Genomic DNA, 72,089 nt, shown 5'->3' on the forward strand with positions numbered 1-72,089 from the left:
GCTTAAATGCAAAGATAAACACCCATATTTGGCATGCACCAATTGGATCATTCGTCATACTATGTGTTCGTACCACTAAAATGAGGCCCTACATGACAAATCTGCTGAGAATAACGACATTTTATATGCCATAAAATAAGAAATAGTTTTGTTTTCAAGTTCTTTTATTTTTCAATCTTTACCCAATAATTTCACTTATATATGACTATATCAAGTGTTTATTATGCCATAATCTCTGACTTAGGCTGCACAAACAGATCTATAGCTGCAACACATTATAAGGCATTCTCAAGCACAGACGCTGGGGGTCAGATCCTGTCCCCAACGTGATACGCCTCTGTAAAGACTATATCAAAACTATTCTATTATTTATTTTAATACGAATTTGACATCCGTTACAACGATAAAACCATTAAGTACTTTATTGAGACTTGGTGGTATATGGTATTTTTTCATACTGGTATATTAAAAATTGTTTGAAAACCAGTTTTAACGATGTCCAATTCTTGTTTAAATATTAAAATATTTTTAATAGAGTGTTTACAAGGTCACGTATCACGTTGGGGTTCGGGATCTGACCCCAAGCGTCTATAGTTCTCAAGGACATGTCAGCCATCAGTTGTAGACATATATCTGCGTAGGTATCACAGCAATTAAATTCATTGACCAACAGTATTCTTGGAAAAACACTGAATTTACAAGAATACTGTTGGTAAAAGTGAACAGATATGACTCAACTGGTTGTTTTTCATATACTTCCGGCACAGTGTAAACTATTTCTATTGCAAAAAAGCAAATTAGCAATTGGCAAATAAGCAAATACGTTAACCAGCGGTTAACAAATAAGCAAATTAGCAATTCAGCAATTGGCAAATAAGCAAATTTGTCATTAAGCCTATCAGCCATTGGCAAATAAGCAAATCGGCAATTAGCAAATAAGCAATTCAGCAAGTGGCAAATAAGCAAATTGGCATGTCCCTACCGGCATTCCATAGCATACAGTAAATCCAAAAATGTTAGATAATTAAAACAATTGCTGTAAGCCGATGCAAAGCAACCCGGTCCTATTTAGTCAATCCGAACCCTAGGTCAATCTTGTTGGTCTGGGACACAAAGTTTTGTTCCAGCTCTGGTCAACTCGGTCCCATTTTATTTGATTATTAATTTAAGTAATTTTTTCACACTTTTGATTTAAAAAAAAGAAATGTGGATAATAATCAAGATACATGTATTTTACTAGTAAAATAAACGAAGGAAGAGACTTCAAGATGTCTAAAAAGTTTAAAACTTATCATCAGGGTATAAATTTTGATAGGTACTTTTGTACGTTCCCAGTTCCTGTCATCACCTAGCTTTATTTTCCTTTCAAGCAAACGATAAATAAAAGAGCACATTAGTTAATATCAACTTTTCCTAATTTCTGTAAACACAAACATAATGTCAACTAGTTGTAACTACAAACGAATATATAATATGTTCTTTTTGAAACACATTCTGAACATTGCTTGATAACACGTACTAATCTTTTACTATAATCTTCATCTACTTCTACTTCTTTTCTCCCGATTCTGGGTCTGTGCATATAAAGTAGAAACGGCCTTCAGGCTGTTGCAGACAGCGCTTTTGATCGGTATGTATCAAAGATATGTTTACAAGACAAAAACACAAAGTAAGTCATAAATTATTTTTATGCTTATTTAAATAAATTAAATTGTTTAAACACCTGCTATATATACACCATACCTTGATATCCGGCAGCAGTTCCTAAGATAAAAATATAAGTAAAAACATTTCATCAAATAGAACGCTCACAATATTAACGATCTAGTACACGGGCATTCAGTAAATATTGATATATTACAATCATTCATTTTCGATTAAAAAATATTGTTCGATATTTAAAGAAAATGTCGTCATAACAATTAACTGAAAAGTTAGTTTTCTTCTCATTATGGTTCAAGTGAGTTCATAATTTTTGAATAGTCGAAGTTTTGATATCCCAATAAATAATCTAAATGACAATTTTTATTGTCTGGAGCCAAACTCCAATACTATTGGTCGGATTGACTCCAAGCTTGGTATGCATGCTCCTTTCAATGACCTGAAGTGCAGCACAAGAATCTTCACACTGCACTTCTTATTTTTTGAGTTATTGCCCACTGTTAATTTTCATACTTTATTTTATCCGGGCCAATTCTCCTAAGCTTAAAAAGCTATTGACTTGAAACTTCATATGATGACGAATTCATCTCATTGAAAAGAAGTGCAGTGCACAAAAAAAAAATATTTTGGGTCCGACTTAACTTGGGTCCGGGTTGACTTGGGGCGGATTAGGTATTTTTTCTGTAAGCAGGTCGATTCCAATATCCGTTTTCAATTTTCGCAAAATGTAGAAAAAAAACTTGCAATGAATCCCTGGACTTATCCTTTTATTAATATGACTGAAACATGAACGCATTTTTTATATATATTTAAAATTTATAAATATATTTATATGCAACTTGTAAGATTAAATTCTAACGCAAGCATTGTTACATAATATTAAATCCTGAGAATCAACACAAGTGCACAAGGATGATTTTATACAATGAGTTTCATCAGGGCCCTTGAAAAATATCGGTGGACTAAAATAATACACATTGACTATAATTTAAAACCTTTTTTCTGTTTTCTTTTTTAAAAATCATCGTAGAAAATTGGAATTAAATCTATAAGAGAACATTGTATAAGCACAAACTATACAATTGGCTATATGTTACGGTATAAATATAATATATTTTTACTAAAGCCCTGCGAGAAAAGTCTGAAATACACTTAGAATTAGTTAAAAATCTAATTGCATCAGATTGAAGTATTGTCTTGAGACGATTACTTTAGTTAGGAAATACTGATCATCATACTTGAGCACCGTGATTCGTTTTATGGCGGTTGTGGGGGTCTGTGACAGCCAAATAAGAATCTCCGTTGCTATATTTTAGTCATACCCGATCACATTGTGTTTAGCTACTTCCCCCAAGAAATGCACGATGCATCTCGGGTGATGAAGCTTTTTAATGTTTTTAATGAAAGATTCATCTTCCATCACCCGACCGTGCCGACTTTTAGAACGGTTGGGGAAATCCTGTGGAAGAAGCAGCCCGACCAAAAACCCTAAATGTGATGAGTAATTGAAAGAGTACATTGTTCAATTCGTATTATGAGTTTGAATCAGGTGTCCGACAAGGAACAGGTGTCGAGACAATAAAATATATCGGCCGTTATTTCCTTATATCAATCATTTAATTTTACTAATTGGTTTAAATGATAAGCATCCAGGAAGAAAGTTGGCTATGATTATTTTGGCAATATTCATCTTTATTCCGATAATAATACTTTCTAAATGTTGATTAAGTTATGATGTGTTTTGGCGAAAATTTGATGTTTTACTACCTTGGATGCAAAATGAACAGCTAGAGTTATTAGTCCAATAGATGTAGACGTTACAGCTATGTTATAGTTTATGTTGGATCAAGCCCCTTACGTCTAATAGTTATTGCTCTCAAAAAACGCGTTTAAAGCATTCTTGAAAAAATTTAAAAATGTCTGTTGACCTTGCCCTTTGAGGGCTTTATTCAAGCCTATCTTCTGAAATTACTTTCAATTGACATGGTCTTATCATTAACAAAACTTAAAACAATGTTACTTATCAATTAAAACATAAATTGATAAATATCACCGTCTTATTGTCGCTCATCGGCCATACGTGGGTTAAGTAAAGCGTTTTACAGATATTCAATTTTTTGAAGCGCGAAAAATATATAGATTTGAACACACTGCACCCGGATGCCAATAGGGCGCAATTATTATCGTTAGAAAAAATATTACCGATTAGAAAACTTCTGGACTCATTAAACGCTTGCATTTGAATAGCCAACAGATTCAGCGCACTGTATATGGCGGACCATTGTACTATCAGCATGTACAAGAATTTAATTTAAATGAGAGGATTCTAATCATGAACTTTTCGGTTGTGAACAGTTCAATAATATTTCTGTTTAAAGGTAATTTATTTTTAGTTTTCGTTTCATAAGATAGAGTCTAATATTGAAATGTAAATACCACCTGTTTAATGTTTAAATTCATTAGATCTAAATCGATTGTCTATAGTCAATCTATTTTTGCTACACGATTGCAAAGATCTAGTTAAAGACCCTAACGGTAACAGTGGAAAATGAAAAAATGTTAAAATATACAAGATTAGGATGAATTGATAAATGAAATAGGCTTACGATATATCTCTATAATAGGACTAAGTGCTATCAGGCAATTTTATAACAGTACACAATATTATTTCTTGATATTATGTTTCTCACAAAATACAACTCAGATTACTGCTCTATGGATTCAGGCTTATGAGTTAAAAAGGTTTAGGTTTATTAAACAATTGATTTTGATGGCTCCTGCTAAGTCATTAGACATAGACCAAGTGGTTTATAAAAGACCAGAATACTAAAAACCACACGCTGACCGTCCGTGACACGGCATACATCACGGAAAAATACAGAATTTACATGTCACGGGTTATGCCACGGGTCAGGGCCAAAAAACCCTTCCTTTGTCAGAAGGCCGAAACCATTAGGCTACTTCCCCCAACCACAAACTAAGCCTCTTTTTTCCCCAGTTTGGTCCAAAATCCCCAGATACTTTTGAAATTATCCCATAGAATTTAGAACAAAAATATAAAATGATGGGTGTTGAATAAAGGATTATTGACTGACCTTAATTTGATTTCCCAAGTGCTTCTTTCGTTTAACAAACCTTTGTAAAGTTTGTGTTCAAATTTGAGACGTTATGCCAAATCATGCATGATTTTTCCCAAGAAAAGCTGAGGCACCCCTTCCCACAAAAGGTGTTTAATTGGCCCTGGCTTGTTTGTCTATTCCTTGTTAAGATTAGTTTAATATAATATTAATATAAGTTACTAAAGATTTTATTTGTCTATTATTGAATTATCTATTTATAGTATTATCTTTAATCTACATTACTATCACGATTCCGCCAGATCACAACTTTATAATATTACAACATAACGTCACGTTGAGGACGTGAGAAGACGACGTCAGTTAAGAGGTAGAAACATAGAATTAAATGTCATTTGAGTACAAACCAAATTTTACTTCTTAAATATACAATCTGAGCGCCGATATCGGCGCTTCCTTTTAGACCAATAGAAAGGGGTGGCGAAACAGTGAGAATTTTTAAAGGAGACGGATCTAAAAGCACAGCGATTGGCGAGCTGAACGGACATCGTTGGATAAACCAAGGCACTGTGGGTCTTTCCACAGCAAAGAAATACCGCGGTTAAAGAAAAATATTTTATATACATACGAGATGGGGCATCTGAAAAGAATTTGTAAATTTATTACCATGAACCTGAATGCATAACGGTCCTTTTGTTTCAATACATCGGCAATGAACAAATCTCACAGACCGATGTCCCATGGAAATTCAAAAAACCAGGAACGCCCTTTTTTAAGATCAAAGCCAAGCAGTCTAGAAAAATGGCCTAAATGAAACAAAATCGGAGGATCCGAAATTTAGTTTATAAAAAAGAAATTCATGACAACGCACGAACAGCCAAGGACTTAAAAACAAATTCCAAAATCTGCGACATAAAGGAAACACAGAACTTAGAATATCTCGTGATGCCTTATACAATCTGCCATGCTTTAGCTATAGACACAAGCAATCCAGTTCATTCAGGTAATCAATACTTTCCCAAATTTAGTTGTTATATGCGGACATAAACTTATGTTCGAAGAACTGGAAAGAGTTCTTTACCTTGACAATGAAAGTCAGTGCCTCAGCTATGACACAACTTTTCAACTTGGGGGATTTCTACGTATCTACGTTGATATTTAGGCATATTCTTTTTAAGGAAATGCCAATGCATGCCAGCAATATTTATGCTGCATGAGCGCAAATTCCAAAACACCCACGAATTTATTGTTCAATTTTTTCAAAGAAAATATAAGATAAAAAAAAACGCTGTTTGCTTGTGTCACAGACGGTGAACAGGGGATCATGAATGCTATGTCTTGTGTTCCAACACTTGTTGATGTGAGATGTTGGAACCACATGTTAAATGATATTGGAAGATGGCTGACTGAACATGGATTTTCCAACTCAATATGTCAAATGACTTATCATTTGCAAAAACACTTCTAAGACTAACTTAGTAAGAGTATAATATATGCACTAGAAATATTAGTTTTGAAATGGGAAAAAGACACTTATCCCCCACACTTATCCCCCGTACACTTTATCCCTCAAATTTTGAAGACACTTCACCCCTTGAGTCTGAAATCATTTAGATGCTCCACCCTTGAACCCTATATTATTTCTAGAGTAAATATTTTAACAACAAATAAACCGTTTATTTCTTAATTTTCTTTATTCTTAGTATTTTTTTATGAAAAACAATGTACATGTATTTAACTCCAAGTAATTTTCAATATATTTTTAACATTTAAACATGTTTCATGAAAGACAATTAACATCACACTCACATATATCTTAAACACGAAACTTTGGATATGCATGAAAAACAATTTTTTACTCCAATTTAAGAAAAAACAAATGTATTGATAAACGTCATACAATAATAACATGCATTATGGTCGAATTGATTAGTGGCCAAAACTGGGTCATGTATACCATCATATAAATGATGTTTACTTTCAAAGGGGTTAATCCATGCGCGCGCATCCTTAAAGTTCTGATACCGCGAACACTTCATCGGCCGGTATTTCGAAGAAAAACAAGTGGTGTGAAGAAATCAGAAAAGGTATGAATTTAATTTGTTTTGCAAAGAAGATGTCCTAACTTCTAGTTTTTATATACAAAATGTCTTGAAGTAACTTTTTTCTGTTTTGTCAGTATTTCGCGTTGAATGCGATTTTGATTCTGGATAGTGCGTACACCCGGCGTTGAAATGTTACAGAAAATGAGCAAATATCGATTAAACTGGCCGTTTTAAACTGCTGGAAGTTATTCTGTTGTAGAATCCTTTTCAAAAATATATTTTCAACCTTCGTTCCAATTCATTTGCTCTAAAAAAGTATTTAAACGCACTATTTACAGAAAACAGAGATTATGATATTGCGTACACTCTAAAAAAATTCCAGATACTGCGTACACATTAGTATTCAATTGATAGAAAGTACATTTTATTTCATGCTTTCCAGTGTTTTATTGTAATATATCAAATGATTATATTCAGATAAACCACTAGATCTAGTGCAATTTATAAAATATAATTTTCACTGTAGCCGGACTATATCTGAATGCGGATGAAAAGAAAATTAAACTAAATGGAATAACTGGCTGAAATAAGTGCCGTCATACGTAAAGTTTGCTTCCTTAGGAAAAGAAAGTCGATGTCAACATACATCATGTTAAAAATTTAGCAAAATTAGAGAAATTTAACATAACTATATTTCAAAATTGATGATGTGACATCATGATGTGACATTATGACGTCACAAAGGAGAATGTGCGACATTACGCGGCAAAATCAGTAAAAAAAATACTTAAAATCACTTATAAAGCATGAAATAAAAAGAAAATTTATTTGTTTTACATATAAGATTAAAATATATTTCATTCGTGAACACCGTCTATTATATTGTCACTCGTGGCTACGCCACTCGTGAAAATATTGCATCTGGTGTTCACTCAGTGAAATTATATTTCAATCTTACATGCAAAACAAACAAAATTAATATCCTCTATTTATTCGAAGCAGTCTAAGGTTTATAAATGACAAAGCGGATTGCATGGGTGTCCCTTTTAAAGAATTCTTTAAAATCTACATCATAGACAATGTTTAGAATTAACATTTATTTATACAATTTGTTTAGGTTATTTATTTAAAACCTGGTGAATAATTGTCTATCTTGATAATGTTTTTATACTCTACATTTCAAAATAAATTACTTCTTACAGTCAAATAAATATCTTATTTCAGAAAATGAATGTGTGTCGATTTTGTGGTGAATTCTTTGCCAGTGAATCTTCTCTCAGACAGCATGAGGCACGACATCGGCAAAATGGTCCCTACAAATGTGATATATGTAGTCAAGTGGCTTTTTCGGAGTACCATTACAAAACACACATGCAGCGTCATTCCTCAGAACGCAAGTACGAATGTAAATGCGGCAAATCGTTCAAGACATCTTATGATTTAAAACGCTATGAACAAAGAGGCCTTCTCTAATAATAAAGATGTTAGTGATCACAAAGATAGGCACGAGAATGGAAAACGTCATAAATGTGGAAAGTGTGGCAAAGGAAACACTGATAAAAGTTCGTGGAACATGAACGCATTCCAAAGAAATAACTTGCTGCAAGCGATTTTAGTTCAAGTTCCAAATATATGCTTTCTTGTGCAATTTAATAAACCATGTTTTTGCCCATGAAGTGTTTATATCTGAGTGCTTTGCCACACTTTCCACATTTATGACGTTTTCTTTTCTCGTGCTTATCTTTGTGATCACTAACATCTTTATTATTAGAGAAGTCCAAGCCACATCATCACATTTGAATTCCTTTGTTTGGCTCTTTCTTTGTTCGTGGCGTTTTAAATCATGAGATGTCTTGAACGATTTGCGACATATACATTCGTACTTACGTTCAGAGGAATGCGCGGCATGTGTGTTTTGTAATGGTACTCCGAAAAAGCCACTTGACTACATATATCACATTTGTAGGGACCATCTTGCCGATGTCGTGCCTCATGTTGTCTGAGAGAAGTTTCACTGGCAAAGAATTCACCACAAAATCGACACACATTCATTTTCTGAAATAAAATATAAAATTGACTGTAAGAAGTAATTTATTTTGAAATATAGAGTATAAAAACATTATCAAGACAATTATTCACCAGGTTAAATTACATAAACATTTAACAAATTGCATAAATAAATGTTAATTCTAAACATTTTCTAGGATGTAGTTTTTAAATGATTGCCATGCAATCCGTTTTATCATTTTATAAACCTTAGCCTGCTTCGGATAAAATTTTTCTATCAATTGCATAGTTATGTGTACGCAGTATCTTGATTTTTTTAGAGTGTACGCAATATCATAATCTCTGTTTTCTGTAAATAGTGCGTTTAAATACTTTTTTAGTACAAATGAATTGGAACGAAGGTTGAAAATATATTTTTGAAAAGGATTCTACAACAGAATAACTTCCAGCTGTTTAAAACGGCCAGTTTAATCGATATTTGCTCATTTTCTGTAACATTTCAACGCCGGGTGTACGCACTATCCAGAATCAAAATCGCATTCAACGCGAAATACTGACAAAACAGAAAAGAGTTACTTCAAGACATTTTGTATATAAAATCTAGAAGTTAGGACATCTTCTTTGCAAAACAAATTAAATTCATACCTTTTCTGATTTCTTCACACCACTCGTTTTTCTTCGAAATACCGGCCGATGAGGTGTTCGCGGTATCAGAACTTTAAGGATGCGCGCGCATGGATTAACCCCCTTGACTTTGCTTGCTCTACTTTCTCAACACATGGATGATCATAAAAACAGCTTTATTTGGATTTAAGTTTTTAAAGGCTTTAAGTGTTTTCAATAAGAAATAGTACATGGCTTTACTAAAATAAAATTTAAACTGGATTTTCCCATTAACATCAGTGCTGTTTTAAGAAATTTAGCCTCTTCCTCTTCTCCAGAAGTATATATATTTCCCCTATTTCTCAATTTTGAGAATTTGACAGAATTTTGGAAAACTGCTGTCTATTTTTCATTGGGAACATTGCAGTATTCTGGTATTAGTTTTATAAGGGAATTTTTTTTTGCCCTGAACCTGGTTGAGAAAACACTGGTATCCATATTACAGCTTTATTTGTCTTTACAGGACAGAAAAACTGTTGATGAGTATTTCCAGTAAGCGGACTGCAGCTGAAGATGTTAATACAGATCAACATAGTAAAAAAGCAAAGACAGAGGGAACTGGGTAAATATTAAATTTGTTTTATTTATATAGATTTTATCCTCCCCCAAAAGAATGTTTGCCCAAATTAAAGCTTTGGTGTAAAAAATGTCTCATTCCTGTTTTTTTTTTGGGGGGGGGGGTAATGGCTGCTGTCATGGCATATGCAAATGAAATCTCTAAAAATCATTGAAAAAGAAGCATTCTAACTTTTCTCCTTTTGGTTACTGGGGGGGGGGGAAGTGGGAGGGGGGTGGCAGCTTTATATTTATACACTGTTAATAAATTTTCTTTGAGTTTTTATACACCTTTGAAAAATGTAATGAGAAATTTATGAATAATTGACCTGTCATATCACTCAATACTGAAATCAACATCAAATGCAATTGCTTGATACCAAATTAAAAGTTGGGTTACAGCAGGGCTCAAGCTAGGTTCAAAATTTAGGGAGAAGTCACTTCTCCCTCCAGCTGCTTTAGGGAGAAGTGGGGAGACTTTAGGGAGAAGTGAGGAGATTCATTTATCGATGTTTGTTGTATGTTATTGCAATTATGTTGACTCACTGTACATATCTTATTAAATGAATTGGATTTGTGTTACAACAGAATATTCAATTTTAATTTAAAAGTAGTTTGAAACAAGTAATAATAAGAATGAGTATCATGTAATGCAACCATTGCATTAAATGAAGATAAAAAAGCCATAGTTGATTCCTATCATGGATCATATCATGGGTGGATTAACAGTTATTCCCTTCTGATTTACTATTAAAAAGCTTGCGCCGGACATTATATTCATATTCACTTATGTTGTAAAGAAAATGAAAGTAGATATTAAACGAAAGAATCGATCTTTAATTTAACTACATTTGTAATAAATACAGTGTAATACGCCGTCAATTTTATCAAATTTAACTCGTCGACAAAAAAGTTTATCATAACTTTCATTTAAAAGTACCGTTACAGTTATATGTCGAGCGGTCCTCTTAATTCTGACAATCATTCGATAGTGAAAATTTAATTGACGTTTGATCCGTCCATCATAAATAATTGTTACTGTATGTTAGCGATTTAATGATTGGTTTAATAATGTCGCCTCGATTGAAACGTGAATTACGATTGGTTTCTCGCACGTATCGGTAATCTCGCCGTGGGCGGAGTCTAATTGTTCCTCGAGTGTCTGTTAATTAGACTTTTATGACATGTTGGTTGATTGAGATGCATGACAGTCCCTTTTTCTGGCGGCGAGGGTAAATAAAGCAAACACACACAACATGTTATTCACAGTTATTGTTGGTAATTTTCAATAATGGATCAATAAAATCGGGCGACTTCATCTTCGCTTTCATGTAGGATGTCGGCGAAGTCAGACGGAATTCGGCGACTATTTCGCCCGAATCGCCCAGTAGCTCGAGCCCTGTTACAGGAATAGGATTAGAACCTTTTCTACCTGTTGAATTTAGTTTGAGGGATCTAAGGCCATCTTGACCCTCTTGTTTCTAAATTTTTACAATTTCATCAAATATTGAAGTTTGTTTCTTTTGACTTCTATAGGAGCCACCTTGAAGTCATGCAGAGAATCCAGGTTCACACAGTAGAAACTGTTGAGGCATGCTTACACGAGGTAAAAAAACAATCTTTGTATAAAACATAATATTTGTCGAAAGCTCACCTGAGACCAGAATGTTCAGAATCCCTAAATGTCCAGGATCTAATGTGTCATCTATTGGAATTAACTATTTTTTAAGCCAATGCTGACTAAATCACTGTGAAGATTTTGATTAAACTTGACAAGAGTGATCTTAAGCAAATGGGTTAAACCGTCATCCTGAAAACATCACAAAAAATCATCAAAATCTGTTTTTTTTATTATTGTTAAACTTTTAACAGTTTGAAAGCTTTTTTAGCCCCCCCCACCCCACTTTCCAACGAGGAGGAGGTGCGGCATTTACATTTGTTCTTGTTTGTCTATCCTGCTGTCACACTGTGCTGCTGTTATGTTGTCCATTCAATGAATGACATAATTGTGAAGTAGTAAGTGAGGACACCCATCTCCTTTGGACAGATATTATATATAGTTTTTTAACACTCTTCTTTTTGCCAATAAACATGAGCTTGTCACTTTTTTTATGAAAATTTATTATGAATCTTCAGTATTACCAAATGAATTTTTTATAGAGATTTAGAGAGTATTTAATAGTGAAGATAATCATTAGAATGGTATTTACAAATTTATATTACAGGTTGCTGTGCCTCCAGAAGAAGAATTTGTTCCGTTAAAACCAGTAGATACTGAGCCAGCCAAGACATATCCTTTCATACTAGATCCGTTTCAGAAAGAAGCCCTGCTCTGTTTGGAAAATAACCAGTCCGTGCTGGTATCTGCTCACACTTCAGCTGGAAAAACTGTTGTGGCTGTGTAAGTTTGTTTGTTTTAGCTGAGAGATTAGTTTTTGTCATCACATGGTGTCAAAGGTCAAAGTCACATATATACTTGAAGGGAGTTTTAAATGAAAAAAGTACTGCCATGTCTCTTTGTTTTAGCTCTCCTGACTACAAAGTTATGAGTTACAAATGTACATACATTAGATATATATAGTGTTTTGTTTCATTTGCTGAAATATTTACTTTGAGTTCTTTTTGACAATGAATATTTTAGGGGATGTAGACATAATATTATGTACAAGCAAAATGATAAACTTTACATTGTGGTGGCATCGCATTTCACAAATGCAGTCTTGTTAATATTTATTTCTTTGTCTATGGCATAACTCAAAAAGTATTAGCCATATCAACTTGAAACAGATGGACAAATCTCATTGATGAGTAGTTCATTGTCTAAGAGCCATAAGTATTGTTTGCATAAGTTTGCAGTTATTGCCCTTGATATTGTTTCATAGTTGAATCATTTCAGGTATGCTATAGCTATGTCGTTACGTGACAAACAGCGTGTAATATACACAACACCAATTAAGGCACTGAGTAATCAGAAGTATAGGGAATTGTTTGAGGAGTTTCAGGATGTTGGTTTGATGACTGGAGACGTTACAATTAACCCCACAGCCAGTTGTCTTGTCATGACCACAGAGGTTTGTAATTTATTCTTCTATCATGGGAATGGTGGTGGTGGAAGTTTTCACACCGGATCACAGCAGTAAGCCACATTGAACTTACCAGAGCATAGGTCAGCCAATGCATCATTCCTGGGCAGGCTGTCAAGCAGTTTACCAGTATTAGTTGCCTCCACTTTCTCATGGGGTTGGTTAAGGCTGTTGACGTAAAAACCCATTGTTCCTCACTGCTGTTGGTTTGAATCATGCCTGGGAGTTTTGATACTTAATGTGAGGCTGGATAGCTGGCTTAAGGAATTTCAATGATTCTATTTAGGTTCCCACTCATGTCTGAAATAATGCATGGAAAGGCACCTGAAGTCTTCCTTTACCAGTAAAGCTGGAAAGTTGCCATATGACCATTACAGTGACAATTTAACTTAAAAGCTATAATTGGCTGACTATATGATAATCTGTAGAATATTTGTTTTAAGTTTGATAAAAAAATTATTTTTAATTGAGATGAAAATCAAATCTGAACAATGTCATTAAGCCTATAAGATATTTGACAAGTTGTGCATTACATTCCTTTTTAAGAAAGATACTGAAACTGCTAGTTTAGATATTATGTGAAATAAGTATTTGGTCAATTGCGGAGAAAAACAGTTAATACTGGTTAGTTATCCTGGAAAACCAGTTCATAATGACCAAAAATGTGTTGAAATTTGCATAAAAACTATAGAAACTGTGATTTATGTAATAGTTACTAAGTATAACTAACTGCTGAAGGAAAGTGGGCATTTATGCCATATTTGCATTTTTTTGTCAATAACAAAGCTCCTTCATTAATGATATATTACAGATTTTAAGGAGTATGTTGTACAGAGGTTCTGAAATAATGAGAGAAGTTGGATGGGTAATCTTTGATGAAATCCATTATATGAGAGATAAAGGTAAATATGATTGCTTAATTGGCAAAATGATAAGAAATTTACTTCATCCAATTAACATTGATGTATAATAAACTTTATACAGATATGTTGTATTATAGCAACTGAGGGTCATCTGTGGTCAAGCCATTAAGGTAGTTGACTTCAAAGCACTTGTCCTTCGCCCCTGTGTGTTTGAATCCAGACATGGACTTCTTTCATGTGAGGAAGCTATCCAGCTACCTTACAGAATGTCAGTGGGTTCTACCCAGGTGCCTGTTCTTGCCTGAAATAATACACTGCAGGGCACCTTAGGTCTTCCTCCACCAGTAAAGCTGGAAAGTAGCCATATGACCTTTACTGTGTTAGAATGACAAAAAATTAGTCCTTCGGGAAAGCTTGTTTTGTGAACTGACTGCTGAGATAAGTATAAAAACTATCGAAACAAATAAGTTTGCTTTCTGAATGGATCTATCTATTAACTGTTTATTTCCTCAACAGCTTTCTCACTTACACATGCTCCGTTCTTTCATGTGCTACTTACTTTGTTTTAGAGCATCAATCATTTCTAACGATATCTTTATTTCATTTAGAGAGAGGAGTGGTTTGGGAAGAAACAATTATTCTATTACCAGACAATGTACATTATGTATTCTTATCAGCTACCATACCAAATGCTAGACAGTTTGCTGAATGGATATGTCATCTTCATAAACAGGTACATATTGTATATACATGTACTAGGTAATGCAGTTTTTAGGCAGTGATAATTTCATTTATTCAACTCATGTGCCTGTTTGTTCCTGAAATAATGTATGCTTTTCTCTCGTCGATTTGTGACTCTTATTTGGAAAAATTGCACTTGCACAACAAATATCAGACATATATACAGTTCAATTAGTGCATTTGTTAAATAAATTCTTTATCTAAATGTTCAAAAGCTTTAAAATACTTCTAAAAACAACCGCTCAAAGATTAGAGCATCTGAACATGTCAACCATGAATGTCTTGCTCAGCTGGACGCTTACCCATCGACTCGTGAAATCCCATTCACCCTGTGACGTCATAAAAATATAGGTGCTCTCACTATTAAATGTTTGCATGGTTATTTTCAGTATGATCTGATCAATATATGTTTCAAAGTCTTAAGTTAATTCTAACAGCATAATGAATATTTTTTTGGCTTAATTGTAAGTGTGTTTGATAAATTATAACATCAATATTAAATATTTTAAAGTAATTAGGTCATAAGCTGATTGTAGGGTAAGCACATTTACACTGGTTCAATTACGCATTTTGATTGGATAGAATTGTCAAATCAAGTGTCTAATAAAACTTGTGTAGTTTTTTCGGATGGTGTATGTCCTTGCAGAAGTATTTAAACCAGACATTTATTTAGGTCATGAATCGATGGGAAGGCACATATCGATGAGAATAAGGCATACATAGGGGCAAGTAAGGTCTTCCTTAACCATTAAAGCTGGAAAGTCGCACCATGATCTAGGGCTGTCATTGATTATCGTGATATTGATATATCATCGATATTCATCATCCGATAAAATATCGATACACATTTTCAAATATCGATACAAGCTAAAATTTATTTATTTCTCTTTGTGAATATACCTGTCTATTTTGCCTAATAAGAGAAGTCACTTTTTTCCAGTTTTCTTTGCTAACTTAAACTTTAACTCTGTTTTCAAATGTCAGTGACAAAAATAACAGAAAAAGCAAACTTTCTGTTAGTTTTTAGTATTTGTAATGTTTAAAACAAGCATGCATAACACCATGATCCTAATGTAAAACACATATTTAAATGTTTTTCATTATATGTACTGTTAAATTCGATTTATCAATATATTGTCAACATTTGTCTCTCGATATATCGATAAAAAAATTGTCCATCCATGACAGCCATACCATGATCTTTAAAGTGTCAGTTTGACTTAAACCCCAACAAATCTGATTAACAAACACTTGAGAACAGTAACTTGAGTAATATGATCCAAACAAGTTCCTTATAATCATGTTTCACTGTATTATGATACTATGATGTTTGAATTGTTTTCAGCCATGTCATGTTGTGTACACAGACTACAGACCAACTCCACTACAACATTATATATTTCCAGCAGGAGGAGATGGTATACACCTTGTTGTAGATGAAAATGTAAGTTATTTTAGCTCACAAGAGCACAAAATGGTACACCGTTCAGTAATAGTTCTAGCTTTCCTCACTGTTTGAAATGTGAATTTTATTGTTCTATAAATTGCTTATTATTTAAGAGTAATAATATCTGTCATATGTTACAGTTCAGATCGTAATATTGGGAACCTGCCAATGGGCACTTGGCAAGCATCGTTAACACTCAATGGGCAGGTTCCGGATGGACAGATATTCAGATCTGAACTGCAAACATGTCAAATATTTTTTCTTGCATATTCTACCATATTCCATCATAATTTAAATTCTTTACCTCAATAAAAACAATTTCCCATTTTGTCCAAAACTATGTTCTTACTATTTTTGGAAACACCAGTCTGATATGCAAGAATGATTTTATCTACTATTCATTTCCTCAAGAATGATTTGTAAAAAATATAGATAACTAGGAATTTGTTTTTTTTTAGACATTTTTATACCCATGACAAAGTTTTAGGGGAAAGATGGGAAACACCTAGCGACATGAAATGACATCAGAGTAATATTTTGTTTGTAGGGTGAATTTAAAGAAGAGAATTTCAACACTGCCATGTCTGTCTTGAAGGAAGCAGGAGATGCTGCTAAAGGAGACATCAAAGGAAGAAAAGGAGGATTTAAAAGTAAGAATTTGATTTATTAACCCTTTAATAGGGACAACTTTTTTCTGCTTTTCAGCTTATCTGGGCACAAAGTGTTAAGAGGTGAGCTGTCATGATAGCAACATGTCTGTCATAAATAGGTTTTCGTTCGTTGGATGTCTATTGTTTTTATCAACAATTTCATTAAACAATATCTCCTAAACCACATGGTGGATATTGAGCAAACTTGACATGAATGATCTATAGGTGACCCTGTATAGAATTTGTTTGAATACTTCCAGTCTGATGCATAAGTAGGTCACAAGAGCTAAAATAAGTCTCAACAAATATCCTCCTCGGAAAATACACTGTCAACAGCTTAGATATTTGGCATGTAATATCACCTTGTTGTCCTCTACAAAAGTTATGTAAGTCAAACCCCGAGGTCAAAATAAGCCTTTCCTTTTAAGGATCACTGGCTTTACAAAGATTGTCTAAGGAATCTACTTTTAGAAGACTTCAATGTTCAGAGGTTAGAAATTTTTCATGTAGTATGCAGTGAACATGTACATAAGTTACTTAAATCATGCCCTTGTGGCCCAGAATGCCTTCGCCCTGGGGTCACTGAGTTGAAATAGACATATAAAGTTAAATTATCTTAAAAATGTTCTTCTTAAATAGTACAGTTTTATGAGCTATAGCATCACCTTTTGGTTTGCTACAAGTTATATAAATCATGCCCCTGGGGTCAAAATTGACCATGTGTATTGATCACTAGATTTATAAAGACTTCTTTGAATTGCTGTATGATTAAGGAAGTACTCATGTATTTGATAGTAAATCACTACACTTCTGTATTATATATTTAAATTGCTATTTAGAGAGTACTCTCTATATTTGATTGTAAATTGCTATATATTATAAATGTTATCTATTTATTTCAGACCAAGAAACAAATTGTTACAAGATTGTTAAGATGATATTAGAGAGACAATTTGCTCCTGTGATAGTGTTTAGTTTTAGTAAGAAAGATTGTGAGGCCTACGCACTGCAGATGACAAAATTAGATTTCAACACAGGTATTTGATTGGATTGAAATAAAATAGAATGGTTATATTATAATAAGTTGCTTGTCCATCATTTAAACTTGCCTTGCTATAAGTAGAATAACTAACAAATAACAGTAAACTATCTTTGATGCTATTCTATTTTATTCTGTCTCTTTTAAAGGGACTCCAGTGAGGTTTTTCAGCTCACCTGTCACAAAGTGACAGGGTGAGCTTTTGTGATTGCTTTTCGTCCGGCGTCCGTCCGTCCAGCGTCCGTCCGTCCGTAAACTTTTACTTTAAATGCAGGGCGTCAAGTTTCCTATAAATTCCTATATATTCCTATATTTTGGAGTAATTCCTATAAATTCCTATATTTTCATGAAAATTCCTATATTTCTGTGAAATTCCTATAAATTCCTATATTTAAGGGTAAGCAAGAAATATTGGATTATGGAGCAAAACCAGTACTGTATATTACAAGAAGTTTGTGTCATCTGTTTGTATATATGTGCAACATTTACTTCAAAATCCATGTTTCTTTCAAGTGTAGCAACCCTGCCCAGCCCAGCTAGTCCAGTTTTACCTTTTGGATTTGTTAAAGGGTAGTCAAACATTCTTGCAGGTGAAGCTGTCCTTTATTTTAACAAGTATTCTGTTTCAAGTTGAGATATTCTATGCTCAAATTTGATATTAGAAAATATTTTTAATTGATTCACAGTCTCTTTATAAATATAAAATAAACATGTTTTGACTTCACATAAAGTAGATCTATATATGCGATGTTTAAAATTCTTCACAATATAGTTTTTTTTGAAAGATAAGGTCAACTTGACCTGTTAAATAGATAACAGCCTCCTGTACATGGTTCATTCATTTTTTTATTCATGTTAAAATATCATGGATTTCAATAATTTTCTGTGATTAAAATATTTTACTCAAGGATGAGCAAAGTATATTATTAACAATGGTAAACATGCCTATTGATAATTAATTATTTAATTAATTAACATTGAAAAAAGTTGGTCATGGTGTGTTAAAGGTAGTTCAGATCATATTGTTAGGTGTACTCTTTGTAAGACAGAAATCAAATGTGACAATAGTATACTGTGTAATTAATCAAATACTTCACCATGCGAAATGGTCACAACACAAGAAATTAAAGCCTAGTGCATCTTCAAACACAGCAGAGAGTGAAAGTTCAGGTCAGGAAGCTCCGGTACTGCTGTTGGTTTACCAAAACTAACTTATGCTTTATATAATGAAGATGTATAACATGTCAAAGTCATTAGGGGAATAAAGTGTGCCACATTCATCTCATTCCAAGAAGCAGAAGCGTGATTAATTTAGCAGCATTTGACCTTTTTTTGTTGCAACACAAACATCTTAATCAAACAGGTTGTCAAATGTATGTTACAGTGGGCCAATGTAGTTAGTATTCCTGGTTAAAAGATTATAAATTAACAGTTACTATGATTAAAATAAGTAGTTTGGCATATGAATGGACACAGATATAGAACAGTGCCTACTTGCTTAATTTACTTATTTATGCTAGTTTTCCAAGTATGTCATTTTATTAATTGTCATAATTTTATTGAAGTATTGAAATTGTTACACCTTTTGTAACTTGTAAATAAAAGGAGAGTGTAGTGGGTGGAGGAGGTTTTTAAGTTCAAAAGCTCTTTGTTTTTCTTATCCTATATATTCCTATATTTCTGGGAAAATGGTCCTATATTTCAGCGGAAAGTCCTATATTTTTTGGACAAATATTCACTTGACGCCCTGTAAATGACATCTCCTCATAAACCACTAAGCCAATTTCATCCAAACTTCACAGGAATGTTCCTTTGGTGGTCACCTTTAAAAATTGTTCAAAGAATTTAATTCCATGCAGAACTCTGGTTGCCATGGCAACCGAAAGAAAAAACTTTAAATAACTTCTTTTAAAAAACCATAAGAGCTAGAGCTTAGATATTTGGCATGAAACATCTTCTAGTGAGTGTCTACGAAGTTTGTTCAAATAAAAGCCCTGGGGTCAAAATTGGCCCCGCCCCAGGGGGTCATTGATTTTTCCCTATAGGCATATAGTAAAAAATTAAAAAATCTTCTTTAAAAGAACCCAAAGAGCTAGAGCTAAGATATTTAGCATGAAACATGTTCAAATGGGTGTCTACGAAGTTTGTTCAAATAAAAGCCCTGGGGCCAAAATTGGACCCGCCCCAGGGGGTCATTGATTTTCCCTATATGCATATAGTAAAAACTTAAAAAATCTTCTTTTAAAGAACTCAAAGAGCTATGGCTAAGATATTGAGCATCAAACATGTTCTAATAGGTGTCTACCAAGTTTGTTCCAATAAAAGCCCTGGGGTCAAAATTAGCCCCGCGCCAGGGGTAATTGATTTTCCCTATGTGCATATAGTAAAAACTTAAAAAATCTTCTTTTAAAGAACCAAATTAGTTAGAGCTAAGATATTTAGCATGAAACATGTTCTAATAAGTGTCTACCAAGTTTGTTCAAATAAAAGCCCTGGGGTCAAAATTGGCCCGGGGGGGTCATTGATTTTCCCTATATACATATAGTAAAAACTTAAAAAATCTTCTTTTAAAGAACTCAAAGAGCTATGGCTAAGATATTTAGGATCAAACATGTTCTAATAGGTGTCTACCAAGTTTGTTCAAATAAAAGCTCTGGGGTCAAAATTGGCACCGCCCCGGGGGTCATTGATTTTCCTTATATGTGTATAGCAAAAACTTAAAAAATCTTCTTTGAAAAAACCCAAATAGCTAGAGTTAAAATATTAAGCATGAAACATCTTTTAGTGAGTGACTACAAAGCTTGTTCAAATAAAAGACCAGGGGTCAAAATTGGCCCCGCCCCGGGGGTCATTGATTTTCTTTATATGTGTATAGCAAAAACTTAAAATCTTCTTTGGAAAAACCCAAATAGCTAGAGTTTAGATATTAAGCATGAAACATCTTCTAGTAAGTGTCTACAAAGTTTGTTCAAATAAAAGCCCTGGGGTCAAAACTGGCCCGGCCCCAGGGGTGTCATTGTTTTTAACTATATGTGTATAGTAAAAACTTTAAAAAAATCTTCTTTTAAAAAGCCCAATGAGTAAGAGCTTAGATGTTTAGCATGAAACATCTTCTTATGGGTGTCTACCAAGTTTGTGCAAATAAAAGCCCTTGGGTTAAAATGGCCCTGCAACGTTTGGATGGGGGGGGGGGGTGTTGGGGGGCCTATATACAGGTGAGCGACCTCAGGGCCATCATGGCCCTCTTGTTTCCATTTTGGGACTGGAAATAATTCTTCAAGATTATTGTTCCCGGTCAAAATCTAAACCAATAACGATTATTTATGATTAATGTATCACATACCTGTGCCAAAAAATGGTATTGCACGGCTATTCATATATTTATGACAAACATAGTGTAAAGACATGCTAAATGTAAGCATTATACTATAGGAACATCAATGAAAAATTGTTCTTTTTGACTTTAAACATTCTTTATTTTGAGAATGTGATAAATAGAATATTAAATTTGTATTAGTTCATTACTGAATTTATTTAACAAGTTGAATAAAACAATATTTTGCTTGCCAGAGGCTCGCGTAATATAATTGTATTCAACTTGTTCAATAAATTTAGTATTGAACCTACACTCAGTCAATATCCTCTATTTATAGATGAGGAAAAGGAACTTGTACAGGAAGTGTTTAACAATGCTATTGATGCTCTCTCTGATGAAGACAAGAAACTACCTCAGGTAAGTCAAGGTCACATGTTAAAGCATAGACATGAAGTATGAACGTATCATTTAACCGTCCCTTGGTTTTTAAAAATTTGATACATTTTAAATAGGAACTTAAACATCTGTTTTAAATAGGAACTTAAACATCTGTCTGTCTGTTTTAAGCTTAAGTTTCATCATCTTGGTAGTAGCATTGCAAGTAACTTATTAGTTACGTATATTTCTTATTAATATTGCTTGACTTTTATGAAATATGCATACCATAAATATGTAAATATGCCACCGTGAAAGGTAAATGAAGTGTGGGCATAAGTGTCCTGTGGACATATTTCTAGTATTCTAACAATATTTTCTCTTCTACCACCTGACCAATTTTAATTAGACTTTGAAGGGATGGTCCTTTTATAAAACACTGCTAAGGTTTTCAAATGATTCCATGAAGATCACTGGTTGCTTTGGTAACAAAAAAGCAAATCTTTAAAAAATCTTCTAGTCCAACCACAGCTATGGTACTTACATTATAGTATTTCTTCGTTGTCCTGTGCAAAATTTATACAAATTAAAGCCCATGATTGACTAATGATTAAGTTTAAAGAAAGAATGTTATTTTGTATTTCAGGTTGAGCATGTTCTACCTTTACTAAAGAAAGGCATTGGTATACATCATGGTGGGCTTCTACCATTACTCAAAGAAACCATAGAAATTCTCTTCTCAGAGGGTTTAATCAAGGTATATAAAGTTCCAGTATTTTCTGTTGTAAAGTTAAGTTACTTTATCATTGCTTACAAATGAAATATGTGCAACAGAATATGCTTGAAAAATGGGAAACATTCTTAAAGAGCTGAAAAAGTGCTTGAATTTTACCATTAGATGTCTGTAAGCACCCTGGAAAGTCATTTCTTTGACTTTTTGTTTTCTGATAGTAATAATAATAATGATTGTAACAGTAATAATGATGGTAATAATAGTGATAGTAATAATGATAATAATAATGCTATAATGGTTGATTTCAGGCCTTATTTGCCACAGAAACATTTGCGATGGGTTTAAACATGCCTGCTAGAACTGTTCTATTCACAAGTGCGCGGAAATTTGATGGAAAGGATTTTAGATGGGTATGTATACCTTTGTTGCAGTCTTCATGCATTTGAAAAAATAATGGTGTTTCTAGGATCTTCAAAAATTAGACCTTTAGTCTGTTTGTACAGATAATGACTGGATAGATTTTGATAAAATTTAATAAGAATGGTCCTCTACAGAAATACATTAATTTTGTTATTTGTAGCAGTCTGTTGAGCATGATAACTTTCAGAGTTGAAAATGGAAATAAGATTTGAATGATATTTCATGAAACAAAAAATCATTCTTGTCTGGTGAAACTCAATGATAATGCTCTTTGGGAAGTACAAAAATAACCTAAATCTTGTGGTCCTAAACAAAAGCTATATGAATGTTGTCCTTAGATGAAAGTTGGCCTTACCCTGTGGTCACTTATTTACATTGACTCATTTAGAAACTTGAGTGAAAATAAGGTGCCCAGATCTTAGATTTTTGTGTAAGATGATGTGCTTTTTTCTGTCATGTACATAAGGACCAGTCATGCACACTAGGACCAGGCATGTGTATTACAAGATTATCTGACTTAATGAATGATGGATGGATATGCTATTAACCTGGAGAAAGTCAATGGCAAAAACTTACAAAGCGTCTTTTGCTAAATTTTTAAAATTTTGAGTAATCAACAATATTTGATACAATCATTTAAATTACAAATAGTCATTAATATAGGTTAAGTAAAACTCATGTTTCAGGTGACATCAGGGGAGTATATACAGATGAGTGGGCGTGCTGGTAGGCGTGGCTTAGATGATCGTGGTATTGTTATATTAATGATAGATGAGAAGATGCCCCCTGCAGCTGGTAAACTTGTTTTAAAGGTACTGATCTTAGATATTCAGTGTTTTGTTATGACCATTTTGTGGCTGAATGATTTTGTTCATGTTTAATTTCATAGGATCATTTTCTGAAGACTGAATCAAAGAAAAACACCATAAAACACTCTAAAGGTCATCATTTTGATTTGATCTTCTTCAAACTTTGTCAATAACAGGATGTTCATATTAATGTTAACTCAGGTGGATCAAAAACTAGGTCTCTAGGCTAAAGTAAATCCTTGTTAACACTCTAGACTGTATGTTCCTGGTGTGGAGTGATGATTCTGAGTACCAACTGCATGAGTGTTGTCAGTTTATATTATTTAGAAATATACTGAAACAAAAAAATAAAGCAGTAGGGCTTGGATTAACTTCTTCAAAAATTTCATTCTTTCAATATTGACAAAACCTTTTATCATTTTTAAGGAAATTTTCAAAGTATATAATAATGTGATTAGAAGATATTTATGTGCATTCGTTTTCACTAGCAGATAATATCATTAGTAATAAAACATGTTGCAGACAAATTTCATAAATGAACTTCTTCCCTTAATTAAAAATAAATTTTTGTTTTCACACAAAAATTTGCTTTTATGTGTATGTATTGCCATGCTTGTGTGTTAAAAAATTATTTTTGTTTTCTCGGTACAATTTTTTTTTCTATATAGCCTTGTTTGTGTGATTATTTTGATAAATAAGAAGATATCTTCTAATATTCTTAATGATTACTTCTTATACATATTTCAGGGTGCAGCAGATCCTCTCAATAGTGCGTTTCATTTAACATACAACATGGTGCTAAACTTGCTGCGTGTTGAAGAAATCAACCCGGAGTATATGTTGGAAAGGTCATTCTATCAGTTCCAGAATTATGCTGCTATACCTGATCTCATTGAAAGTAAGTTACGTAATGGCCGGAAGATTGTGATAACTAAATATAGAAAAAATGAATAAATAAAGTACAAATATTTATGTCTCTTTCTTTCAGGATTATGTCAGTTTCCTTGAAATTATACAGGCATGAGTAATTCCTAGTTATGTGTCAAATTAAAAAATCTGATCCTTTAAGTCAATTTCCACATTTATATAGAATGTAGGTAGGGAATCTGTGAATATGTTTGCTTGCTAAGGGGTGGATTGTATGATCCTTTGGTGAGGCAAACTTTGTCCATGACATTTGATGTTTAATGTTCATTTGTCTCTTACAACTGATTAAGAAATCATGTATGATTAATAGCTGGTCTTTTGTGTAAAAATAGATGATTTTTGGTTAGTTACTGAGTAAAGCCAGTTTTGTGGACCCATCATCAAGATATGACACAGAAATGTGTAAAAATTGGCTTATTAACCAAATAAATAGAAAAAACAAAAACAAAACAAAAACAGGCCAACAGGCAACTTTATACTAGTAGGGTTCTGCTGCTTTGTCAGTGATAAGCTCTTGTTATGATTGTTTTGCAACAATGTAATCAGCTGTGTTTAGCATCAATCAATGTTACTGAAATAATTGTATTTTTATAATCCAGAATTAAAGAAAACAGAAGAGCAGTACAATAAATGTGAAGTGGCTAATGAAGATCAAGTGTCATCATATTATAAGTTAAGACAACAGCTAGATCATCTCAGTAAAGAGTTATTGACCTACATACAGAAACCCCAGTACATCTTACCATTCCTGCAGCCTGGTAGACTTGTGCATGTCAAAAATGGCACGGATGATTTCAGTTGGGGCATGATAGTAAACTTTCAAAAGAAGGCTAATCAAAGTAAGGTAAGTGTGTTTGTATAACTTTTTTCAATTTCAAAAGTGTGCCTGTCAACCGGAATACATTTCTTTCTACTAATTCTTTTCAGAAGTTGTTTAATTTATTATCTAGTACAAAATGTCATGACAAGGATTAGACCTCAGCAAGTGACTTGGCTTTTGGATTTTATAGTTACTGTAAGTTTTCTAATAAATGCCCCTCCCCTAATAACTTGGATTAGCAAATAACAGGTGTAAAAGTCGTTAAAACAGACAAAGCATTGCAAGGAGATCTGATGATTTTGGCCATCTCTCACATATGACAGGGAGTTGTTTTTAATTAGGCCATTTTTAATGGTAAATAAATATGTTGGGCGGTTTAATACAAAGCTAGGGGATATAATTTCAGCAAATTTTGATCATGAAATTACTAATCAGACATACTGTTTGAATGTTTACAGTCATCTGAAGAGGGGCCAGTTTATGTTGCAGAAGTATTAGTAAACATGACTAAAGAGTCTGCAAAGTCTCGTAACTCCGCAATGGTTAAACCAAGTCCTCCTGGTGTTCTTGGAGAAATGCAGGTAGGTTTATGTAGATTTTCAAAAGATTTAAGTTAAATGTAGTTGGCACAAGATAATAATATTCATTGAATTATCATGCTTTTCTGATAACATGGGAATAGGGATATTGAAATGGTGTTGTTTGTCTAGTGTCTGACTGTTTTGACTCCCAACCAGATTCATATGTTAGCCCAAGCTCTCGGGGGCTCATGGGATTTTCTAAATTTATACAATAAAAACTTAGAAAACTTCTCTGATACAGTAAAGGCTAGAACTAAAACATTTGGAATGAAACAATGTGAAGTGGGAAAGACACCTTATGTCTTCCTCCACCAGTAAAGCTGAAAAGTAGCCATGTGACCTACTATACTGTGTTGGTGCGATATAAAATCTAACAAAAAGAAAAGTTCTATATTTTATTATTACAAACATATAATAATTGTGTTTTGTTTGACATGCTGAAATATTACCTAGAGTTGTATTTGACATAGATCATTGTTAGACGATGTATACTTATGCAAAGCAAAATGGTAAACTACTTTTATTCCTATGCATTGTAATGTTGTTGCATTTCACTCATGCAGTCCTGTCTACATACAAATAACTTTTTTACCTGCTTTAATTCCCTTTCAGGTTATTCCAGTGCTGTTACATTTGATACAAGAAATCAGTGCTGTTAGACTATATCTACCAAAAGATCTGCGGCCATTTGATAACAGGCAGAGTGTCGGAAAATCTATACAGGTATGGAAATGAAATATGTCATCGGAAATTGATGTAAATATCCAGTATTATCCAGTAAAAGGTTAAAAATAAGACGGGTTTAGAAGACAATATATCAGAAAGTGAAAAAAAGTGATGTTTGTCCATAAAAACTATTGCAATGATTTTGTTTTATGATTTTGGCACTGTTTGTTTGTATTTGTTTTATAATTGAAATTTTTCTTAAATTTCTTACACATCAACTGTTAGCCTGCTTGTAGCAACAGATTGTACGCAAGCGACTAGAACAGACTAAGATAAGCCTGCACTTCTGTGACAGTGTGCTTTGTCCTCTTATAGCCCTTGTTTTCTTTTTAAACTGTCCATTATTAAATCAGTCAAGCATACTGATACTCTGACAGCTTTTATTTATTTTCCGCAGGAGGTACAGAAAAGATTCCCTGATGGTCTGCCCTTGTTAGACCCAGTAGAAGATATGGGCATCAAAGAAAAATCTATGAAAGATGTTGTAAAGGTAATAGTAAGATTTCCATATTGTTTGCTCACCTAAACAAAAAGTGTGAATTGGTGAGGTTTTTGGATTGATAAGATGTTTGTGATCCACAACTGGTTGCTAACACGCTGGAGGTCATGACTTTTACAGATCCTTAACTGAACTTTACCAAAAAATTACTTTAAAACGATATGTTGGGTTATTTTGGAAGAAACTTTGAATCACCTGATCAAATAAAAGGATATATAAACATTTTAGAGACTGTATTTTTAACCTACCCAAGCAAAAAAGTGTAAATGGTGGGGCCTTTGTGAGGAGTAAGTGGTTTCAAGTCAACAACTTTAACTAACCACTCTGCCACAGTTGCCCCTTTTGTTTACTTGCTGTCAATGATCCTCCTAAATCAGATGGTAGGTTTAAGTAAACTTGATGGGGATCAGTATCCTACTGACACTGTGTTATTAAAATATTTGTGATTGTAATATGTTAATTATGTTTTTAGATACCAAAGTAAAATAATTAACACCATCTTATTTGACCTAAATGTGTCTGTAAAGATCAGTAGTTGTTCTTTCAATATACCAGATTCGTTGACTATTCAAATCTGTTGACAGTTTTCCTTACTTAGTTTACACAGAATTTATTTTAGTTTGATTGTCTAGGAAGCTATATATTTATGGACACACTCTTGAATCCTTTCCTGGAACCAACCAGTACTGAGCAATGAGTCTAAATTTCTAGCTAAAGAAAACAACAGATTGTCCTTGATGGGGTTTTAACTTCAGCAACTAGTCATCCTTTGATTACAAGTTCTACACATTGACCACTATGCCATGCCACAATTCATTTTCCATGTCATTATTCAAGCATTTAGGGCACTGATGGAAACTGAAACAACCCATGTGACCAGTGCAGAGACCAAGATCAACCGTCATGTCTGTACCCATTGATCATGGTCTGCACTGTTCTTAAAGTTTCCCTAAAATGATAAATAGTTTTGTCCAGATTGAAGGATGTACAAGTACATTTAAGATATTTAACAATTAAATGGTTAATTACAGCAATGAATGTTTTTTCTTTCAGAAAATTGAAGCATTTGAACACAGATTATTCTCTCATCCTTTGAATAAAGATCCCAAACTGGAAGAATGGTATAACCAATATGAACAGAAAGTCAAGGTAGGTCATATATTAATGTCCTCTGACACTGTTGGTGATAAGATATTTATTGTTAAAAACCATTTCTAAATAAATAGCAAGTGAAAAAAAAAAAAAATTTGACTTTCAATCATCCAGAATTTGCCATTGATACATATGTATCTTTCCATAAGATTGTATAAAATATGAAATATTATTAAATTTTGTACAAGAAATCCATCTTGTCTGTGAAAACCATTCACCACAATGTTCTTTCTCCGATGTGTTTGCCTTTTGAAATACCAAGCAATCAGTGGTCGCTCTAGTCTTTCATATTATGAGGTACTAATTAAGCATGACCTCTTGAACTTTTCAGGTAGCCAATGAGATTAAAGCTATAAAAGTAGAGTTGAAAAAGAAGAAATCCTTGTTACAAATGGATGAGTTAAAGTGCAGGAAAAGAGTTCTTAGACGCCTTGGATACTGTACAGCTTCTGATGTGATAGAATTGAAGGGCAGGGTAGCTTGTGAAATAAGCAGGTCAGTTTTCATAAAACATTATTTGACAAATTTCAAACTGATATTGTATGGATGATGCACTGGTTTGAAGTTGTTTGAAATTTTCTATACCATGTAAACAAGATAATTACTTGTGGCAGCATTGCAAGTGGTTAACACTGTTCTAAAGAGTGAACTATAGTTTCTAATCGAATAAGCCTTTGTTAAAAGAAGTATTATTTTTTAAGTGGTGTTAGACCTGTTGATGTTTTCCGGTTTAGGAAAAAGCGTGGTTTAATAAATACAATAAACAAGGAAATTCAAGAAATTATGCATTCTTGATTATTTATCCCTCACATATATCGATCTTAACCTCCAAACACATTGTTCAAACTCTATCAGGGGCAAGTTGTTTCCTTGAGCAAGAAACTTTACACTCATTACTCAGTACTGGTTGGTTCCAGGAACAGGCTGGAAAGTGTGTCTATAAGCTTATACAATCAAACTAAAATAAATTTTGTATAATTAAATTTTTGTGTAGCAAAAGAACAAGTTTCTTGTTTTTTTTGCTTGACTTAAAAAGTAAAAACGAATCAAGTAGTATATTTGTATCATCTGAATGTGTGTCTATAAATCGTCTGAATGTTAGCAACAATGATGGCTTAATTCTTTCCTTGCTGAGTTTCTTAAATGAACTTGTCCAGCTTCTTTTTATGGAGCAGACCGTTGTCAATTTTGGGTATATCAAGATGAAACTTGAAGTCAGTATTGACATAATTAGAATACATGTGAACACACACAGGGAGAGTGAAAAATCTCACACACAAAAAAAAACAACATGCCACAGCCAGGGCTCAAACAACTGGTCTCTGGATTGCCGTTCCAGTATACTAACCACTACACCACAGCCGCTGTTGTGTTTTCATCGTGCTAATTGGCCTTATATATTAAAGTTATTTTTAACTTTATTGTGACACCATCACTTTTATTACAGTGGAGATGAGCTGATGATTACAGAGCTATTGTTTAATGGTGTGTTTAATGATATGACAGCACAGCAGGCCTGTGCTTTACTGAGCTGTTTTGTGTTCCAAGAAGGCTCCAATGATGTACCTAAACTTACAGAATCTCTGGCTGGACCACTCAGATTATTACAGGTTGGTTGGTGTTGATACTACATTTATTAGTCTTTCAAATAAGAAGTAAGATTGAGGTGGTTTTGTTGAACTTTAATTCAATGTTGTTAACAAAACAATTAATCTTATTGAAGGGAGAATATACACATAAAGTACGTGTAGAAAATGTCACACTAATGGGAAGAAAAGGCAGCATCTGTTATAAATGTTGGTTTTTAGAACTGAACACAGGGTTTTGGGAATACATTGTTCAGGCTCTTTTTATATGGCTGAAAATAAAATAGGCTTGTATCTATCATGTGATGTCCCTTGTCTTTTGTCCATTAGCAATGTTTAGTCAATTCTGTGTGTTAAACCTATATCTACTTGACAGACATGTTAACACTATGTATGAATTTCAAAATTTTATGTCCTCTCTGTGTGTCTTTTGAACTGATGAAAGGAAATTAAAACTTTTTGGCAGAAATGTGAAATTATGCATTTCTTTTCCCGATGGGAATACATATAGTCCCTGTGAACAAATTATTAAGAGTTCCAACTTGACATAAAACAAAAGTTCTTGTCCTGGACTTTGGACCAAGTCTGCTTGTTACTCATTTCAAAATAATAAGAAATGTTCGTACTTTAATGATAATGCTATTTTATGTACAGGACACAGCACGAAGGATAGCTAGAGTAAGTAAGGAGGCAAAACTTGAAATAGATGAGGAAGAATATGTGACTTCATTCAAACCAAACATGATGGATGTGGTTCATGCATGGTGTAGTGGTGCAAGCTTCTTTGAGATTTGTAAAATGACAGACATATTTGAAGGTAAGATGTATGAATTAACTTTTAAGCATACACTATTTTTTGCAATCTTCTTTATAGCAGCTACAGGGTTCATGCTTGCCCTGAATATTTTCACTGAATAGTTTGTAAGTTAAAAATGCTGTGCCTTACACTGACAGTACAGCTTTTGTAGTTTGAATGTGGATGATTTTGACACTCTGGAAATGTTGTGAATGTTTATCCAAATGATGGGGACTTTGTTTTTAGCTCACCTGTCACAAAGTGACAGGGTGAGCTTTTGTGATCGCGTTTTTTGCGTCCGCCGTCCGTCCATCCGTAAACTTTTACTTTAAATGACATCTCCTCATAAACCACTAAGTCAATTTCATCCAAACTTCACAGGAATGTTCCTTTGGTGGTCACCTTTAAAAATTGTTCAAAGAATTTAATTCCATGCAGAACTCTGGTTGCCATGGCAACCGAAAGAAAAAACTTTAAATATCTTCTTTTAAAAAATCCTAAGAGCTAGAGCTTAGATATTTGGCATGAAACATCCTCTAATGAGTGTCTACCAAGTTTGTTCAAATAAAAGCCCTGGGGTCAAAATTGGCCCCGCCCCAGGAGGTCTTTGATTTTCCCTATATGCATATAGTAAAAACTTAAAATATCTTCTTTTAAAGAACCCAAGGAGCTAGAGCTAAGATATTTAGCATGAAACATCTTCTAATGAGTGTCTACCAAGTTTGTTCAAATAAAAGCCCTGGGGTCAAAATTGGCCCCGCCCCAGGGGGTCATTGATTTTCCTTATATGTGTATAGCAAAAACTTAAAAATTCTTCTTTGAAAAAACCCAAATAGCTAGAGTTAAGATATTAAGCATGAAACATCTTCTAGTGAGTGTCTACCAAGTTTGTTCCAATAAAAGACCTTGGGTCAAAATTGGCCACGCCCCAGGGGGTCTTTGATTTTCCCTATATGCATATAGTGAAAATTTAAATAATCTTCTTTTAAAGAACCCAAAGAGCTAGAGCTAAGATATTTAGCATGAAACATAATTGGTGTCTACCAAGTTTGTTCAAATAAAAGCCCTGGGGTCAAAATTGGCCTGGCCCCGGGGGTCATTGATTTTCCTTATATGTATTTAGCAAAAACTTAAAAAATCTTCTTTGAAAAAACCCAAATAGCTGGAGTTTAGATATTAAGCATGAAACATCTTCTAGTGAGTGTCTACAAAGTTGTTCAAATAAAAGCCCTGGAGTCAAAATTGGCCCTGCCCCGGGTGTTATTGGTTTTCCTTATATTTGTATAGCAAAAACTTAAATATCTTCTTTGAAAAAACCCAAATAGCTGGAGTTTAGATATTATTAATTAGCATGAAACATCTTCTAGTAATTGTCTACAAAGTTTGTTCAAATAAAAGCCCTGGGGTCAAAATTGACCCGCCCCAGGGGTGTCATTGGTTTTATGTATATGTGTATAGTAAAACCTTAAAAAATCTTCTTTTAAAAAAACCCAATGAGCTAGAGCTTAGATGTTTAGCATGAAACATCTTCTTATGGGTGTCTACCAAGTTTGTTCAAATAAAAGCCCTTGGGTTTAAATTGGCCCTGCCAGGGGGTGGGGGTGGAAGAGGGGGGGAGCAGAAGGAGAGGGGTTAGATCGTTGTTTTTTATTATATGTGTGTAGTAAAAACTTAACATCGTGAAACATCTTCTAATGGGTGTCTTCCAAGTTTGTTTAAATAAAAGCCCTGGGGTTTAAACTGGCCCCACTCCGGGTGCCTTTATAGAGGTGAGCGACCTCAGGGCCATCATGGCCCTTTTGTTCCCTTTTCTAAGCAAATGGGATGAAATGGAGAGACAGGCTTATTATTTCAAGCTATATTTCAAGATTTATAATTTAGAAATTTGCTTTAGATGTATTTTCATGACATCTGCATGGATGATGAGATTTCAAAATAAATTGTTTCACATGACTAGCATAAATAAACCATGTGTTGTGTCAAAATAATAAGGTCCCTATATAAAAGGCTAGCTTAAAACCCATGTTGCAGTCTATGGGGGCCGAGGGGGAGCACACATGTTTATCTTCATCTCTTCATTAAGGTGAGTGATAACAGGGCTCTCAAGGCATTTCTTTTATCGTCACCTTTGTGCAGTAACAAGTTAAGTCCTTCTAAATTTAATACAAGTTTAGCAGTACATATTGCACTAAAGTTACAATATGATATGGTATTGTTAAACTCGTGTCAATTTAGAATTGTATGACTCTTTCAGGCAGTATAATTAGATGTATGAGAAGATTGGAAGAAACATTAAGACAAATGGTTCAGTCAGCTAAGGCTATTGGAAATACAGAGTTAGAAAACAAGTTCAATGAAGGTTTGTATTTGATTACATTTCATTTTAAGCTTACCTGGGTCCCCCATTAAAATGTTGGCCGGCATAGGCCCTGCTTTTCATAGGACAAGGGAAAAAAGATGTCTATTTTCTTAAATTAGTACTTATTGACTTGTTTCTCAGATGCATTGCTTTGTTCTCTACAATCAGGGCCAAGCAGTTGCAAGATACTTTACAATCAATGCCTAGTACTGGTTGACACCAGGAATTGATTCGAGAATGTCACATAAGCTTCCAACACAATCAATTTTAAACTTAAGATGTAAACGTTTGATACCTTTCCATATGTGAGCAACAACATATGAGCAACAAAGCATTAAATCTTTAGATAAAAAAAAATCAAAGTAAATTGAAATAATGAAATTTCTTAATTATATACATGAGTAATATCAAATATTGTTTTGTACTTTTCAGGTATAAGGAGCATGAAAAGAGACATTGTGTTTGCAGCCAGTTTATATTTATAAAGCATAAAAAATAATTTGCGTTTTACAAATATATTCAAACACAATACATGATATGGATGGAGTACACAGATTGATAAGTTTATGCAGTGAAATAACTTCCATAATAAACAGGACTTCAAGTGTATGGAGATGGCCCTTTTGTAATACAAAAGTTTGGAATTGGAAGAAATGAGAAATAAGTGAGCATAAAAGCTTGACGCTGAAGGATATTCCAAGGATACTTTATCGCTCTGATCAGTTAAACGACATCCGTTTTATGTAGATTCAAGAAGTATTTTGAATCTTCAAAATTGGATAAACATCAAAAAGTAAATTGAGGATACTGACACTTATTAAAGTAAAGGAGTTACGTCATATAGAAAGCAAGAAGTATACATGTATAGTTTTGTCTCTCTTTGGTCATGTTATGCACACGGTTGCCAAAATAGCTGATTGCACCTTTACAAAAGTTATATAAGATCAAAATTGCCCTGCCATGGTGTGTACTTGTATTCATCAAACGTTAAAAAATCTTCTACGTAGAAACTACAATGCAGAGAGCGTAGATGTTTTACATGGAGCATAAAATATTTTTCAGCTAATGCCATCGAGTCAAAATTGGCTCCGCTCTAGTGGCCACTTACTTTAAGTTTACTTTTATAGGAAAACACACGAACATTGTGTGTGAAAATACAAAATGCCCCTGTGCTTCAGTGTTTAGCATGCATGTATTATTGCTTCATATAAAGATATTTTAAATCTTTATCATTTTGAAAGAAGAAGCCACCCCCCATATATAACTCATGTCATTTTGAATCAAAGAACAACAACCTGTTGTAGTAATTGATCTCCGTTAAGCAATCTAGGGCCATCATGGCCCTCTTGTTAATTTTTTTGTGTTTAACAATTTCTTCATTTTTAAAATGTTTATGTTTCAGTTCAGTTTGTATATATGTAATACATAGGAAAAATGAAAATATTTGAGGTTATCTTATCTTGAAAATAAAAGAATAATGTAAAATAGTCAGACATTACAGTTCTTCCTATTTCCTCAAGCCATTTCACTCCAAAATAGTTGTACCTGTTGTCAGCTACGAACTTAATATTCTATGATTTCAATACCCATTGAGCAAACATCACAAAGATTACAAATGCTTTCTTCAAAACAAGATACATGTATTTGTTTGTGGTCTAATTGTTAAAAATAAAGATATATTACTGTAGTACCCTGAGGAGCACATAAGGTATCATTTAAGTCTTGTGAAAGTTAAAATGTGCCGTGTCACGACAAAATCAACATAATGTGTTTGCGACCAGCATGGATCCAGACCAGCCTGCGTATCCCTGCGCAGTCTGATCAGGATCCATGCTGTTCCCTTACAGACCCTATAACAAGTAAAGAAACTGATAGCGAACAGCATGGATCCTGATCAGACTGCACAGATGCACAGGCTGGTCTGGATCCATGCTGGTCGCAAACCCATTATGTTGGTTTTGTTATGACGCAGCTCAAATGTGATTCTCTAAAAAACTTAGAAATTCTGTCCTTGGAAGTTAAAATTGGGAGGGGGGGGGGTCAGTTTATACAAACTTGTGTAAATGAACACATGAAACATAATTGAATTATTTTGTGCCCGGAGCTTTGATAATTTAGCAACAGACACAGTGCTTCAGGCATTCTATTTTTACCCAAGCTATCCCCCACAAACAATTAGTTCAAGGGACATTGATTTGAATTGCTGGCACATTGACGTATATTGAAATTCGGAATTATACAGCAAAAGGACACTTCGTATGAGAACGTAATTATTCACATAATAGGTTCAACACCTAGGATTGCGTGCAGCTGCAAATACTTTGAAAACAAACCTTAAAATGTGTACTCTAAAGACGTGGTCACAAGAGTTTTCTTAGAACACCTTGATTTAAGGTTGTAATATGAACTTTTAATTAATACATGTATTACTGAATCTATAGCTTAATATCTTGCATTTTTCTCGGTTGTAATTGAGATCTAAGGTACAATAATAGCTCATCGTACTTTCTTTCCGTCATTTGCATACTTTTGGCGATAGATTTAAAGCATTCTGATCAAGAATTTTCTATATAAGTCTCTACAAAAACAGCTGCTAGTGCTACTAGCGTGGTGAGGTAAACTATCCAAAGACTGTTCCATAATTTGATTTATAGAATGAAACAAATACAAAATTGCTGGTGAAATTAAGGGACTTGATTAATTCGACTTTGGGCGTGTATTAAAACAATCATTATCTTAAAGTGGTAATAAAGAGGAAAAAAAGATATAAAATCTTATACATGTGATTTGAACTGTTTAATAAAATGATTGTTGAAATATTATAATTGACGGTCAACAAAGTATTATAAGAAATACATGATAATAAGAGTTTTGTAATATAATTATATCACTTCACAATCGAATACAACATTTAATTAAAGCATATTTCAATTGTTTTATTCAATTTCTTTAATTCGCGTACTTGCACACTTAAAAGACAAAAATCGTTTTCATATAGAGCATCATTATTTGTATGTATTTGGATAAAATTTAACAACAAAGATTAATCGTAATATAGTTCGAGCGAAGGGGGGTATTCGAGCTATCCGAGTTCGAGCGAACGAAATATAACTAATTATTCTACTCATTTGAACAGTTGATTAAAGAAAATACAAAACAAATATGTGAAGCTTTAATTAAAACGTCCAAAATATAGAACTATCAAAACATTATATGGTCAATCACTAACTATATTTTATATGGTGTAAACAAACAACATGAAGATGAAAATGTGAACCGTTCGTTCACGTTATCGGCAATAGGGGCTTGTTTATGCAACCCATCAAAGTTACCTTTAAGTCGGCCTGACTCTTTGCTGTTTACATAGCGGCCAAAACCCTTTATTGTTTACATAACAACCTGGGTCTAGACTGTTTATATATCGGCTATTTGTAGTCGTCCTGGCTTAATACTATTAATATTTTGGAATTAGCTTTGGAGGTAATAAGTAAAATATCGATAATTTCAATTATGAAACAGGATAAGTCTGTTTCTTAATGTCAGCAAAGATTAAAATCAATTGACAAATTTGGTAAAGAAAATCATAGAGATGCATGTACATATATTGTCAGTCACTTAATTTTATGGCGAATATTGTTGCATTTCCCAGTTGATGTTCTCGCTCGCAGACTGCTTTATAAACTTGATCATGAACATCCCCCTGTTTGGCATTCCCCCTGATCCTCCATTACCTGAAAAATATACCAGTCAAAATTTGAGCCGCGACATGATGTGTTTGCGACCAGCATGGATCCAGACCAGCCTGCGCATCTGCGCAGTCTGATCAGGATCCATGCTGTTCGCTATCAGTTTCTCTACTTGTAATAGGGTTTGTAAACGAACAGGATGGATCCTGATCAGCCTGCGCGGATGCGCAGGCTGGTCTGTATCCATGCTGGTCCCAAACGCACGCTGTTGGTTGTGTCATGGCGCGACTCATTTACCAAAATGTCGATCCAGACAGCTAGACGGACATCAAACTTGCATAATCCAAAGTGGTTTTTGCTTGTAGAATCGATGGAACGACTATGTGTACTTTGACTCTAACTGTAATGTCGTTCAATAGAATAGACGCGGTCCGTTGCTATGCAAAATCGACCAAATTTAACGTACGATAAGGTCATTATGGAGTAGGAAAAAATAAGAATGCTTGAAGGAATTGAGTACAAAGGTGTAAGAAAAAGGATTACCAAGGGCAGATGACGAGAGGTTTGTATTGGAACTACCGCTAGGGAACACGATCGTACCAGGGTTGTAGAATCCGGTCCCAGAGTTGGACAGTCCACCGGGGTAGACTGAAATGTATAAAAATATACTTATTTTAAAGATAGCAACCTAATTTAACAATTTGGAAGTTTTCTTTGAAAGTGATGTCAATTTATGCGAAATAATGGTCATTTGTTACAAGTTTTATATCTGGGACCGGATTTATTACAATTAAAAGGGGACTAGATAAATCTTACGTGTTTGGATGGTATATGTAGCTTTGACTGCATTTTCCCAGCCACCATATGACAGGATACATTCCGCTCCCTTCCCATTCATTGAAGCGTCGAGTTCTAGTGAAAGGTAACTAGTAATGTCGCCGTATCCTTAAAATTTACAAAAAGGTATCATTAACATAGTTATGACTATAAAGGTCTACAAATTAACATGTTTAACAATAAAATCACACTGGTGTCATTCACGTCACTCATTTTATTTATTTATTTATTTAATTATTTATTTTTCTATTTATTTATTTATTTTTATTTATTTATTTATTTATTTATTTATTTATTTATTAATATTTATTAATATTTATTTAATTATTATACATTTTTTTAAATCATCGAAGTACCAGTTCTAGTGACTCTAAAAATAATTCTGCCACAATGATTTAGAATATTAAAAGGGACCCTCCCTTTACTTTGGTACCCAGTAAAGTTACCCTTTCTCAGTATTTTCTTTTTTTTTAAATCAAACAATGATATATTAAAATAAATATTTAAAAGAACAAACATCTAAATCGCCTTTAATGTACAGATATTGAATTGGCTTATTTTAGTGACCCCTGATGTTTTAATTAGCAAAAAATTAATATTCCCTAAATAAATAACTTGCAAAGGTTTACGCTTTTAATTTTTCGTTCGATTTACTTTGTATAGTTTGTATACCATTGAAGAATTTATACTTGTACTACATGAGCAGAGGTTTTCAACACATGTTAACTAATTCTTTTTCTTAAAGGCCCATTATGACTAAAAATGTTTTTAATTCTATTTCTCAAAAGCTTTATATTTTTGTTGTTATTTCATTCTTTCCAAAAATGACTCAATGGCTAATTACCTGGTCCATTTTCTTTATTTGCTGTACGTCCTTTTGGTAATTTTTACAGTTCATGAGTGCTTTAGCATTTTGTATGGAAGTCAAAATATCACTTCGTTTACATTATGCTCCTTTTAAGTCAAATCATTTCATATTTCTGAGGCATTTAAAGCTAGCAAAAGGTTCTGAACACCAACCTGTCCCTGTTAGAGTCGTGTTCTCTGTAACAGCATTACTGGTCATGTCAACACCGTTGATAAGCCAACGTATTGTCGGCGGCGGTAATCCATTGATAACTTTACACGTCAGGTTGTGTGTCTCACCATTGTTCGGCTGTCCTACCATTTCTATAGACACATTTTCTGGAAGATCTAGAAATGGATTATATTTATCGTTAATTGTTCTATTAGTTTACTTTGGGATTTTCAAAACCTTGCTTATTTGATGATGAAAATAATATAATAATAATAATGATAATAATAATAATGATATAATAATAATAATGATAATAATTCATTATAATAATGATAGTAAAAATAATGATAATTTTACTCTTAAGGTGTCACATTCAGATGAAGCATGTAAATATTTCATACATGTATAAGATACGGCCTAATATGGCTCTATCTTAAATGTGGTTCGATCAATATCTAAGATAAATTATGTATAGATTGAATATGTATTTATAAGTGCAGAGGGGCAGTTTCTTCAAGGTTCTGCATTGTTTGCGATGGTGGTTAAGGTGTAAGCGGTGTAGAAAGCGGATTTAAATATTCTATATTGATAAGTTGTATGAAAATTCCATCTATTCACTTCTAGTGAATGAATTTAAATTATACTGTAGAATTAGAAAAAAAACAACTTACCGACAACAATAAGAGTTGCATCATAGTCTACACCACCTGCTGTGCACCGGTATAAACCAGCGTCTTCCGGTTGCAGGTTATACACGGTGAGATTGTACGTCCACTGAATACCATATTTAGTCGGATCGGATAAGACGTTTTCGTTAAAAGTCAACGCATTGAAAGCGTCGCTCAAAGCTGGTTTCTGTTTTTAAAAAATGACACTAGATTAACACAAAGTATTTCAAAGGATGACCATTAATCGGAAAAAATTATTTTATGCAATACAAATGCAGATAGATTGTTCTTATTTTCAATGGTTGACATGCTCTATGTACATGCATTTAGAGAATGCTGCTAGGGCCATATCATGCTTGAAAATTAATCGATGGCAACTGTGTCAATCATTTATAATAATACCTATTTACAATTATGCTCTTGCAAACATTCGCGATCACAGCACAGTCCGGTCTACATTGAATAAAAGAAATAACACAATACACAGGCCAAACTGGTCAACTATTTCTTACTATGCATGTATTTGTAAAATGTTTTGCATGTTACCAGTGGGGTCTTTCAATCAAGCTATTGTCTCAAATGTGACGAGTTACACATGTAGTCCAGCTTATGTGAGCTATTGAACAGTCAAAACATGTATTATAGAACAGAATCATTTTCAATAATTTATATGAAGAAAAAACGTTTTTATGATCTGCAAGCCTTATTTACTTTTGTTTATAATACAATTAAAAATAATGCAAACAAACGTCGAATTTGGATATGTATATCTATCTAAACTTTTCGGGCCTTTCCGTCAATGTTCGGATCAAGCACCACGTACGGCATTATAGTATGGATGCGATATTGGCACTAACTTACAATACACAACAATTAGTTTATTTAAATATATCGTGTAAAGATCCATCTAATTTAAGTGAATTTATGGATATATATAAATTTAAACAGTACATTATTTATACATATACTAATTATTATGTTTGTAGAAATGTTTACCTATTGACGATATTTCGGATTTGTCTTTAAATTGATTCTGATTGTCAGACATATATTTCATTTATATTTTACGTTGCATGTCAAATAAAAACTGATATTTACAGCCAGTGTTTTCGTTAACATCTGAAGAACTACTTTCAATCTGTATTATTCCCGAAAAAATATGAATTACCGGTATGACAAATAATGGCTGTGTCTATTAAGCATTGTGAAAGTTTAAAGATACGTTTAGGGTTAAAAACTCTGTTCTAACTTAGGATACAATTCTCCTTATAGTTATAAGAAAATAACATATCAAATATATTTTCTTGTTAAACTAAACATGATGAGAAATACGGAGAAAAATAAAATTCGTATTTAACAATACGTTATTTAAAACAACATTAGTGTCGGTCTCAACTCTACTATTTTATGCCTAGATTGTAAAGTACTAAATTAAATGCTCAATCTCTAACATTCTTAAATTGACAATATGAACCTTTCTTGCAGAAATATGTTAAATGCTTTTCTGTTTCAATGAGACAGACACAGATTTCATAAATTCTGGACGAAACTTCGTATTTATAAGCAAATGAATTATAGAGGTAGCCTTTGACCAATGTGGACAATGGAAAGAACCCATAGCCGTTAGATTAACGATTAAATAGCGTAGGCAATTCATTAAGTCCTTATTTCTTATTTATCTTGTATTGATTAAGAACTAACTGTTCCGAATAAGGAATAACGTAAAACTGATTCTGTAATGACGCAAAATTTCTAAACTATGCTTACCACTGCTGAGTGTATTTTTTATAAAAACTTCTTGTTGATTTATTATCTTTCAATCTGGACAAAATAATTTATCATTTTAGGGAAAATTATACATTTATGTTCTGACTGAATAGCGAAAAGTCCCCAGACCATGATCAGACGACACATTTATTTGAATACAACTGCGACAAGTTTCAAAGAAGTGTTGTATAATGTTTGAACCAAATAGACTGTATATTGTATTGTATAAAAGTGAGTTTTCATTTACAAATGTCGTAAAACACATATTATTTAAATGTACATGTAATCAGTTATTTAACAAAAGTGGCAGATGTAAACAAATAAAAGCACTTACATATTTCCATTGTACGCTTTCCGACGAGGTCTTGTCGGTAACTATGCATGCCAGTGTTACATTTTTGCCTAATTCCCGCGCAGTGTCCGTCGGTCTTAATATAACGTTAACAGCATTGTTCCCTGTATAGATATTATAATTGTTTTAGTAAGAAATGAAATAATTTCCCGTCAAAAGTCATTTTATAACTTTTGTGTGATTTAAACAAATAAAACTCGTGTGTGTAATCAAAATATTTCAGTATATTTATTTCCATTCAGGAAGATCAGAAATATAGAAACTGTTGTTGGATTCGTGTTGTATTTTACTGTCTTATCGTTAATAATAATAATAATAATAATAATAATAATAATAATAATAATAATGATAATAATGATAATAATAATAATTATAATAATAATAGTAATATTTCAAATTCAATAAATTTATTCAGCATATGAACAAGTACATGTTCGTCGCGTTTAACATGATGGCGGCGGTTACAATATAAGCTGGAAATATAAAATAGATAAATACAGAATCCCTAAAGAAAGCCCGACACGGCAAAATTGAAAATGTTGAAGGCTCGGTTTGATCGAGCCTGTTCATGGACGGTACTGGAAAGTGCAAGTTACCGTCCACGCCCCCTAGCACCGGCTTAAGCAGAATTCAACATTAAAACATGAAATAGTAAAGTTTTGAATTTAGAAACATCCGCAGATGTGTTCATACGGCGGTTATCATGGAACCTTCAATGTGACACTTCCGTGCCATTCCATGAGAAGCGGCGTATGGTCCCCAAGTACTAAAAAGCGTGTGCCCTAAACGAGAAAACAATGGGCGGAACTAAATAAAATGGAATTTTGAAAGGGGATCAGAGGTTGTGAAGCCTGCGTATCACAGATAAGACGTCAAAAGACAAATTTTAAGAGCAGGCAACATATCCTAAGGGTGATTCAACATTATTCAAGTAGGAATATTGGAACCACCCAACTAGAAAATGCCAAAAAGTTGAAGCTTAAAATACCACAAGCACAACAATAATGTCGTGCTGAACGATCTTCAAGGATCGAAAATATAACATCATTGATTAAATGTACGGGGAGACTTTTTACAGCCGCCACACGGCACAAATAACACGGATGTGATCATAAAATAGATAAATACAGAATCCCTAAAGAAAGGCCAACACGGCAAAATTGAAAATGTTGCAGGCTCGGTTTGATTGAGCCTGTTCATGGACGGTACTGGAAAGTGCAAGTTACCGTCCACGCCCCCTAGCACCGGCTTAAGCAGAATTCAACATTAAAACATGAAATAGTAAAGTTTTGAATTTAGAAACATCCGCAGATGTGTTCATACGGCGGTTATCATGGAACCTTCAAACCATCGACCGCCATCTTACCGGTGCAACGTAAAATGATAATAATGATAATATACCATAATTATAATTATCATAAAATCTTTTTTTCTCTCAAGAAGGTAACAAGTCTGAAAGTTTGAATGAAAATTAAAATACATCTTATTTTCATATGGCCTTACAAAGAAAAAAATAGAAGAATAGTTATATTATTTATCACAATAATAACAATTAAAGTAAAAGAAAGCGAGAGGGGAAAAACTCTATGAAGCAACAGTTATTTCAAGGGTATTTGCTGAACAGTCAAAACTGTCTGGGTGATATTTGGAACCGTTGTTCAATTACTTGATTAACACACTTATCTTTTTTTTTTTCAAGAATATTTCATAAGCATATCCAAATGATACATTTCTTTTTTGTGTAATCAATATTTGAAATAATTAGAAAATATGCCAATTGTATATCAATCCACATTAAAGAATATGTCCCAAGAAAGATTGAGGAAAAAAAACATACCTTGTAAAATAATTAACGATGAAAACAAAAGTAACCACGGAGACATCATTCTTCCTTAACAAATTATAAATATCTTTAATATGATGGTCATCAATTAAAAGATCAGTCGCCGTGCATAAAATGTTGTCTGATCAACATACAATACAAATTTAGTTGTTATATCAAATAATTGACTTGGTCGTTTTTATAGTAAAAAAAGTCCGATATACACAGTTTTCTTAAGTATTCAAAATGAACTAAGGTATAACATATATTTCTATATAAATTTTTCATAAGCTGAATAATATTGTTCATATTTGTTTTTCAGTTTTATTACGCACAAAAACTCTTAAATTCGAAATATCCAAACGAAATATAGATATTTAGAAAATTAGGTTACTTTTTTCCTAAATATAGAAACCCAAGTCGAAATCTAAATATATTTAAATGATAAATCAAACGTATGATATTTATAATAATGAATATGTGTTTATTATTCAACGGAATTAAAGTCTCATGTAAATCGGCACAATTTGATCAAGCCAATTAATGGACCAAGGCTGGCTCATTAGAAGCGGAATAATATCATTTTATTTGCTATCTGGTATTAATTTAAACAAAGAGTTCGTGCACAGACAAACAAACAGACGGATGTGTTAGTAACTGTCCGTACCCGTTAGAATCTGTCACTATGGTTGCAGAAAGTTTATAACAACGGTCAGTTTTGAGGCTATATATTGGAATTGCATCCAATGCTCAACACATAAGGACTTCACGGAACAGATAGCAAATTCAAGAATTATGTTGTCAATTTTCGCGTTCGTAACTTTAGCATTTCAGGGTAAGTGATTTTTTTCATTTTCTTTCTCCTTATCTTTTTCATTTTATTTCTTTCTTTTTTATTTTTTTTTATTTTGCATTCATGGTTTAAATACTGACTCTGAAATTAATTTTTTAGGCTGCAGACTCATTACCTATTATTCTATTAGACGTTCAACATGGCTTTGCTGGTCACTTAAAATATTCTTAAATGGTTTTATTTTATCTAGAATGTTAACTTGATAGTCTACACAAAATAATATATATTATTTGATAAATTCCATTACATAGTTTACTAGGTTTATATTTTGCTAAGGTTTATATTATTCTATTGTCACAAATCCAATAAAAAAAAATTAAAAAAGCTAAGAAAAATGTTCTTTCAAGGTGTCTTTTTAGTATTATTTTCTTTTAAAAACAAAACAAAAAACATAGCAGTATCAAGATGAAATGGTATTCTTCCTCAATATAAACAGTGTTACACAAATGACAATAACTTTCATCATGGTGTAATCTGTTCGTTTATTTTTAAATATAATTTTACAATCATAAAATGATGAAAAAATTCATTTTTATATTCTCGATGAAAAAGGATTTTCTTTATGATAAATGTTTAAATTAAATCTAATTTTAATACTCATCAGCAAAGTCAGATTATATTATACGAATACACAGACAATATTGATTAATTAACTCCAGTACTTCAGTTGAATTTCAATGATTTTTGCAACAAATATAACTTGTACTTTCTTTAAATTGTTTAACCTATAGACAAAATTCTGATTTACTGAAATACTGAAAGTTTATTTAGTTATAGCATATATACATATACAAATAAATATAAACAAACAAATGCATGGTAATCACAAACATATACACGAAAATTACGCAGAGAGCTATCTTTTAATCACGACTAAGCAATTCTCATCTCTTTTTAAAATGAATTCAACTAGTTATTTATAAATGCTATGATGTATTAAGTGAATGTTTGTTTTACGTTTTAATAATTATGTTCAACAAATTCATACGCCTATAATAATTATGAATTTACTTCAGCATGAAATTCGTCTTCAATTTTTAGCTTGTCACAGAGTTCTCAAATATACATGCATTGTTTAAAAGGGTCAACTTTAACACAAACGCTATGGAATTTCATTTTTGGATATAGATGTTTTTTCGTGTAAGGCTAGCAATTAATATGAAATTTCTGCAAACAAAGTAATATGGTGTTAACTAGTGTAGGATGCGGATTTTAGAATCCGTTTTTGGCATGTTGTTTTTCGTGTAACGCTAGTAGTTTATATGAAAATACATGTATATATTCAGTATACACATGTACGTGTATGTAACAATGTAATCATGTCATTAAATTATATATTTCACTTTGTATATTAAACATGTACTATTTACAGCATGTCAAGGGGTTACAGTAACCCAGCAGCCGGCTAATTCTGCAGTAGAGATAGGACAAAATGTGACGATAGCCTGTATGGTCACAAATAAGGGAGTCAGCGAAAATGTTCAATGGAAAATGGTAAAATATTAAAACTATAAACTGATAGGGGCGGAATGTTCATTTTAATAGAAACGTCATTAATACTTGTTGTTCAGCTCGTTAGCAAAAACAATCGAAAATGTTCTAAACTTACACAGCATTTCATTTGTATTGATGCAAGGACAGTTATTTAAAAAAAGACGCATTTTGATTAACCGCCTTTCATAATTCTAAGATACAGTGCACTCCGGATATAACGAGATCGTCGGGACTTCGCAAGATTCATCGTTATAACCGGGTCTCGTTATAACCGGGACAGACCAAATTGAGAAATCTGACACCGTCGAACATCATTTATTTCTACTTTCGCTTTCGCGTACCTCCTTTTTGAAGAGTACATACATAATGGGAGATAACTTTTTGCACTCGGTAGTTTTTGTTTTATTAAACTATACATGTAAATAAATATATCTAGCTATCATAGAATTTTAACAAAACATATAAAAGCCCATACTACGTCGAACCGCGTGTGTTTTTATTCATATGTACATTTTATTTATTTTTTTCTTTTCAAAAGTCACGCAGTGTATTTCTCACGATCACCGAATAACAATGCAAGAAATTAGCCGCTTCCTTTGTGCTAATTACTTAATGAAATTGTTTTGTTATAAGATTTCGTCACCTAAAGGACAATTTAGCCCGGAGCGCTGACAAAACAAGACCGACACATTTGATCGCTAATTGCTCAATAATTTCTTCCGTAGTTGACCTTTGTTTTTGGTCACCATTGTTTATCTCGAGGTGTCAAACTGATGCAGACGAAGTGCCAATGACGTGACCACGTTAAAATTATGAAAATTACGCATGGGACGGCGTAAATATGTACGTTGTAACCGATATCTCGCTAAAACCGATCTCGTTATAAACGATATAAAATGAAAGGAAAATAGAAGGAAAAAGGCCGGGACACTGTAGAATGTATGTTGTAAGCGGTACCTCGTAAAAACCGATGTCGTTATAAGTGAAGTAGACTGTATAAGTTGTAAGTCAAAATTGTGGCATCCGTATTTTTTTTATGTGAAACTGCCATGTTATAACTGTAACATGTAACAACTTAACTATGAAAAGTTAGAAAGTAAGAAAAAAAACATATTTAGATAATAACTTTTTAGTACTGCTTCCAAAACTTGAAAAATCTCATTAAAATCATATCCTAACTTTTGTTCCACTACCCTCCGCCAGTAGCGAAAAGAAACGGAATCGAAACGATGATTTGATTTTAGTGAGATTGATAACTTAAACCATTTAGTTATTTATTTTTAAAACAACGTCGGTTTTTAAAAGATATTTTAATGGGTTGATTAATTGTCATGTAATTTCAGAGAGCCAATGGAACATCGACGTTTAACGCTATCACATTCAATGAAAATGTTCTCGGTGACGCCACCAAGTACGCCGTCGTCAGCACCTATAACTTGACCGTAATTAACGCTGCAACAGCCGACGAGGGAACATACAGGTGTACCGCCGGCACCCTTGATTATGACGCCCAGCTTACGGTCGTTGGTACGTCGCATAATGCTACTTTTTTTCAAACATTAAGTTTTAATATAGTTCTGTATAGTATCATATTAAATCAAATGGTAATTAAAACATATATATTTTATGATATTTTTTGTAAGAAACACAACTCATTCAACGATGGCGAAAAACACCATGATTTGGCTAGTTTCATAGTTAATCTAACATAGAAATTTAATACGTGTCATTACATTTTCAAAGTAAGACGTAGATTGGTTGTCAATGAAAGTAACTTCATATAAATGTCATGTAATTACTATTATTATTCGTTAAAACGTTAGCATTGTCGGGTTTTGCCCTATATTTTTAGATCTCCCAAACGCTGTTGCCATCGCATGGGGAGGCAGCCCTGACGCCGGAAATACAGTTAATCTAACATGTACTGCTACAAATGGTCGACCAACCCCTAACATTCGCTGGATTATCAATGGTGTAGATATGTCGGCCTCTGGTATTCTGGAAACTAATTCAGTTACTGCAAGCGGTAAGTTAGTTTTCTTGTGTTCAACTTGTGGACTAAACACCCGTTATATACAATTTAATAGAATGATAGACAATTTACCTGAATTTATGATGTGCAAATATTCTAAAGTAACAGTTTCATCATTTGTGAATTCAGAACTTGCATGAAAAACCATATAACTAGAATTAAGTTATGAGTTCACAAAAAGGTATTGCCAAGAGAAAATCCTTTAGAGTAACATACAACTATGACCCTTAGTTCCAATTATATACCTGCATTGGTTGAAGAGGTAGAATTTTAATTCCAAAACATCAATTGTTTTCTGGATCACAATTCTAACTAAATGCAGGCTACAGTAGAGTTATGTAATTTATAGTTCAAATAACGGATCTAAATAGTGCAACTGAGCTATGGCTTCAGACCTGCTAGCATTGTTGTAAACAAAATTAAAACGAAAACTGACATATCCTACACGGGAATATTGTTTTGAAGAAATCATCAAATATCTGAAACTGTATTGAAATAGAATTCTTTTACTTTTAAAGGTTACGGAAACAGTGTGAGCAACCTGCCATTGGTTTTAAATTCCAACATGAATGGTAACCTAGCAACGTGTTACGTAGCATACGATGGCTGGGATGACGCAATGAACGCCACATATATCTTAAATATCAGTAAGTTACCTTTTTTTGCTTACATTCTATATCGGAGTTTATTTTCTTCTTAATGGACGAATCATATGCATCACAGGTCCATAATAGTTCACTTGTGTCAGTCAGTTTTACAATATTTCTCACTGACATTTTAGTCATCAAAGAAACCTCATTTACTAGTATCTGGCATATAATGACCTTTTATATCATATACATTTGTATAGGCATATATCTAGAAAATCTATCCTGTTTTCATTTTACAATATGTGAAAATGTTAACAAATATGGCTTATTTTTAACACCAAACCAAACCAAACTAACTGGATAGTGCGTGTCATAAGCTAGGCTTAAAACTCATACTTAATACATTTGACAACGATTCGACATATAAGAAGTTTTCATAAAAAATTAAATAAGGATAAGTCTAAGGGTACAATGTTTGACAATTTTGAAATTCTTATAAAAGTAGGTAGATAAGATATTGTGAAGACCCGGATATTTGACATCATATCAACATATTTTTTCTCCTTTTCAGATGGTGGTGCCAGTTTACAAATGTCGGGACTTATAATGTCGGCTATTGTTGTCATTCTAGCCGTCATGTAAATAAACGTGGAAATGAGTTTTATAGTGGCAGCCATGATTGTTTGAACAAAGTGAACGCTTGATGGTTTGGTGCGTGCACAGAACATTAAAGTAGTAAACACAAGATGTAGAAAATAAAGCATTAATAAACTGACAATTGTCCAATCGCTGTTGTCATTATTTCAGAAATTTTATATCAACAATATCGACAGTGTTTTTTTCGTGCTAATTGGTTTCTTTTTCAGTTCAGGTTGTAGTTTGTTTTGAAATACAAAATATATTTTGCTTTATTAAGCATTGTATAACTAATGATGTTCTGCATTTTTTTTACTTTTTAGTCATCCCGACTAGCTATACTTAGAGACTTGCTGCTTTAAAAAGACAAAAAAATTGTTTTGTTTGAACGAATGATTGGTTGCTTGGTTATTTCAATGAAACAGATTTTCTATTTACATTTTTAATCATTTTTTATATTGTTATTTAAACTTAGTGTAATGATAGAAAAAATAATGAATGTTTGTGATATCTAACAAGAAGCGCAAAGCTTTTTTTATGATTCCTAATAAATAATGTATCTACGTTTATTTGTCTTATTTATGAATTGATAAGTCAATAATAGTTTATGTTACCATTAAATCCACATCACTCACAGTTTCTTTTTCGAAGTTTTTGGAACGTCGGTGGTTCTACTCAGGTGCCCGCTCATGCCTGTAATAATAACCTAAGGTCTTCCTCCGCCAGTACAGCTTAGGATGGAAAGTCGCCATATGACCTATAAAGTGTTGGTGCGACGCGACCCCCACCTCCACCCACCCCGAAAAAATATACACATGTAGTGTGTTTCGTACGGAACTTTCTGGATCCAGAATCTCACCGGATACTGACAAAGTAAATGCAGTGAAAAACATGGACAGACCAAAATCACTATCCGAATCCGTTCATTTCTTGGTCTAACGAACATTTTGTCTAAATGCATAGATGGATTTTCGAACTTAACAGATCCGTTAAAACGACACATTTGTTTCATACAAACAAAATATTTTTCTGTACAATATATTTGCACATTTTAATTTTTGATGGTTTGAATTTATTTTCTAAATGGCGAGTCCTTAACTAAAGTTAATATCAAATGAGCCGCGTCACGACAAAACCAACATAATGGGTTTGCGACCAGCATGGATCCAGACCAGCCTGTGCATCCGCGCAGTCTGATCAGGATCCATGCTGTTCGCTTACAAACCCTATAACAAGCAGAGAAACTGATAGCGAACAGGATGGATCCTGACCAGACTGCGCGGATCCATGCTGGTCGCAAACCCATTATGTTGGTTTTGTCATGACGCGGCTCAAATATCGTTATTGTTCCTGTAAGTAACTATACTTTTAGATATGATAAGTGTTTGTGTTTATAGTTAAATGCAACTCATGAAATATGTAAACCTTCCCTCGGGTCTTATGTAGATTGTGTGCTAGTAAGCCATCCAAATATAATATATAAATATAAGGTCGTCTTTGGCCGAGTGGTTAAGGTCGCTGATTTCAAACCACTTGCCCCTCACCGCTGCAGGTTGTAATCCCGACAGGGACTTTGGATTCTTTCATGTGAGGTAGCTATCTAGCTAGCTTATGGAACGTCGGTGGTTCTACTCAGGTGCCCGTTCCTGCCTGAAATAATGCACGGAAGGGCACATTTTAGGTGTTCCTCCACATATATTGTATCGCTGTGACGTAAAATCCAATCAAACAAAACAAACAAATATGTAAATATAAAAGTTTTGAGTGCTAAAGAATCTTTGCAAATACTGTCCTAGGATGATAATTTGGTCTTAACGGTACATGGGAAAGTCCAAAAACGGAGTTATCTGGATTATTATCCGATATCGTAAAAGTAAACACTTGTATATACTATATAGCATTATTCTTACAAAATCGTTTGTGTATTACCGTTATGGCTCTGCCGGTAGATTGGAGTAATTGTAACTTTTAGTGTTTTGTACTCATAGGTTCAAACCCCACGTAGTGCCATTTTATAACCACGGTTTTTTCTTCTTACTCTGTTTTTTTATCATTTATTTATTTTTCGTTTTCCTTTTTGTTTTCTTCTTATAATATATAGTTTATAGTTTATATTTATTTTTTGATTTCCATTCTATTTTCTTTTTGTATTTTTTGATCGCAGTGTAATAAAATATTCGATCTCTTATTCCTGTATGTATATGAAAAACCCGGTCAAACTTGTTTTCTGAACAATTGACTGTTTTAAGGTAAAAAAAAAATGTGTCTTACCAGTAGTCGAACTTCTGCCTGTCCTGGTAAAAGACATTACTGACACGTTGCTTTACCTACTGCGCTAACAAGACATATGATAACATGTAGTTATATTTTCATTTTTATAGGATGTGGCATTGATCTGCCTAACCTATTTTTCGCATTGTTATTGGTCTTTGTTCAAAGGCTCAAGTTATCATCCTAGGACAGTAGCTTTTTTTGACAATTTTCGTAGATTTTAAGTGTAAACACTTTTTTGTTCACTTGACACTATTATACCTTTTAATACATTTAGAAATTTGAATCTGATGCCATAGCGTATTTCTATTAAAGACCAACATGACATTCTTTGATATAGTTACCAAAGTGCCAGGTAGAGGTCTTTTACATGCTTATTTATTCAAACGCAAACAAACCTTTCTTAATAATAACATTTAAGTTACATGTCCATGGAACTTTATTGTTTCATTATTGTAGATAACAAGTAATGTGATTGTTTTACATTCTGCATGTTTGAATTTAAAAAAAAGAATAAAGAAAGAAAAAGAATTAAAAGAATACATTGGTATCAGTGGCTTTAACTCCGCATATACATATGTACCACCTTTATGCATAATAGTTATTTTTCAATAACATTATTTAGGTATCATTTTTTACTCAGCTCAATTAAAAGTGTTCATATAGAGGATATTCAAGATTTCTTCTGTTTATACGGGATTTATTTTCATTGAGTGGTATGAAAGAGTGGCGTTAGGAACAAGTGAAATATGATAATTTTCATACCACAAGATGAAAATAAATACTTTATACATGTATATCTTAAGGAAAAAACCCTGAATTTTCTGTTTATTATATACTTTTTTTTACATTGAATGATAATATTAACTGGTGTTATCTTGACATTCTTCAATTAAAACCAAACATCATTTTATGATGGTATCAATAAAGCTAAAACTATTGTTTGACGACATTTGATTTTATGTTGTATATTATGTGCCTGACACACCATATGATTTACGAAAGAATACAGAAATAGGAAATAGGAAAAAACAACAGCAATGTCAAACACGACAAACCAACACATATATAATTATGTTTGAGTATGATAAAGAAACAGTTTTGCAAACACCAGAAATTACTTTATAAAACAGACGGCTACTTAATTTTTTAATTTCATACATCAATATATTCAATCTCCTCTGGCACTTTTTCCAGAACTGGCACGGTTTCCGGTTCCGGTTGATTTGACGCGTCAAAACGGAAGTTGTCCGACAAAGATATCGAGCGTTGATCGCTACGATTTGTATTTTCATTAATATCTTCCTCAATGTTTTCTTTAATTGTTTCTTCTGCAGAGTCCATGAAAAGAAATGAGAACCCCATTCTTCCGAAAGCGGCGGGCATACTCAGGCGTCTCTTGCCGGGTGTTAGTCTTGAAGATACGGCTCTCTTCTGCTTCTTTCCGGTTTTGAAACTTTTGCTGTATCTCCTTTTACCATCGAAGGGTAACCCAAAGTTTTTTTCTCTAATATCCTTTTCTATTTCCAAGAGTTTCAACTTTTCTTCATAATTTTTTATATCTTCTGCATGTTTTTTAATCTCTGATACCATTTTCAGTTTGCAACCTTCCAGCTTCAGCGTTCGTTCACTCTTCAGATAGTTATTTATAGCATCAGCCTCCGTCCGTGCACTCTGGTGTGCGGTTGTACCCTGTCGAAAGCGTGTAACAAGCAAGAAAAATACTCCAACAAATGAGTATGTAAAAACTGTGCAAATGATAAATTGCATCGCACCAGTTTGGTCATAGTTGTTTGCAGCATTTGTAGTTGTTTCCACTTTGTCAGTTTCGTTAAGAATTCGCAAAAGATACACCGCTTCAGATTCATTGAACCCGTGTCTTTCAACTTTAGCAGATAAACACGGAGGCATTGTTAAATTTTTGGTTAACTATATGATATTTTTTTACATATTTCCTTACAAATTAAATTGATATTTTTCTGCAATTGATTATCTGGAATAATCCTTCAGTCACAACTGTTTCCAACCAATAAGTTTAACCAATTTTACTTACAAGACTATACGCTTGCATATCGCCGTTTTCTTTTCGAATCTTTCATGCATTATATTCTCCCGTTTTTGTGTGTACAATCAGAAGTATACTTCTTTCAAATTATTTAAAACCCACAGTGTATTCCGTAGATATTTTTCTAATTTATCAAAAATATTCCGAGTTTCAAAAGATTATTTACATTTGATATTGATAGATATAACTGTTATTTATGAATACATTAGTATTTTTTGAAATTATAAATGTAATATCTAAAATATCCGCCATAATTATTCATATAAACCTTCGATTATGAAAAAAAAGTTATATAGATATTTGTTCTGCTGTTTGACAGGTATATAAACGTATTTTATTATGTAGTGTCACAATAGAATATACTGTCCCAAATATAAACCATGTGCGTGTCAAAACTGTTAAATATCCAGTTAACTAAATACAAAACTGAACAGAACAGAACAATTCTGTTCTTTGTTCTGTTTTTCACTCTGTTCTGTTCTTTACTAAATATACCATAGATCTATAGATGGTATCATTAGCGGAACTTTTATCTTAGCAAAAGCATTTCTAAAAGTATTCGGAACTCCCAAATAGTTGTTATTAACATGATTAAAATATACATACATGTATATATACTGACGAAATATATTGTTATAATAATTGACAATACTAATGATTTTTAATTTTTTTTACCATAAATAAATTCATCTTGCACATACGTATGTACGTTCACACACCAATGCACACACGCACGCAGACATTTCCTCTGTTTAAAAAAGTCTTAATAGCGGGTCGATTTAAACTTTGAGGTGATCTTCAGTATAGGATATGTATCAGTTAACAAACTCAAGAAAGAATAATACAAACTACTGCAATTTTTTACAGGGAAATTTTGTATACGTACTTTAGCTAAATACATTGTTGTCGCAAATTTGGTATAAAAATTGCAGATATGTATTGACCACAGTTGTTTACTTTGTATTGAAATTTAATCAGAATTTTTGTTTCGTGTAGCAGCAGGATGGTAAAAAGGATAAGTTGTAGAATTGTGTTATGTTTGACGTTTTTCTATCTAGTCACGTGACAATTCATCAGTATGTGTTGTGACCATCTCGTCTATGGATCAACGAAAGTGTTTGAGACTTTACGGGCCTGAAGTAACGTCATCAGAGATTGGATTTGGGCGGTGATCCATAAACATATCAATTATCTAAAGGCAAAAAACAACTCGCATTCAACTTACAGCTTACAGCACAATTCAGCAACTTTTATTTTTTATTCCTCACATATGTACACTAAGTAAAGTTCTGATTATAATTAGATTTCAATAAAATGTAAATAATCTTGTAGTTAATACATTTCCGCAAATTTTGATACCAAATATTCCAATATTTAGCTTAAATAAGTATACACAATTTCCATGTAACCAAGAGCACACTTTCTTTTCCAACTCAGTATAGACGCATATATATACAATGATATACAAAACATTTGAAAGTTGATATTTTTTAACATGTAAAAAAGCTGGTGTCAGAAATTGTATACAACGCGTTTTACAGTCTATTAACTTTAAATAATGATAATAAACGTTAGTCACAAAAGCATTTGTAATATTTTGTTACTTTACAGCAGTCCAATGAATAACTCTTTTGTTGAAAATTATGCAGGGTAAATACGTCTTTATCAAAAAGCAAAAGAAAAATAAACCATCAGTGAATTGCTATCAAAGACTCGCGGATATAGGCTTATAACATTTCAAATCTTTGTGATTTGCAGTATAAGTAAACTGCAAACATTCTACCAAGTTTGGACACTCTCTTACAATCATAGTAACTATATCATTCGTCGTATCGCTATCAGTCTATTTGACCTCCTCACCGTAAAAAATCAGTACACACACACATGCACGCACGCACACAACCCCCCCCCTACCCCCCCCCCCCAAAAAAAACAACAAAAAACAACAACAACAACAAAAAAAAACAAACAAAAAAAAACAACAACAAAACAACAGCAACAACAACAAACAACAAAAACAATAACATTTGCATTTTCTTTTTCTTTCCTTAAACAATTCTGCCATTCACATGTACAAATATGCAAAACCCCTTCTAATCCGGAAACAATTGCAATTCGAATATTTTTTCAAGTCCGGACGAATTCGAATTAGACATGTTTCAATGTATATAATTTTTTTTTCCATTAAAATACTAGATATTACAAAAAGATTTTTGTGATAACGTGTACAAACAAACAAACAAACAAACAAACAAGCATTAAGGCAGCTTAAATTCGTTCACGTTAGTTACAATTGTCATTACTTACAAGCCCTATTGTGTCTAAAGATTGCACTGAGCATGCACAAATTGCCAAACAAAACGTTCAGACTCTCGAGAAATGACAATAGTTAAAGGTAACTAGCCATATTGCATGTAGAAGCCAGACAGATATTATTTTATCAATGTATCAATGTCTGATTGTAGCTTTTTTGTAGCTGGTTGTGAAAATTCTACGACGATATGGAAACTCGTATCATCAGCAAACAAGTGTACATCTAAAATGTTGCTTATAAACAACCACCAGGAACAGTAAGAAACAAACAAACAAACAAACAAACAAACAAACAAGCATTAAGGCAGCTTAAATTCGTTCACGTTAGTTACAATTGTCATTACTTACAAGCCCTTTTGTGTCTAAAGATTGCACTGAGCATGCACAAATTGCCAAACAAAACGTTCAGACTCTCGAGAAATGACAATAGTTAAAGGTAACTAGCCATATTGCATGTAGAAGCCAGACAGATATTATTTTATCAATGTATCAATGTCTGATTGTAGCTTTTTTGTAGCTGGTTGTGAAAATTTTACGACGATATGGAAACTCGTATCATCAGCAAACAAGTGTACATCTAAAATGTTGCTTATAAACAACCACCAGGAACAGTAAGAGACCTAAAATGTAGTCTTCAGGAACTACAAGTAATTTACCAATTTGAGAGTTTGTCAGAATGGATAGTTAGTCAGAGCTGAGAGTTTGTCAGAATGGATAAATAGTCAGAAATCCGTGCAAGAAGACTCCAACCAAGCCCAGCAAAGAAGGCAATGTGCCAAACTTTATCAAAAGATTTGCTAATAAAAAAGAAAACTGTTGTTTAACTGTACCCTGTTATTTTCGGTATTTTCGCATAAGTTCAATATATCCATGACCGTATTCATGTAGGTTTGCTAGACGACATCTTTAGATTCGTTCATGCAAAGTTTGAACAAAATTTACCCAGCAGTTTGTTGAAATCGGAGATATACCTACATCTCTGTTGAAATGGACCGTTGGGAAACTCACATCAGAATAATATACACAAATAACGCTGTGTGCATAAGCTGTTAATAAGGGATCAAACCAATTATTATTATTATTATTATTACTTTTGTTTGAAAAATAGTATTTTTTTATTTGAAATACAGCTATTCATTCTAAACACGCAATTGACGTCACCGAACTGATTTAGATAGGTCAAACGGTTGGGCTGGAGGGAACTCGGGATAGGGAGAAACGTAATTACGATTTGTATATAAACCGAAAAAGAAACACTATACAATGCCTCCTTAAATGGGGGTTCACCTTTGCATTATGATTTCTTCTACAAACCCCACATAAGTATAGATCATATTAGAGAGCACTTCCTCGTTATACCATGTGACTTTTTACACCCGCTGACTTTGCGGGCTCTCTAGTTTGTGCCAGTCATATCAGTCTTATATCTTATGTCATAGGCGGTATGGCTTTGCTTAAATTTTGTATAAATACACTAAAAAAAGTTACATTCGCAACAAGGTATCGCTTTCATTATCGTAGGATGTTAACAATTTCACATTTAGTTCGGTGCGGCTCGTACAATAACATTGTCATGACAATCACAATTTAGTCATTTAATGGGGTATTTGTGGTTGAATGTTCTTATTTTGACCTCAAAGCTTGGCGCCAGAGGAGTCTTGCAAAATCTTAATATAATTTAGATTCATTAAAGAGTTTTATTCAAATTTGGATTGAAAAGGTGACTTGGATTTAATGAAAAGGTAATTATTATGAAATATAAAAGAAAAATTTATATTTGTATTTTTTTTTTGCTATAATAATGAACTTCTGTATGTCATCGAAAATGCACAAGTTTTTTATTTTAGTGAAATAAAAATATGAGAGGCACAATGATGTTTTTGGTTAATCAAACGTACAAGTAGTTTTCTTATTTGCTATTAATAGAATCATCCTGCATTTAAACGCGCAGTTGAAGCATTAGAATTAGAAATAAAAATGATAAACTAATGATAATGTAATTTGTTATACAAGTGTTTCAATAGTTCATAAATTTATTCTCGACAGTAATGATTAGTTCATTCATTATTGTTGTTGCTGTTTTTTGTTGGTAAAATCATTGAGCAGAAACTATTAGACAGTTCATCGTTTCTTTTGGCACTAAACATCTAAAAGTGTAAACTTTCCGAGAATACAATTTTTTTCTCATTTGTCAATAGTTATTTCGGGAAATTGGCAACAGACAGTTTTTCGGCCGTTTGCTGCTGGTTTTAATTTCCACTTCCGGTAAATTTAAAGGCAATTCGCCTTCCGTTACCTGGTATTTGCCACGACAGATTATCCTCGTGCTTTGACATTACATATTTGTATTATTATTTATTTTTTATTTATTTATTTATTTATTTATTTATTTAATGTTACAATAAATGATTTCTTTCAAAAATGAAAATATATAGAGGATATTTGTTTGTTTGTGTGTAAGATGAAATTTTATTTCATCGAGTGGGCTTTTAAACAGTATTCTCACGAGTGGCGTAGCCACGAGCGAGAATACTGTTTTTAAAATTCATGAGATGAAATGAAATTACATCTTACGCAACAAACAAACAAATTTTCTTTTTATTTTATGCTTAAAAACAAGTTAAAACGAAATTTCCATAATATTAACGTTAATATTAAAATCTGTTTTCCCCATTGAGAGCCCCATTTAGTCGGAATTTCTCATTAAATACAAGAAGTCTTGAGCTGAAAAATTAGTTCCACAATCAACGTTAAATGACGGTGATATTATTCATTTTATTAAAAAAATATGAATGATCGCTTGTTTTAATAATAAAAACAAACAATTCTTGTAGGAGAAAAAGTCCAACCATCCATCCACATTTCCGTTACTTACTGCGAATTTATATTAGACCTGGCTTTGTTAAATGTAAGCGGCAGCCATTTTTTAAAGGGAGGAAAATAATTGTGTTTGATTCAGAGGTATATCATTTGGATTTGTTAGTAATACACCTTTTTAAAAGAAAGAAGTGTTGACAGATGTGGTTTCATTCAAATAGCAGCAAGGAAAATGGAAAACTTCAAACTAATCAAAGGCTGGCTCAGGAACGCTGGGTTGTTTACTTATTCTACGGGGATAGCTGTCATTGCTTTTCAAGTTTTCATAAAGCATACGGCAGTTATTGCTCGTAGGATACTTTAATATGCCCAAATGTCATCAAGAGCAGTTTTGCATGTGGAAGGAATGTATTTTTCAGACTGTAAAAATGAAACAAAAAAATTTAGAGACGAAATTTGGTGATTGGAATTTGAATGAATAGAAGTAAGTTTTCTTCTTTTTATTACTTTTGACATTTAAGTTATTTATCAATTTCAGCTTTGCTTTTCTTTAAACAGCCTGACATTGTCAGAATTGTCAGCAAAAATAAAATTGAGGTACCACATGGGGAAAATCTTTAAAAAGTAGTTTCGTCATTCAAAAGTGTAGAAATATATTTTGATAATTTTCACTGTGAAATTAACAAATATAATTTTCACGGATAAATCAGTAATCCACTGAAAAACATAAAATAAATCGAAGTATTTTATACTCTTTATATAAGTTATTTGATGACATTTTAGTAAATTTGTTATTATAAATAACATGCAATTTCTAAACCCCATTAAGCTAGATATATAAGTCATTTCCTGAACAATTAACGCTTCATCTAAAGGTTCAAATTGACATTTTTTGATCTGCATCGGGGAGAAAAGCAATACAAAGGACGGGTTATTCCATAATTTCCTTTTACTTATTTTTTATGGAATAAAGCATAGAACCCGCTCATTCTAGTGAGTTACTCATATATAAAATGTTTCCAAGAAAAAACAAAAACATTTTTCGTGTAGTAAAACCACGTGTTTGAATAAATTGAGGCAGAAATATTTAATTTTATTTCAAGAATCCTTCTTTGCATGGGTTACAAAAAAGAATGAATGGACTCTTTATCTCAATGTTATAATGAAAATGTTATTGAAGAAAAACTCTACCAAAACCTCTTATTGTTTTGATCTTCTGCCCCAAGCAGATCACAAAAAGTCAGGTGGCATAGGCACTGTTTTGTGTTTCATTTTGTGTTTTGAAAATAATAATGATAACAACAACAATAAAATCAGACAAATTGAATTTAAAACAAGTACGGTTACATACATGTATTTTGTTAGGCATAATAGTTGAAATACTCGAACTTTATAATACCTCAGAATAAGACAATGCATAGTTGAATTGTGAAAGTTTATAAAATCAAAGAGCTCAAAGCACTGGTGATAATGCGAGTCCTAAAATCTGAGACATTAATATTTGTTCAATTTATATTTATTTTACAAAACGTCCGTTTCTGTGCATAAACAAAAATGTTCAATTTAAAAAAATGCATATCACAAAACTCTTTAAAGTTTCAAATATATCAAAAAATCATAGAAATGTATGCGTTATTATGCCATAATGATTAAGAAATTAATTTATTCATTTTGGTCTTCTCTGGTCGCATAGGTAGGATCAGTTGCCGCCAGCACACTTAGGATTAATTTGATTTATATACAGGATGATTTTGTGTTACAATAAATCTCATTGTCGAAATGTAAAATTGCGGTCAGAAGATTACAGATGCAGGCGACAGCCTTCGGTTTCCAGAAAGGAAAATAGTACTCGATCACATATTGGAGACTAGTTTCATTGTTATTTGTACCAAAAACTTTAACTTTTAAGAAATTATGCATGCCAAGTTTTTTTACAAGTACATTTTAATAAAAAATGAGCCGTGTCATGACGAAACCAACATAGTGGGTTTGCGACCAGCATGGATCCAGACCAGCCTGCGCATCCGCGCAGTCTGATCAGGATCCATGCTGTTCGCTTACACACCCTATAGCAAGTAGAGAAACTGGTAGCGAACATCATGGATCCTGATCAGACTGCGCGGATGCCCAAGCTGGTCTGGATCCATGCTGGTCGCAAACCCACTATGTTGGTTTTGTCGTGACGCGGCTCAAATGTCATTTATTCATGAGAGACATAAAATAATACCTAGGTTTATAATAAAGACAAATTATTGTAGTGTACACCCGACAAGAGTAATCTAACACTTTGTTTATAATATAGCGTTTCATCATACAGGTGTTTTCATCTGGATCTGCACTCGTTTAGCAAAAATCTGTCATAAAAAACGATTTTGCAAAAAAATATAATAATAAATAAATAAATATAAAACAATTATACATGTGTGAAACATTGATTTCATAGTCTTGAGTCTTAATATGATAATACACTAATAGCACGACCACCACTAGCAACCACCACCATCAACCGCAACAAAATGTTTAACATGTTGTAATTGGCGTCATCTGCAAGCCCTTTCTATTTTCGTAATCAAATGTGCACTAAAAGACACTCGCGTTGAGTTCGTGACTTATTATACTTAACTTCATGTCAGTCTTATTTTTCTGATTCTTCGGGTTCATTGACTCCAGCACGTAATGCTGAAGATAGAATACTACTCAAGCCGGTACCTGGGATCATGAAAGATGTTTTACTTTTACGTAGTCTCTCGTCAAAACCGAATCAACAGTTTTCATATATTTTATTTTGTTAGGGTTTTATTGCTTCCGAAGGAATCTCCCCTTTACCTGATTATATTAAAATTGTTATACATACATCATTTGTATATATATATATATGCACTGAAAATATGTAATAATTTCAAAATATGCGTACAAGTTTTACATAATACATTTGTAATTCAATTGTCTATATACTATTTGTAATAGCTCGATAAATCTCAAAATAATGCATTCTTATTTTCACCATTTTCTCAACAGCGTTTATATAAGTTTCGCCGACGTAGAAAACGAACAAGTTTTTAAATGAAATATAATTCTAACGTTTTTTTACTTATTTCATTTTCTTGCAGGTTTTTGTCATACGTCTACATTAAAATGTAATAGGTATACACGATTAAATAAAGATATGATTTTGCTTACAGGTAATTGATACCTTGTAATCACGTTGAAACATGCTGTTAGCCAGACTATTACACATTTTTGCAACCATTTATGGTAAGTTAATACTGATAATTTAACAGCTTCAACTAAAACTTCTTCTTACAATGTTACATTTCATTTCATGAGACACATAGGAAGTGACCGAATTAAAAAAATCAAGCTTTCCATTTTCCTTTTTTTTTCGCAGTGTTTTAAAAGAAGATATAACTAATGAATTAAGTTCACATAAACGTTAAAACTAAACCAAACACACAGAAAACTAGCGGACAAACAAAAGCCAAAGTTTCAATTATACTAGTTCCACCAAGATTTGATGAAACATCTATATGTGTTGGCTTTAATAGACATGTTTGCTATTTTCACATGAAGCGCTACAATTATGGTCTATTTGGTCTAAAATATTCGTTTATGACGTTTGTTTAATTGACAACACAAACTGATGACATAAACGTTAACTATATATAATGAATATATGTTATATTATTCTACAGCGTTGTATGGGGTTGGTCTTTGTTGCGATGTTAACTGCGGAGACCTAGGATGTGATGACGTCACTGGTGAATGTGTTTCATGTAAAGATGGGTTCTGGAACACAACATGCGATGTTCCTTGTACCTCTGGGTGTAATACATGTGACCAGATAACCGGTAATTGTACTGCATGTGTCGCTGGAAGGTGGGGTGTTAACTGTACAAAATGCCCAGATGAAAACTGCTACTTATGCAACAACATTTCGGGAGAATGTGAGGTTTGTAATGATAGGTTTTATGGTGCCTACTGTAATGAAACTTGTGACGAAGAGTGTCTGCAGTGTGATAAAGAAAGTGGAAAGTGTACAGTTTGTGACTCTAGCTACTGGGGAGAAAACTGTACCGAGCTATGTGGAGAAAACTGTCACTTATCAATATGTGACAAAAGTGATGGACATTGTTTAAGTTGTATCGAAGATTTCTGGGGAAGCAACTGCACAAATGAATGTACTCAGGGGAATTGCATGAACTATACATGCGCACAGGATGGAGCTATGGAATGTTTTTCGTGCTATTCAGGTTATTGGGGTGAAAACTGCAATGAAACGTGTGAACTGTCATGTTTGGAAATCGACTGTTCGAAACAAGATGGTGAGTGTTCCACATGTGTAGCAGAATATTGGGGTAAAACATGTGATAAGGTTTGTCCTTTGGAATGTAAAACAGAAGAATGCGACAAAGACTCAGGTGAATGTAAAGAATGTCTTGAAGGGTTTTGGGGACCAAGCTGTAATGAACCTTGCAATAGTACGTGTGACGGAGCTTGTGACCGACAAAACGGTAGCTGTAGCAGTTGCAAGGATGGTACATGGGGCACACTATGCACAAAACAGTGTGCCGGACATTGTATATGCGATAAAGAATCGGGCATTTGCGAGGAATGCTTTGATGGTTTTTGGGGTTTCGAATGCAATATTCAATGTGGTAGTGAATGTGGAATAAACGGTTGTCTACGTCACTCTGGCCACTGTGTTGACTGTGCGTCTGGTTTGTACGGCGTAAATTGTCAAAATGAGTGTGATGGTCAATGTCATGCAGGGTGCCACCGGGCCACAGGGGTATGTCAGTTTTGTCCAACTGGACATTGGGGAGATCAGTGCAACAATAGCTGCTCTCTTAACTGTGCAGATACTTGCCATCAAAGCAACGGTCATTGTGATGCATGTAGATCGGGTATGTGGGGAATGGAATGTGATTTCGTTTGTGACGGTTGTGAGTGCGAGAGAGGAACTGGCTTATGTTCGAAATGTGCTACTGGATATTGGGGTATTGATTGTACTAACAAATGCGACCCCTCTTGTAAGGAATGCGACATGAATAACGGTAAATGCAGAAATTGCAAAACTGGATTGACAGGGGACACTTGCGAGAAAAAATGTAATGAAAATTGTGCAAACGGATGTGATATATCTGGTGCCTGTTTCAGTTGCATTGATGGATTTTGGTCAAAGAATTGCACAGTTACGTGTCAAGATGGATGCCAAGCTTGTGACTTTCATACTGGTACTTGTACGAAATGTATGGATGGTCTATGGGGTGTTTCTTGCACAAAGCGTTGTTATACCTCAGATCAAATACCTTTTAATTGTCTTCAAACCAAGTGCGATATGCAAGAAGGAATTACATGCAGTGAATGTATAGAAGGCTACTGGGGTGTAAATTGTAACAAAGCTTGTGATTTGCATAATTGTGAAGGCGAACGGTGTAACAAATTAAACGGTCAATGTCTAGAATGCAAAGCAGGATATTGGGGAGAAGATTGTAATCAGACATGTATGGTTGAAAACTGCACAACATGCTCTAGATTAACTGGCCAATGTTTGGAATGCAATCATGGTTATTACGATGGAGATTGCAGAAGTTATTGTGAAAGTACATTTTGTGAGGGAAGTAAGTGTAACATATGGACTGGTGAGTGTGATGGCTGTGTTGTTGGACACTGGGGATCAAACTGTGAACTAACTTGCAACTCATCCTGCACTGTGTGTTCCAAACATAGCGGGAGATGTCTACAGTGTTTGACGAATTATTGGGGAGATCACTGTGAGAAGAAATGTGATCCTGAATGTTCCGGAAGTTGTGACAAGAATACTGGTTACTGTAATGGTTGTTTGGACGGCCGGTGGGGAATTTATTGCAATCAGTCATGTTCGGAAGAAAACTGTAAAACTTGTGAACAAATAAGCGGTCAATGCAAAACATGCAAGCATGGAAGTTGGGGAAATTCATGCGATAAACATTGTACAGATATATCTTGCTATGAATGTGGACGATTTGATGGCATATGTGAGAGCTGCTTGCCTGGATATTGGGGAAAGGGGTGCAGACAAGAATGTGATGTTTCATGTGAATGTTGCAACACAATTGACGGTGCCTGTATGCCTTGTTCCCAAAAGAGAGTAAATAGTATGTTTTTCTCTGTTTTTTATAACTGAAAAAATCATTTTACATACTGTATTGAAATGGAACCCTTAAAATCTCTTGTAATAAGAAGCTTTTTTGTCTTAATATTGAATTTCTCAGTGTTTATGAATTGAATTGGTCTTTAATTATTTTAAACATTCTTTCAGAAGTGGAAGAAATGGTAGATTACATGACGTTATCGGTCGCCGTTGGTATTTCAGTTGGAATTGTGCTTGGAGTTGCATGTATTATCATTCTATGTCGCTGCATGTGTACAAAAATGTAAGTTTTTTTTCATATATTCTTTAATACCTTTCCCGCCATTACTTGAAAATATATGTTTATAAATCAGGAAAGTACTTCTGAAAAAAAAATTAATATAACTAATGTACGTTTGAAATACTTTCCATGTGTAAGGTTAAATACTATTGGTAGTTTATGATATGTGTCAAAAGTCTAACACTCTAGTCTGTCTCAGTGAGGAGCTCAAACTGACCTGAAATATTTTAAAGTTTCCTCCCTGGTGATAGAAATCAATTGGAAAGCTATGGTCATATTTATTTGTCTGTATTCCTTTTTATTACAAAGAAAGTCCCCAAGATCAGTTGTAGGTAGGCGAGGGTTGCCGTCTATCCAGTCACTAAACAAGGGTATATTGTTGAATGAATCGGAAAATCGCTTTAGTGAGATCATTCCTGCTGGGGAAAATGGTTATGCGCGTGTTACAAAAGAAGAACATTTGGACGAAAACACCTATTACAATATGGAGTTTGAAGGTACATATATCTTACATTACATATGTTTGTATATCAGAATGGTTATGCGTAACCGAGAATAGTTTCTTGAATGTTAAAACAATGCACACGGCATATATAATTGTTGACAAATTAGATACATGTTTTAAAGAATTTTAATATTTGAGTGGTGTAAAATAGTTTTACAACCATACTTGTTAATTTGATAAATACACTTTAAACAAAAATATTTTAGCAATCATGTTTTAAACGCATACTTTATAAGAATCATAACAACTCGGATACATTTCAATGAGTATAAAGTCATGTAAAATGTAAATTCACTAAGTACAATATTATACTTGGTGAACAAACTATATGCAGTGATGTAACTCATAGATACACCAACGTACCTTATTTCTGAGTGACCAATAACATACAATAAAACAAAATAACTCGAACTGTATATAATATTTTTTAAATATTTCAGTTCTGACAAAGCCTAAGAAAGATAAAGTTGCTGACACTAGCGAGGACACGGACACAGATGACGGTTATGTCCAAGCACCTCCTAAACAGACACCAAAACAACCATCAAACGGTGATTAAAATCTAATACTGTATTTTAGATAAAAATTCCTTAGCAGCATCAAATTGATATGATTATATATACCATATGTAGTTGAACCTTTTTTATAATATCTATTACAGCTCGGATGTGCAGCAAGCTATCTACTTAATTCAATTATTTTCGAGTTAGCTTTCTTTATCAGTGTATTACTAAAGGGGGACATGGCCATAAATGTATTGAGGACCCACATCACATTTCCTTTAGTGTAGAGGCAGCTACTTTTACTACTTTTACTTACAAATTTTTCACTATTTAGCTGATCCCGTTATTATCCCCCGCCGATGGAATCGGGAGGGGGATATAGTTTTGGCGTTGTCCGTCCGTCCGTCCGTCCGTCCATCCGTCCGTCCGAATTTCGTTTCCGGAGTAGTTCTCTGCAACTAATGGCTGGAATTCAACGAAACTTTATGGGAATGTTGATCAGCATGTGAAGTTGTGCACCTGGGTATTTTCGTCTGGATATTTTTAGTATTTTTAGAGTTATTGCCCTTGACTTAGTAAAATTTTGCAATTTTCAACTTGTGTCGCATGTAACTCAAAAAGTATTTGACCTAGAGTCATGAAACTTTACAGGAATGTTGATCAGTATGTGTAGTTGTGCGCCTGGGTATTTTCGTCTGGATATTTTTAGTATTTTTAGAGTTATTGCCCTTGACTTAGTAAAATTTTGCAATTTTCAACTTGTGTCGCATGTAACTCAAAAAGTATTTGACCTAGAGTCATGAAACTTTACAGAAATGTTGATCAGCATGTGTAGTTGTGCACCTGGGTATTTTCGTCTGGATTTATTTAGTATTTTTAGAGTTATTGCCCTTGACTTAGAAAATGTTTGCAATTTTCAACATGTGTCGCATTGTAACTCAAAAGGATTTGACATAGAGTCATTAAACCTTATTGGAAAGTTGCTCAGCATATTTAGTTTGTTCCTGGGGTTTCGCTTGTGGTTTTATCCAGTATTTGTAGAGTTATTTCCCTTGACCTAGTAAAAACTGTTTCATTATGTTGTTATTTGATCCTTGAGTGCTTGAGTGCTTCAGTTAGAATCGACCAACTTTACAGGAATAATGATCAACATCACTAAATTACAGGAATAATGATTCACCTCACTGTGAAGCTATGAACCTGGGACTTTGCATGTGGATTTTTTTCAGTTTTGTTAGAGTTATTGCCCTTGAATTACAGTAGTATAAATTTGCAATTTTCAACTTGGGGTTTGCTTGGGGATTTATTCAGTATTTGTAAAGTTCCTGCCCTTTACTTAGTAAAAAGATTTTTAGTTTTCAAAAAATATTTGACCTAGAGTCATAAGATTGACAGAACGGTGGCGCGGTGGGGGCACCCGTGTCCTATGGACACATTTCTAGAATTAAAATGATTTGTTACAATAACATTTAAAAATATTTGAAAATTGTGAGATCCCTTCTTGATGCCTTGAAAATGGCAATGAAGTCTGGAGATTAAGATGTTTTTACATCTAGGTGAGCTATTGTGATCCCCCACCGTCCGTCGTCGTGCGTCGTCAGCAATTTCTTTAAACAACATCTCCTCAGAAACAAATGACTGCACAGCAACCAAACTTTACAGGAATGATCCTATGGTGGTCCCCTGCCAAAGTTGATCAAATGGTTCCGGTGTGTTGCATAAGTAGGTCACAGGGCCAGAAAAGGAGTTTTAAAAATGCAAAATTAAAAAATCTTGTCTGAAAGTACAAGGCCTAGAGCTTTGATATTTGGTATATGATATAACCTATAGGTCCTCTACCAAAATTGTTCAAATTTTAGCCCTTGGGTCAAAATTGGCCCCACTCCAGGGGTCATAGATTTTCCTTATATGTATATAGTGAAAACTTAAAAATTCTTCTTGTTTGAAGGTACAAGGCTTCAAGTTCAAAGAATATTACAGTTTATGCCATGATTAATATATAAATAAAGCCTTATGTCTTCAGTTGTTGTGTTAATAATAACCAGTACTCGGCGGGGGATATAAATTCAACGAATTTGCTTGTTTAACTTAAGTATTCCAACGTTGACATGATGTAAACACGACTGAGGTTAATTAGGATGTGATCAAAGATATTGATATTGTATTCTTTTCCATTGAATTCATATGTTTAATCATATTAATCTAGGTTCAGCTGTTCCAGTGACAAATCAGACCACGGGTGACGCAGATGTAGTTATATCAGGCTATTTTGAACCTGTCGAAGTTCTTAATGCGTTAAAAAAGACCGGAAATGAAAAGAATGAAGCAGGAAAAACTATAAATTTTGCACAAGAAGGTGAAACCATTTTGTTAATAAACATAGCATAATTATATTTCCTAATACTAGAACAAACAGTTTAGAAGCACATATTCTGAAAGAAAAATGAAAGAAATATGAGCACAATGACATTTTTCTCTCTGTAAAGTCAGTTATATTTTTAATAAATATATGAAATATGTGCATGTATGTATAATATAAATAGGTATGTAACTCCTACAAAGTTAAGAAAGCAAACTAAGGTAACGGATTGATAAAGGTGAAATGTCTACAACTGTGTACCATGATAGTTTACTGTTAAAGTTACGATCTAAGTTGTATCTTAATAATTATTTAAAAACTTTAAATCATGTTTAATTTGATTTATTTACATCTTAAAATACCCATTATTCTCTGGCTTCTAATCATTGATTGCAGCACACTAAATGTTCAAAAATAAGTACCGCTCAAACCAGCAGGTGTTCTAGGAGGCGTGAGGAATGTTGCACTTTTTCATTATCCCTTATGTACAGACTCAATTAAACCGAGTCTGCAATTTTTATGTAATTTTGTTGAGATTAATGCTTCTGAAGGATCACCCTTTTTCCAGATTTCTGTTTTAAAATACATGTATATGAAATATACCTGTTTTTCTAAACAAAATAATGGTTTAAATAAAATGCTTCATTTATCCTCATTCTAAACTATTCAAATTATTTTGATTGTAACTAAAGGTCAAGGTGACGTACAACATAGAGACAATAAAGGTTTTGTACCAGAGAGTCCAGGGAATTACACAAATGTTGAAATAAACAGATCAGAATCTGGTAAACTTTTTCGGGTTATTTATATTTCTTTAAATAAGCTTGATATGCATTAAAATATAAAATACTTATTCATAGAAAACGATTTCTTTCTTTTCAACGATGGCTTTAACTATATACTTGATGTGAACTTGGGATGTTTAATGATAAGTCGCCTTCCATCAATCTCTTCGTCAATCATTAGATGTCGGAAATCCAACATATAGATAAATATTAATTTCATCTTTTTGCTTCCTAAACATAAATAGAAATATATTTAAAACCAAATATTACATATATCTGTAATAACCTTTATTTATTCATTTTGTTACAATTTAGCGCCATCAGTTTCAGAAACCTACTCGAATCTTTCACCTGTAAAGGCAGAGAAACGTTTCCAGTTCGCACCAGCAACTTACGAGGAACTTCAGTTCGGAAATAATAATGAATACACTGAAATTGTTACAACAGATTAGCCCCCGAGTCGGATGTTTGATAGAAGATCCGTGTCAGTCTTGAAAAAACGAACTAATTTATTTATATTTGATGATTTGAATAGAGATATGCGTGTATCTTATACTAACGTGGACATGGTGTTAATTTCCTGCAATGATTGATGTGCGTGCGTGCGTGTTTGTATAAATGCCTGTGTGTGCGTATATGTTCATCGTGTTCGGTTGTTCAATGACATTATTTACCAATTTATTGTGATTTGAATTTAACTAACATTTAATTAGCTGGGAGTCATATTATGACTAATGCATATGAAACTGTACGTAAACTAACATATGTTGATATATTTTATTTCTATGTGTTGTAACTAAAATGTGCAAATTAACAGACAAAAACGCGTATACTTGAACGTTTGTTTTGGTAAAAATGTTGTCATTATTTTCATTAGTGACCAGCTTTGTAAATTGCTCATTGTGATATAATTCAAACATTACATACCTGATGTTATCAAAATGTTCATCTTATATCAAATTAAAGTAGTATGTGCGTTTATCACTTCCGTTAGTGTGAGTGAGCAGTTAGTGAGTTATTTTCAGAATATAAAAGAACAAATTTTAAAATTTTGAAAGTCACCATAAACCCTACATTTGTACCAAATTTGGAAAAATGTCATTTGAAACAAAGCCTGTTACTTGTTGAAAACAGTCACTGTCATCATCATTATTTCAAACATACCCCAAATTACTGTAATACTATATTGTGTTACGTAATATTTCGCAAAAGCATTCTTATTGAAATACAGAATGTATGTTTTAATAAGAGTTTTCGGAAAAATATTGAAATTAAAAAGAAGAAATTAATAAAGGTGCTCACGAAACTAACTCTCCCTGAAGTGACTCGTGCGGATGTTGATGATTTGTTAACATGCAGGCGTTGACCTACATCCAATTGTTAACATGCAGGCGTTGACCTACATCCAAAAAATAACTTTTTTAGTGATTGTGAAGAGAAAACTGGAACACCTGTAAGACGTTAAAACAAAGGATAGGACAAAATCAATATTAAACTGACAACCCATTTAAGGGGCGAACCCAATCAAACACATTAACTTTCATTTAGTTGCAGTCAATAAAATAAAAACAAACCAAAAAGGTTAAAATGAAATTTAAAATGTCATTTTTCAGAAAATATTAAAGAGAAATTAACAAAACAATCATTTATTGCCTATCTTAAATCTTTATAATAAAGTACAAATAACTACATACCGTTTATCTAAAAAATATATTTTTGTTGTTTCCCTTTATCTTCCATTTGCATGTCACGATTAACTTGAAACACGTTCTGTATTTACACACTAGTCCGTTGAAGGCACTTGTTTTGTTGGGTCTGGTTTTTTTCTGGCATATTTAAAGAAAAGTTAAACCGAGTTTTTTACCATATGAAAAAGATAAAGACGTAAAGTAAAATGTATGAGAGAAATACATTTTTTTGTAACATAAAAACTCTTTGAAGTTTTTGTATACGTTTGCAACAAGAGTCGTTAGACGTTCTTGTTTGTCACATAAAGGCCGCCAAGAAGCCTGCAGCAGCTAAGGAGGTTAAAATACAAAAGAATGCCAAAGCAGCTAAGCTCAAAGTAGCTGCCTGATCACCAAAGAAGGTATATCTTATATCAAGGACAAATCTTAAAATATTTTCATCATTTTGTAACTACTTGTTAATGAAGTCAGGAATGTAGGTTCAATACTGAATTCATTGAGCGCGTTGAATAAACTCATATTATGCGAGCCTTTGATGGAATAAATATTTTGAAACGCATTAAATTGTTCTATAATTTTGGAAGTGCTTGAATGAATTTAAAGCTAATCAGGCTATTATTATCATTATTATCATTAATGTATTCGATATAAAGCCCAGACATAATGCCTCCTCAAAATTCATGTATTGTTGGCAAATATTAGCGGTATCTTTTCATAGTGTTTAAGTGTACGTTTTAGGGCAAAGCTATCATGCATTTTTGAATTTGTGTCAAAAATGCACTCGATTAGTACTGAAATATAATTATGTATGTAATGTAACGGGGTTTAAAAATAAGTAGCAAATAAAAACTGAACTTACTTCAGCAAATAAAAACTGAACTTACTTTAAGAATATATTGGAATGCACTCAGCTTAAATCCCTGAAGTCACCTTGACCTTTGACATAATGACATGGGTCTTGCACACAATAAATATTCTATTGATGTTGGCCACGTGTAACATGAAATGGTGAAATTCAATCATGAATGTGGAAAACTACACATACGAATGTACTAAAGTAAGAGAAATACAGCAAGATTCATCCGCTGCTGTGACCTTCGATTTTGACCTAAGTACCTAGAATTCGCACATCGTCTTCTTTTGATGGCAATGCGTACCAATTTATTTTGAATTTGAAATTCCATCATTCATGTAGAAGTTATGTACTGAACAATAACTCAAACTGCAGTTAAAACTATATGACAAATTCAATATCAACATCAATCCCTCACTATGGTTTTGACTTTTGACAAAGATGCCAGGGTCTTTTAGGCGACGACTTGTGTACTTATTAGGTCATGTATTACAACTTATATTGAAATGTCATCATGCATGGAGAAGTTATAAAGCCGGAAACAAACTGCACGCATGCGTATGACAGGTGCATAACAAACTTTTAGACTTGAGCTTGGATTGGATAGATTTCTCTCCCTGAGGGATCGCACCTTACTATGTACAGTTAATTTTATTGGGAGATGTTTTAAGTAAATTCAGTAACTAAGCCCTGACATTCAGTCGGTCAGTACGCATTTTCTTATCGTTATCCTGCTAATGCTCTAGGCCTGCTTTGTTTTGATATGGTACTTTCATTTTATATAATTTCTTTAATACAAAGGTGAACCCCCCATCAACTGTTGATGAAGCA

At 33.2% G+C, this 72,089-nt stretch overlaps 4 protein-coding genes across 4 annotated transcripts; 3 read left to right on the forward strand and 1 right to left on the reverse strand.

Annotated features, from left to right (window-relative positions):
• The first annotated feature begins 9,858 nt into the window (after window positions 1-9,858).
• On the forward strand, window positions 9,859-34,418 carry LOC132727311 (exosome RNA helicase MTR4-like). The gene is made up of 24 exons (XM_060712745.1): window positions 9,859-10,016; window positions 11,546-11,615; window positions 12,235-12,410; window positions 12,906-13,080; window positions 13,904-13,994; window positions 14,564-14,688; window positions 16,042-16,140; window positions 16,691-16,793; window positions 17,696-17,830; window positions 21,486-21,565; window positions 22,170-22,280; window positions 22,565-22,666; window positions 23,363-23,488; window positions 24,233-24,383; window positions 25,012-25,256; window positions 25,691-25,813; window positions 26,426-26,536; window positions 26,937-27,029; window positions 28,092-28,187; window positions 28,522-28,685; window positions 29,638-29,800; window positions 30,431-30,593; window positions 32,827-32,931; window positions 33,364-34,418. The coding sequence occupies exons 1-24, from the start codon at window positions 9,934-9,936 to the stop codon at window positions 33,414-33,416; spliced, it is 2,943 nt and encodes a 980-aa protein (XP_060568728.1). The 5' UTR covers window positions 9,859-9,933; the 3' UTR covers window positions 33,417-34,418.
• A 1,741-nt stretch (window positions 34,419-36,159) lies between these two features.
• LOC132727257 (uncharacterized) lies at window positions 36,160-42,620 on the reverse strand. The gene is made up of 7 exons (XM_060712683.1): window positions 42,608-42,620; window positions 41,242-41,363; window positions 39,144-39,327; window positions 38,475-38,648; window positions 37,434-37,562; window positions 37,161-37,265; window positions 36,160-36,662 (listed from the first exon to the last, which is right to left on the reverse strand). Exons 1-7 carry the CDS (start codon window positions 42,618-42,620, stop codon window positions 36,553-36,555), a joined length of 837 nt encoding a protein of 278 aa, XP_060568666.1. The 3' UTR covers window positions 36,160-36,552.
• A 1,214-nt stretch (window positions 42,621-43,834) lies between these two features.
• LOC132727247 (V-set and immunoglobulin domain-containing protein 1-like) lies at window positions 43,835-48,831 on the forward strand. The gene is made up of 6 exons (XM_060712672.1): window positions 43,835-43,916; window positions 45,307-45,428; window positions 46,772-46,955; window positions 47,281-47,454; window positions 47,979-48,107; window positions 48,622-48,831. Exons 1-6 carry the CDS (start codon window positions 43,877-43,879, stop codon window positions 48,690-48,692), a joined length of 720 nt encoding a protein of 239 aa, XP_060568655.1. The 5' UTR covers window positions 43,835-43,876; the 3' UTR covers window positions 48,693-48,831.
• Window positions 48,832-56,774: 7,943 nt separating this feature from the next.
• LOC132727319 (multiple epidermal growth factor-like domains protein 11) lies at window positions 56,775-69,327 on the forward strand. The gene is made up of 9 exons (XM_060712755.1): window positions 56,775-57,077; window positions 61,335-61,407; window positions 61,845-64,289; window positions 64,454-64,568; window positions 64,875-65,062; window positions 65,511-65,621; window positions 67,780-67,929; window positions 68,625-68,717; window positions 69,033-69,327. Exons 2-9 carry the CDS (start codon window positions 61,365-61,367, stop codon window positions 69,167-69,169), a joined length of 3,282 nt encoding a protein of 1,093 aa, XP_060568738.1. The 5' UTR covers window positions 56,775-57,077; window positions 61,335-61,364; the 3' UTR covers window positions 69,170-69,327.
• Window positions 69,328-72,089: the final 2,762 nt, after the last annotated feature.

The sequence above is a fragment of the Ruditapes philippinarum genome, unplaced genomic scaffold, assembly GCF_026571515.1.
Source record: "Ruditapes philippinarum isolate M1 unplaced genomic scaffold, ASM2657151v2 ctg2729_1_1_1_1, whole genome shotgun sequence".
Taxonomy (NCBI): Eukaryota; Metazoa; Mollusca; class Bivalvia; order Venerida; family Veneridae; genus Ruditapes; species Ruditapes philippinarum.

What these genes read in the sequence shown, in the direction of transcription:
- LOC132727311 (XM_060712745.1), top strand. Translation starts at nt 9,934, where the DNA reads ATGAGTATTTCCAGTAAGCGGACTGCAGCTGAAGATGTTAATACAGAT. An exon ending in TTGAGGCATGCTTACACGAG is followed by an intron (nt 11,616 to 12,234) that starts GTAAAAAAACAA and finishes TTTATATTACAG; the next exon opens with GTTGCTGTGCCTCCAGAAGA. An exon ending in GTAGCTTGTGAAATAAGCAG is followed by an intron (nt 28,686 to 29,637) that starts GTCAGTTTTCAT and finishes CTTTTATTACAG; the next exon opens with TGGAGATGAGCTGATGATTA.
- LOC132727257 (XM_060712683.1), bottom strand. An exon ending in CACGACTCTAACAGGGACAG is followed by an intron (nt 37,563 to 38,474) that starts GTTGGTGTTCAG and finishes GTAAATTTTAAG; the next exon opens with GATACGGCGACATTACTAGT. An exon ending in TACATATACCATCCAAACAC is followed by an intron (nt 37,266 to 37,433) that starts GTAAGATTTATC and finishes TATACATTTCAG; the next exon opens with TCTACCCCGGTGGACTGTCC.
- LOC132727247 (XM_060712672.1), top strand. Translation starts at nt 43,877, where the DNA reads ATGTTGTCAATTTTCGCGTTCGTAACTTTAGCATTTCAGG. An exon ending in AAAATGTTCAATGGAAAATG is followed by an intron (nt 45,429 to 46,771) that starts GTAAAATATTAA and finishes ATGTAATTTCAG; the next exon opens with AGAGCCAATGGAACATCGAC. An exon ending in CGCCCAGCTTACGGTCGTTG is followed by an intron (nt 46,956 to 47,280) that starts GTACGTCGCATA and finishes CTATATTTTTAG; the next exon opens with ATCTCCCAAACGCTGTTGCC.
- LOC132727319 (XM_060712755.1), top strand. Translation starts at nt 61,365, where the DNA reads ATGCTGTTAGCCAGACTATTACACATTTTTGCAACCATTTATG. An exon ending in CGCTGCATGTGTACAAAAAT is followed by an intron (nt 64,569 to 64,874) that starts GTAAGTTTTTTT and finishes TTTATTACAAAG; the next exon opens with AAAGTCCCCAAGATCAGTTG. An exon ending in TATAAATTTTGCACAAGAAG is followed by an intron (nt 67,930 to 68,624) that starts GTGAAACCATTT and finishes TTGTAACTAAAG; the next exon opens with GTCAAGGTGACGTACAACAT.